This window comes from Hypanus sabinus, chromosome 5, assembly GCF_030144855.1.
Source record: "Hypanus sabinus isolate sHypSab1 chromosome 5, sHypSab1.hap1, whole genome shotgun sequence".
NCBI classification, from domain to species: Eukaryota; Metazoa; Chordata; class Chondrichthyes; order Myliobatiformes; family Dasyatidae; genus Hypanus; species Hypanus sabinus.
In genome coordinates this window covers 173,147,204-173,219,292 of record NC_082710.1, presented here as the reverse complement: position 1 = coordinate 173,219,292, position 72,089 = coordinate 173,147,204, and the positions used below count along the sequence as shown (strand labels likewise).

Genomic DNA, 72,089 nt, shown 5'->3' with positions numbered 1-72,089 from the left:
AGAATGCAATGGATATTTTTACAAAATCTGTTCTGTGTAATAAAATATAGTTTATTCATTGTGTATCACCACTATCCAAGCATTGCCATCTCGCTGTTACCTTTGGCAGGAGGTAAAGAAGCCTGAAATCACATGCCACCTTGATCAAGAACAGCTACTTCTCTCCACCGTTCATTTATTAAACCAATGGGCAGAAACCTTAATCATAAACGCAAAGGGTTCTGCAGATGCTGGAAATCCAGAGCAACAAACATGAAACAGTATGCTGATCAGGCAGCATTCTATGGGGAGGAATAAATAGCATTTCGGGCAATAGCTTTCATCAGAACTTTAATCACTAGAATTTACCAAGATTATGAATACTTTGATCAATTTGCACTAGAATGGACTTTTTTGTTCTAATTGTGTTTACTGTAAAAAGGAGTGTACAATTTATGTTTAATTTATGTTTTTCTTGTGAATGCTGCTTGTATGATGCAATATGCCTGTGATGCTACTACAAGCTTGTTATTACACCTGTGCATACTACAATAGACTTGACTTTGACTTTGAATACAATTGGTGTGCTGGTCTATGTACACAAATACTCACAACCTTCTACTGATGTGCAGTAGAGAGGATCCTTATATGAACATAGAGTACAGCACATGAACAAGCCATTTGGCCCACAGTATTATGTCAATCTAGTTAAAAAATCAAAACATTTCAAAACACTAATACCCCTACCGATACCATGTTCCTATCACTTAATCTTCCTTACATCCATGTACCTATCCAAACATCTCTAAAAAGCATCCAAGGTGTTTGCCTCTACCATCATAGCAGGCATCCACAACTCTCTGAGTAAAAACACATAACTCTCATACCTCCTTGCATTTGCCCTACCAAGGTGTAACACCTCACACACTGCATCATTGTGGGGTACAGAAAATGCAATCTTGAAATTTGAATTGAAAGATTTTACTTTCATTTCTCCCATCAATTAAATAAATTCTTTTACAATGAGTTGTTCTCCTTAAACAACACCCATAATTGAGTGGCTGTACACATGCCTAGCTATGTACACATGACTAATTGAGTGGCTGCACACATGACTAATGACCTAGCATTTCAGTATCCAGTGGCAGCAGGTCCCCAGACTGTGGTCCTTTCCCACAGGGTCTTCACAGTGGCTGTACCGAGCTTCCTTGTATCACTCAGCAGTGAATGTGCCAGTTAACTGCGCTCTATTGTGGACAGGTCCTCAGACTGGAAGTCCATTTGATTTTGGTAGATCAAAGTGCAAACTTCACCAAGTTCATGAGCTTCCAATAAGAGTCGCCTCAATAAAGCAGCCAGTGTAATTAAAGACCCTACCCACCTTGGTCATTCTCTCTTCTCCCCTCTCTCATCAGGCAGAAGCTAGAAAAGCCTTTTCCAAACATCAGTGCCTCTCATGTTCTCTCCCTAAACAATGCACCCACACATGACCACCACCGCCAGGTACCACCATGCTCACCAACAGCTGTCATCAAATTCAGATTCAAATTTATTTGTCAAATACAGTACAAAGTATCCTTTGTGTTAACACCCAACACACACAAAGATATGCTGCGGGCAGCTTGCAAGCCTGCTTTGGTACTGCCCAGATGTTCTCCCTTCTCTCCTCTCCAATCAGGCAGAAGACACAAAAGCATGAAAGCATGTATCACCAGGCTCAAGGACAACTTTCATCCCGCTGTTATCAGACTCTTTAGTGACAAAACAGATGCTTGATCTCACAAACTACCTGTTTTTGATCTTGTATTTCATTTCTTATCTTTACTGCATTTTCTACATAGCTAGAACATGTTATTCTACATTCTGTTATTGTTTTACTTTGTCCTACCTTAGTGCACTGTGTAGTGATTTGATCTGTATGAACAGTATTAAAGATAAGCTTTTTACTGTATCTTGGTACATGTGACAATAATAAACCAATACTGATTTGTTTATTTTTGTGTATGTCCACCTGTCGATCAGAGATTCCACTTACATAGCTTCTTGGGACAAATCTCGACAAGGACCACTACACCCTTGTCTAAAATATTATTGCATCTGTGATGTCCTACTCTCTCCATTTCCCACTGTCCTGTGGCTTGCTGCCTTAGATTAAATGGAAGCAAAGCCACATCCAAACAAGAGACAGTAGTGGAGCTGAATCCAAATGTGAATTATTCCCTTTAGGAGAGGGCGGGAGCAATAAGATGATACCAGGACACTAACATAGTACTAAGTCATGCAACAACTATGAAATTGCTGCTGGTTTAGAAATTTCTTCTTTCTGAATCATGTCCAAGTTGTGAAATACTTATCTGTATTCTTCTAGATTCCAGCTTCTTACAGAGACAAGAACACAGTGTAGGCCCTTCAGCCCACAATGTTGTGCTGACCTTTTAACATACTCTAAGATAAAATAACCCTTCCCTCTTAAACAGCCTTCCTTTTTTCTATCATGCACATGCCTATTAAAGAGTCTCTTGAATGTTCCTAATGTATCTGCCTCCACCACAACCCTTGTCAGCACATTCCATGCACTTAACATTTTCTGTGTTAAAAAAACAACCCCTTATACTTCCCTGCAAACACCTTAATAGAAAGCCCCCCCCAGAGAAGCTATTTCCACCCATTTAAGACTGTAAGAAATAGGAGCATAATTTGGCCATTCAGCCCATCGGGATTGCTACACCATTTCATCATGGCTGATTTATTATCCCTCTCAACTGTATTCTCCTGCCTTCTAGCCGTAACTTTTGATGTCCTGATTAATCAAGAATCTATCAATCTCCACCTTAAATATACCCAATGACTAGGCCTGCACAGCTGTCTACGGCAATGAATTCCACAGATTCACCACCCTCTGGCTAAAGAACATAGAACAATACAACACAGTACAGGACCTTTGGCCCACAATGCTGTGCCGACCCTTAAACCCTGCCTCCCATATAACCCCCCCACCTTAAATTCCTCTATATATCTGTCTAGTAGTCTCTTAAATTTCACTAGTGTATCTGCCTCCACCACTAACTCAGGCAGTGCATTCCATGCACCAACCACTCCCAGAGTAAAAAACCTTCCTCTAATATCTCCCTTGAACTTTCCACCCCTTACCTTAAAGCCATGTCCTCTCGTATTGAGCAGTGGTGCCCTGGAAAAGAGGCGCTGGCTGTCCACTCTATCTATTCCTCTTAATATCTTGTAGACCTCTATCATGTCTCCTCTCATCCTCCTTCTCTCCAGAGAGTAAAGCCCTAGCTCCCTCAATCTCTGACCATAATGCATACTCTCTAAACCAGACAGCCTCCTGGTAAATTTCCTCTATACCCTTTCCAATGCTTCCACATTCTTCCTATAGTGAGGCAACCAGAACTGGACACAGTACTCCAAGTGTGGCCTAACCAGAGTTTTATAGAGCTGCATCATTACCCCGCTACTCTTAAACTCTATCCCTCAACTTATGAAAGCTAACACTCCATAAGCTTTCTTAACTACCCTATCTACCTGTGAGGCAACTTTCAGGGATCTGTGGACATGTACCCCCAGATCCCTCTGCTCCTCCACACTTCCAAGTATCCTGTCATTTTCTTTGTACTCTGCCTTGGAGTTTGTCCTTCCAAATGCCTTCTGACTTTTTGAATAAGCGTACCGTGTGGATCCTTGTCAAATGCCTTACTAAAATCAATGTAGATCACATCCACTGCACTACCCTCATCTATATGCCTGGTCACCACCTCAAAGAACTCTTATCAGGCTTGTTAGACACGATCTGCCCTTCACAAAGCCATGCTGACTGTCCTTGATCAGACCATGATTCGCTAAATGCCCATAGATTCTATTTCTCAACTCCTTTCTTGCTGCCCTATATTCCTCAATAGACTCATCTGATCCTTGCTTCCTAAACCTCACGTATGCTGCCTTCTTCCACCTGACTAGATTCTTCACCTCACTTGTCACCCATGGTTCATTCATCCTACCATTTACCTTCCTCACCAGGACAAATTTATCCTTAACATCCTGCAAGAGATCCCTAAACATCGACCACATATCCATAGTACATTTCCCTGCAAAGACATTATCCCAATTCACACTCACAAGTTCTAGCTTTATAGCCTCATAATTTGCCCTTGCCCAATTTAAAAAATTTTCTTGTCCTCTCTGATTCTATCCTTTTCCACGATAATGTTAAAGGCCAGGGAGCGGTGATCACTGTCCCCCAGATGCTTACCCACTGATAGATCTGTGATCTGACCCGGTTTGTTACCTAATACTAGATCTAGTAAGGCATTCCCCCTAGTTGGCCTGTCAACGTACTGTGACAGGAACCTGTCCTGGACACACTTAAGCTCTGCCCTGTCTAAACCATTGAAGCTAATCAGGTGCCAATCAATATTAGGGAAGTTAAAGTCACCCATTATAACAAACCTGTTATTTTTTCCCCTTTTCAAAATCTGCCTCCCAATCTGCTCTTCAGTATCTCTGCTGCTACCAGGGGGCCTATAGAATACTCCCAGTAGAGTAACTGCTCCCTTCTTGTTCCTGACTTCCACCCTTACTGACTCAAAAGAGGATCTTGCTACATTACCCACCTTTCTGTAGCTGTAATAGTATCCCTGGCCAGTAACGCCACCCCTCCTCCTCTTTTGCCCCCCCCCCTTTCTATCCCTTTTAAAGCACTGAAATCCAGGAATATTGAGAATCCATTCCTGCCCTGCCGCCAGCCAAGACTCTGTAATGGAAGTATTTCCTCATCTCTGTTCTAAGTGGATGTCCCTCAGTTCTGAGGATCTGGCCTCTAGTCCTACACTCCACCTCTATAGGAAACATCCTCTCCACTTCCACTTTTTCCAGACCTTTCAATATTTGACAGGTTGCAATGATATTCCCGCCTCATTTTTCTGACCTCCAGCAAGTACAGGCCCAGAGCTCATCTGTTAATCCTTTCATTCTTGGGATAATTCTTGTGAACCTCCTCTGGACCCTCTCCAATGCCAACGTATCTTTTCTTAGATAAGGGGCTTAAAACTGCTCACAATACTTCAAGTGTGGAACGACTACTTACTTAAAAAGATCCAGCATTACATCCTTTTGTATTCTAGCCCTCTCAGAATGAAAGCTAACATTGCATTTGCCTTCCTTACCATTGACTAAGTAAATGCAGTTGGTGAACAAATTGAATCAAAATCAGGTTTATTATCACTGACAAAAATAATGAAATCTGTTGTTTTGTTGAAGCATTACAATGCAAGACATAATACAAGTTAACATAAAAAAAAATAGTGTTAAAGTTTCCACTGGTCACAATTTACAGCTAGGAAGAGCTTGGTTCAATCCTGAACTCTGATGCTGCCTATGTGTGCTTAACTGCTCTGGGCCTATACTCACTAGAGTTTAGAAAAATGATGGGGTGGAGTGTTTCTCATTGCAATATCAAATAATGAAAAACCTAGATAGAGAGGACATTGAGAATACAGTTCTAGTAGTGAGTGAGTCCAGGACCAGAGGGTATATTCTCCATGTGACCATTTGAGTCTCCCTGTCTGCTCTGATTTCCTCTCGTACCTTAAAGGCATGCAGGTGAAATGGAATATGCAAATTGTTTCACACAGTGTGCAGGTATATTAGCAGAGAGATTCTGCAGATGCTGGAAATGCAGAGCAACAGACATAAAAGGGTGGCAAAACGTTAGAACTTTGAAAATGTAAAGACAGTAATGGTACCAACTGTAAAGAATTGAAAGTTTTTGAATGGTTATTGTATATAATTTTATTTCAGAATAAAGTATATTTTGTTTAATAAAAAAAGAAGACATAAAATGCTGGATGTTCTCAGCAGGTCAGGCAGCATCTATGGAGGTGAAAGAAGGGCCAGCTTGGAAAGAAATGTGGGAGAACCCAGAAAAAAAATTAGTTGAGTGTGGTAGGTGACAGGTAAAATCTGGGTCAAGTTGATAAGTATGTGGGAGAGAATAGGTTACCAGGAAATAAATTATAGAGCACTACCATACAGAAAAAGGCCCTTCAGACTTTTTAGTTTGTGTTGAACTATTATTCTCTTTGTCCCATTGATCTGCACCTGGACCATAGCCATCCCATCCATGTACTTACCTCGACCTCTTAAATATCACAAATAAACCCATATCCTCCACTGCCGCAGGCAGCTTGTTCCACATATACACCAGCCTCTGAGGGAAGTGGGAGGATGGGATTGACAGGAGTGGTCCGAGTCTCAACAGAAATGTGGCAAGCCAAATGGCCTCCTTATGTCAACTAATTAATATGGATTATTTCAGAACAAAAAGTCTTTCCTTAGCTGGACAGGATCTCTTTTTGTAGATTTGCAAACTGGAACCTAAAGACTGTTTATTAGACTTTCTGAATCTAAATTTAACTAGGAACTGAGAGAATAATTAAGCTGAGACATTAGTGATAGAGAAGTTACTGGAGATAATTTTAGGGACAGGATTTATGAGCATTTGGAAAATCATGGCCTAATTTGGATGAACCAGCATGGCTATATGCAATGCGAAATGTGTCTTGCTAACTTGATTGAGTTTTTTGACAAGGTAGTTAGGGTGACTGATGAAGGTAGAGCTATGGATGTTGTTTACACGAATGTTAGTAAAAGACAGTTTTGAATTGAATTGACTTTATTACTTTCATCCTTCATATACATGAGGAGTAAAATTTTTACATTACATCTCTGTCTAAATGTGCAATGTGCAATTTATAGTAATTTATAATAAATATTATGTACAACAGGACAGTCAGTATTACATAGAAATATAGCTGTGTCAGCATGAATTAATCAGTCTGATAGCCTGGTAGAAGAAGCTGTCTTGGAACCTTTCGGTCCAGGCTTTTATGCTCTGGTACCGTTTCCCAGATGGTAGCAGCTGGAACAGTTTGTGGGTAGGGTGACTTGGGTCCCCAATGATGCTTCGGGCTCTTTTTATATATCTGTCTTTGTAAATGTCCTGAATAGTGGGAAGTTCACATCTACAGTTTACAAGGTCCTACATGGGAGGTTCATCCAGAAGATTAAGATGCACGGGATCAATGGTGAATTGGTCATTTGGATTCAGAACTGGCTTGTTCATAGAAGACAGAGGGTAATGGTCAAAGTTCAAAGCAAATTTATTATCAAAGTACACGTATGTCACCATGTACTATTCTGACATTCATTTTCTTGTGGACATTCACAGAAAATACAAAGAAACAATAGGATCACTAAAAGATGATGAACAAGATGAACAAGCAACAAACATGCAAAAAATACATCAAACTGGAAATACAAAAAGCAATAAATATAAATATAATAATAATAAAATTAACAATAAATAGCGAGAACATGAGATGAAAAATTCCTGAAACTGTATCGATAGGTTGTGGAAATATTGTTGGGTTGAGTGAAGTTATCCCTGCTCTTCAGGAACCTTTTGTTTGAGGGGTAATAGCTCTTCCTGAACTCTACTCCTATCACCACCAGTAGCTGAACAAGAAATAGGATCTGTTCAAAACTGAACAAATCCTTTGCAAAGCCTGGATGAACCAGACATTCTGTTTCAAAGCAAAATACTGTGAAGGCTGGAAATCCAAAATAAAATCAGAAGTACTCAGCTGGTCAGGCAGCATCTATGCAGAAGGTAACCAAGTTGACATTATTTTGTTAATGAGTTTACATCGACTTGAAGCATCAAGTCCCTGTCTCCACAAACGATACCCAAAGATTTCCGTCATTTACTTTTTTCTAATGTTTATTAAATCAGAGTGCCAAGCCATTCTCTTGTTGCTGTCTGTAGTGTGCAAGTTGTTTGAAATATTCTCTAAAGAAAAGAGCATGTAAACTTGTATAAGTTTCATCCTGAAGGTTGCCTGAAATGGAGTAAAGGGAACAATTTAAATAGGAACTTGAAGGACAACATTTTCACACAGAGCCTAATGTGCACACAAAGGGTATTGCCACAGTTTGTGGTTGAGGCAGATAGAATAATAACTTTTCTGAAGGTCAAAGCTTAGCCACACACAAATAAATGCCTGCACAGGTATAATGAAAAACCTGTTTGGAGCAGTTTCACAGGCACGTAGCATTAAGGACACTATTCATAAACAAAGTAACATAATTTATGCACAATTATTTTCAAGAAAGAACACAATTAGAACAAAAAAATTGGCCTTTGTAGTGCAAAAGTTTGTAGTGTTGTTGTACTGATGTAGTGATGACTGATTTTTAAAATATTTGAGCAGGTACATAGATAGGATGGGTGGCGAGATCGAGGTGTCTCTACCAAAGGAGGTGTGAGGTGCTCTTTCCCTCCATTAGCCTGCGGGTCACCCTTAGGCGAGGTGTAGAACCTACCTAGCCCTCCCGAGTAGAGTCATGAGAAGCCATGGGAGCAGATGGTGCGTATTACAAGTCCTGGTAATTCGACCACTGACACCAGGCAGGCAATCTCTGAAGAGTATTAATAATGGCTGGGTCACCTGTCTTGTAAAGACACTGCCCAGAAGGTGGCAATGGCAAACATCTTCTGCAGAAAAATTTGCCAAATGCATTCATGGTCATGACAAATGGAAGACCCTGATCGCCCACGTCATATGACACAGCACATAATAATGTTAATGCTAACATAGCTAGGAAAGGTTTAGAAGAATATCAGACAAATGTAGTCAGATAGGACTAGGCTGAATCGGCATCTTGGCAGGGACAGATGGGCTGAAGGGTTTATTTCTGTGCTATATGAGTCTATAACTACTTGCAGAGAACTGCAGTAAACCTTCAGTAATCCAGAAATGTTAATGTTCTTTTATACATACCAAATTATTGAATGCCCTGAGCGAGTCCTCAGATTTTGTTGGTCATTGTATGTTTCAATGTGCAAGTGACTAGTACGTCTAATCTAACCTATCCAGTTCATTTTCGTAGGTTGCATCAGCTTACACCACCATTCCTTATCAAGTACAATGGCTGTGAAGGAAGATGCATTACACTTCTGAAGAAGGGTTAAAAAGACACGTAAAGGTTTTGGGTCCAAGTTATCATCAGGGTTGCTAGCTCAGTGTTTGATGATATAGTGCTTTATCGTGGCTGTGTTGTCCCCCCAGCTGACTTCTTGTTTTATGGGTGCTCTGTCTTTTGTTTAGCTTCCCACCACCAAGACACCTGAAACTGTTCCCAAACTTAGCCAGTGTCATATCTACCCAACTGTTTCGGACAAAGAGTAAACATCAACTGTCTATTTCTCTCCATAGATGCTACCTGACTTGTGTGTTCCTCAAGATTTTCAGCATCATCAGAATCCCTTGTGTTTATCATATTCACATTTTGCTTCTTGGTGTTAGCTCCCAATTAGGCAACACAGAAGAATATGCACAGGAAAAGGCCCTTGCACCAAACATGGTACCAAACTAAGCCACATTCCTTTTGTCTCCAGATAGTCCATATCCCTCTATTTCCTGCATATTTATGCGCTTATCAAAGAGCCTTGGAAAAGCCTTATAAACCTTCAACCTTAAAAGACTGAATTTGGAGTAATGTGAGTGACTTTGGGCCCCTTATCTAAGAAAGGATGCACTGGCATTGGTGAGGATCCAGAAGAGGTTTGCAACTATGATCTTAGGAAAATAGGGTTAACATATGAAGAATGTTTGATTGCTCTAGGCATATAGTTTGGCACAACATTGCAGGCCGAAAGGTCTTTTCCATAATTAGTTCAGCACAACACTGTAGGCCAAAAGGTCTGTTCCTGAGCTCTGCTGTTCCTCAGTATAGGAACAAGCCCTGTGGCCCACAATGTTGTACTAAACCAAATAAATTAGTAATCAAATAGCCAATTACATTAACCCCTGATGCCGACACAGTATCAATATCCTTCCATTTTCCTCACATTCATGTGCCTATCAAAATACCTCTTAAAAGTCTCTAATGTATCTGCATCTTCCACCACCACAGGCAGTGCATTCCAGGCACTCACCACTCTGTGTAGAAAAAAAACTTACCCCTCACATCTCCTTTGAAATTAACCCCCTCTCACCTTAAATGCAACCCAAAGCTATCCAAGCTTTTGTTATAGCACATGCCCTCTAATCCAGGCAGCATCCTGGTAAACCTCTTCTGCTCCTTCTCCAAAGCCTCAATATCCTTCCTATAATGGGTGGATATAACTATATGCAACACTCCAGGTGCAGCCTACAGTAACTAGGTTTATAAATCTGCAACATAACTTCCTGACTTTTGAACTTAATGCCTCAACTAATAAAAGCAAGCATCCCGCAGGCCTTCTTAACCACCCTATCAACCTGTAGCTACTTTCAGGGAGCTATGAACTTGGACCCCAAGATCCCTCTGCATACATCGACACTGTTAAAGGTCTTGCTCTTACCAGCTTGCTATCTCTTTATATTTGACCTATCAAGATGCAACACTCGACATTTCATTGGGTTAAGTTTTATCTGGCATTTCCTGCCCATATCTGTAACTGATACATATCCTTTGTATTCTTTGCCAGCCTTCTATGTTATCCACAACACTACCAATCTTTGCCCTTTAAATTCTCTTTACTGGGTGATTTGGTTTTATCATAGAATAACATGACTTTGTTTGTTGTACAATATACTCTATTGCCAGGGTAACGCAACAATGAGAACCATCTCTCATTCTTTAGTTGATTCAATAAGTTAACCTGTTAACGCCCCTTAGAATGTTTTTACCTATGAGTGGAGATGAATGAATTGCTAACATTTCATTGCTAAACACTTAATTAGATCTGATGTAAGGAGAACAGATAAAAATGCTCAAAACAAACCAGAGTGGAAATCCTGAGTAACAGCCACAAGTTACTGGAGGAACTTAGCAGGTCGGGGGGCATCTATGGAAGGGAGAAAAAGTCAAAATTTTAGGCTGAGACCTTTTCTTAGGACAGGATAGTCAGGGGGAATGATGCCAAAGTGAGAAGGTGGGAATGGGGGAGCAGTACAAGTTGGCAGGTGATAGGTAAGATGGGTGGGTGGGGGTAAGAAGGAATGAAGGAAGAAGCTGGGAGATGAGAGGCAAAAGAAGTAAAAGGCTGAAGAAGAAGGATTATTCTTGTTACTCTCTCACCCTTTCTCTTTTTCTACCTGCCCACCACCTCACTCTGCTGCCTATTCTCTTTCACTTTCTTTCATAGTCCACTCCTATTAGATTCTTTCTCAAGAATTTCCAGCATCTGCAGAAGCTTTTGTGTCTACATGTCCAGGTAACTTGATTCCTCTGTCTGTGTCAGTTGTCCTTCCCAGACATTGTCTTGATGAAGATTCTTGGCCCAAAACACCAATGGTTTATTCCTCTCCGTAGATGCTGTCTGCCCTTTTAAGATCAATCTAACCAATGTTTCTTTTAATTTGTAATGACCAGTGTGCACAAAAATCTTGTGCTGTGCAGATTTTTGCCCAGTGTGCACTGAATGTTTAAGTGGATGTAAATCTGAAACTGTTCTAAGGATAATAAACTATCAAGTCCAGTTTGTTGTTCATTGTTTAAAAGATCTTTATTGAACTCATGGTAGAGCAGTTTCCACTGTTTCATTAAGCCATTCCTCTTTAAACGAACTAGCAGTTCTTTTGCACTGCACACTCATTGCATCTTCGGAATTTGACATCAGTGAATCAACAATATCTTCATTAAAAACAGTGTAAGTATGCCAGTTCTAAGATCTGCAGGCAGATCATTGCAAACTCCACGTTGTCAACACCCTCCGCATCAGAAACCGAAAAAGGAAATGTGATTGTGTGCGATCGTGAAATATACTTAACGTGTCAATGAGATAGAGGGTGGCAACCTTTTGTGCGCAGTTTTTATTCCTTTGTGTGCTAATAGTAAAGGATGTGTGCATGTGCACACCTTACAGGGAACATTGAATCTAATCCTTCCCCTTCCACATAGCTCTCCATTTTTCTTTCATCTATGTTCCTACTTAAGAGTCTCTTTAAAGTCATGAAGTCACAATCAGAATCAGGTTTAATATCACCGGCATAGTGCATATCATGAAATTTGTTAACTTTACAGCAGCAGTATAATGAAGTACATGGTAAATAAATAGAGAGAAGAAAAACTGATTACATCATATGTCTATTAAATAGCTAAGTTAAAATAAGCAGTGCAAAAAAAAAATGGGGTCAATGTCCATTTAGAAATCAAATAGCAAAGGGGAATACACTGTCCCTGAATCTCTGAGAGTGTGCCTTCAGGCTTCTGTATCTCCTTGCCCATGGTAACAATGAGAAGAGGGCATGGGAAAAGGCAGGTAGGTGGAGATGAGTCCATGGTCAAATCAGCCATGATCTTATCGAATGGCGGAGCAGGCTCAGTGGACCAGATGGCCTACTCCTGCTCCTATTTCTTATGTTCTTATGACCCAGGTAGTGGGGATACTTAATGATGGACGACACCTTCCTAATGCATCGGTCCTTGAAGATGTCTTGGATACTACGGAGGCTAGTAGCCATGATGCACCTGACTAATTTGCCAAGTTACATCCCTACTATACTTCCCTCCAATCACCTTAAAATTGTGCTCACTTGTGTTAGCCATTTCTGTCCTGGGAAAAACGATGAAGGAGCCCTAATGAAGGTACTTACGCTGAAACATTGATTGCTTATTCTCCTCCATAGATGCTGCTTAACTTGCTGAGTGCCTGCAGCATATTGTGGATGTTTGATGATTCCCAGCATCTTGTGTTTATAACAAAATAAATTCTCTGAGTTGTGAAATGCAGAGCAGGAAGACATGTCTAGCAGGTTAGATGAGATATGGCCTCCATCCAGGGAGAATAAAAGGGGTTTAAGAAACAACATATTAAGACAAACAAAAAAGATTCCACAAAGATGCTGGAAATCTTGAGGGATATGCACAAAATGCTGGGGGATGTCAGCTTCCCAGGTAGCATCAATGGAGAGGAATAAACAGTTGACATTTCAGGCCAAGAACATTCATTAGGGCAATTTCAGGGATGGATGACCAGTACAGACAGAGAAATTAAGTTACTTAAAACTGTAGACACAAAAGATTCTTCAGCTGCTGGAAATCTTGATCAACAAACACAAAATACTGGAGGAAGTCAGCAGATCAGACAGACAGGACCAAGGGGTCCACAGCCTAAAGCATCAACTGTTCACTTTCCTGCACAGATACTGCCTGGCCTGCTGAATTCTTCCAACGTTTTGTGTGTTCTCCTAAAGATGTAGAATACTGATGAAGCCCAGAAGTTGATATTTGGCTTTTAATTATAACTGACAATAGTTGCATCCATTCTATCCATTGCAATTTGTATCTCTTGAACGGATTAGTCAGGCAGGGGTGTCTGATCGGCAGAATATACTGACATCAGATGGAAATATTATCAGTGTGCTGTTTGCCCTTTCTAGAGAACTAATTTATGATTTCAAGGCGTCCATGTTGCCAAGCTGATAGTCCAGAGTATGCTTTTACTCTCTCCCTCTCCCAGTGTAGAGTGCCCTCCTTCTTTAAAACAGCCAACATTGCCCCTGTACCTAAAAAGACCAAGGTAACATGTCTAAATGACTGGCATCCTGTTGTACTCATCTCAATAATAAGCAAATGCTTTGAGAGGCAGCATGCTACCACCCACACTGGGCCATCTACAATCTGCCTACCAACACAACTAATCGACAGATGATGCAATAGCCATGGCTCTACACACTGTCCTTATATGCCTGAAGAGGAGGGATGCTTACGTGAGAATGCTGTTCTTGATCTTCATCCTATCTTATGCAGCTTCCTGGCAGATCGCTGGCAGGTAGTGAGAGTGGGTTCCCTCACATCTGCCCCTCGGATCCTCAACAGAGGATCCCCTCAGGGCTGTGTTCTAAGCCCTCTCTTTTACTCTCTGTATACCCATGACTGTGTCACCACCCACAGCTCCAATCTGCTAATTAAATTTGCAGATGCTACTACATTGATTGGCCTAATCTCAAATGATAACAAGGCAACCTACAGCGAAGGAGTCATTACCCTGATAGTAGTATCAAGAAAAGAATCTTTCCCTCAGAGTTGTAAAAACAAAGGAGCTGGTTGTGGACTACAGGAGGAACGGAGATAGGCTCACCTCTGTTGACGTTAATGGATCTGGGGTTGATAGGGTGAACAGTTTCAATTTCCTTGGTATACACATCATTGAGGATCTCATTTTGTTTGTACAAACCGGCTGTGTGGTTAAAAAAAAGCATGACAGTACCTCTTTAACCTCAGACAGTTAAAGAAGTTTGGCATGAGTCCCCAAATCCTTTCTACAGGGGCACAATTGAGAGCATCCTGACTGACTACTACTGCCTGGTATGGGAACTGTACTTTGCTCAATCGCAGGGCTTTGCAGAGAGCAGTGTTGTCAGCCTAGTGCATCTGTGGATGTGAACTTCCCACTATTCAGGACATTCTCAGGACAGGTGCAAAAAAAGGGCCTGAAGGATCTTTAGGGACCCGAGTCACCCCAATCACAAACTGGACCAGTTGCTATTATCTGGGAAATGGTACTGCAACATTAAAGCCAGGACCAGCAGGCTCCAGGCCATCAGACTGATTAATTCATGCTTATACAATTGTATTTCTATGATATGACTGTTCTGTTGTATATCATACTGTATATTCTATTTATTACAAATTACTATAATTTGCACATTGCACATTCAGACGGAGATGCAACATAAAGATTTTTACTCCTCACATATGTGAAGGATGTAAGAAATAAAGTCAATTCAATTCAGAGACCAGAAGTCCCACTGTGGCAACTGTGGAATTTTATTTCAAAGCATTAAATACATCAAGAATATAGAATAACATTGAAGTTCACAGTTCAAAGTAAATTGATGATCAAAGTACGTAAATGTTACCATGCACTACCTTGAGAGTCAATTTCTTCCAAACTTATATAGGAAAAAAGAAATACATTGGAATTTCCAAAAAAAATACATAAACAAAGAGAACTAACTAATGTGCAAAAGCTGGCCAAATAAACAATAATACTGAGATCATGTTGTAAAGAGCCCCTGGAAGTGAGGTTGAAAGTTGTAGAGTCATTTTGTAGCTAACGCTCTGTACCTTTGTCCAATGATAGTAACAAGAAATGGGAATGGACTGCATGATGGAATGATGGATGATACTTGTAGCAGTGCTCCTTATAAATGTATTCAATTGTGGGAGGGCTTTGCCTGTGATGGACTGGACTGTGTCTACCATTTTCACATGGCATGGGGCACTGCTACAGTCTTTCAGCCTACAATGTTACACTGAGCTAATAACATCCAGTTAAACTCACCCCTTCGCCCTGCACATGGTGTATACTGTACTGTACAAAAGTCTTAGGCGCATATATAGGGTGCCCAAGACTGCTGCACAGTACTGTATTTGTCAACGTGGGATGGAAAGCAAGTTTGTAAATCTGGCTAGAGCATAGAATGTTGGCCCTGACAAAGGTGGAGTTCTGTGGGATGGGTGTGGGACATCTGGCAGAGAAAGAATGCCGGAGGTGCTGAATGGTGCAGGTGCAGGCACATCCAGCCCTGAGACACTAGGCAAGGTAATTTGATACAGCATTACAGAATGTCTCTCCTGTGCTTCCCACCTCTTCTACTCTCCCTTCCACTTTTCCCAAACATGATTCTCCTCTCCCTACCCATTTCCCACTCTCAGTTCACAATATCAGATCTATATCAGAACCAGGTTTATCATCACTCACATATGTCTCGAAATTTGCTTTTATTCATGGCAGCAGTACACTGCAATACCATACATACAATTAAATTTCTACAGCACTGTGCAAAGGTCTTAGGCACTTACCTCTCTCTCTCTCCCTCTTCCTCTCTCTCTCTCTCTCTCTCTCTCTCTCTATGTGTATATATATGGAACCTTGGTTCTCTAGCGATATTGGAACTCTGATAAAGAAGAAGAGAGAGATGTATGATACGTGTAGGAAACAGGGAGCAAATAAGGTACTTGAGGAGTATAAAAAGTGCAAAAAAAGCTTAAGAAAGAAATCAGAAGGGCTAAAAGAAGACATGAGGTAGCTTTGGCAGTCCAGGTGAAGGATAATCCAAAGAGCTTCTACAGGTATATTAAGAGCAAAAGGATAGACAATAGACAATAGACAATAGGTGCAGAAGTAGACCATTTGGCCCCTCGCGTCTGCACTGCCATTCTGAGATCATGGCTGATCATTCACTATCAATACCCAGTCCCTGCCTTGTCCCCATATCCCTTGATTCCCCTATCCATCAGATATCTATCCAGCTCCTTCTTGAAAGCATCCAGAGAATTGGCCTCCACCGTCTTCCGAGGCAGTGCATTCCACACCTCTACAACTCTCTGGGAGAAGAAGCTCTTCCTCAACTCTGTTTTAAATAACTGACCTCTTATTCTCAATCCATGCCCTCTGGTACTGGACTCTCCCAACATCTGGAACATATTTCCTGCCTCAATCCTATCAAATCCTTTAATTATCTTAAACGTTTCAATCAGATCCCCTCTCAATCTCCTCAATTCCAGCGTGTACAAGCCCAATCTCTTCAATCTCTCTGCGTAAGACAGCCCTGCCATCCCAGGAATCAACCTAGTGAATCTACGCTGCACTTCCTCAATTGCCAGAATGTCCTTCCTTAAACCTGGAGACCAAAACTGTACACAATATTCCAGGTGTGGTCTCACCAGGGCCCTGTACAAATGCAAAAGAACATCCTTGCTCTTGTATTCAATTCCCCTTGTAACAAAGGCCAACATTCCATTTGCCCTCTTCACTGCCTGTTGCACTTGCTCATTCACCTTCATTGACTGGTGAACTAGGACTCCTAGGTCTCTTTGCATTTCTCCCTTACCTAACTCGACACCGTTCAGACAATACTCTGCCCTCTTGTTCCAGCTTCCAAAGTGGATAACTTCACATTTATTCACATTGAATGACATCTGCCAAGTATCTGCCCACTCACTCAGCCTATCAAAGTCTCCCTGTATTCTCCTAACGTCCTCTTCGCATGTCACACTGCCACCCAGTTTAGTATCATCAGCAAACTTGCTGATATAGTTTTCAATGCCCTCATCTAAATCATTGACATAAATCGTAAAGAGCTGTGGTCCCAATACAGAGCCCTGTGGTACCCCACTAGTCATCTCCAGCCAGTCTGAGAAACACCCATTCACTGCTACCCTTTGCTTTCTATCTGCCAACCAGTTTTCTATCCATGTTGAAACCCTGCCCCCAATGCCATGAGCTCTGATTTTACTCACCAATCTCCTATGTGGCACCTTATCGAATGCCTTCTGAAAATCTAGGTACACAACATCTACTGGCTTACCCTCGTCTAACATCCTTGTTACACCCTCAAAAAACTCCAACAGATTAGTCAAGCATGATTTGCCCTTGGTAAATCCATGCTGGCTCGGCCTAATCCTATTTCTGCCATCTAGATGTGCCACTATTTCGTCCTTAATAATGGACTCAAGCATCTTCCCCACGACTGACGTTAGGCTAACAGGGCGATAGTTCTCCGTTTTCTCCTTCCCTCCCTTCTTGAAAAGTGGGACAACATTAGCCACTCTCCAATCTTCAGGAACTGATCCTGAATCTAAGGAACATTGGAAAATGATTACCAATGCATCCGCAATTTCCTGAGCCACCTCTTTTAGAACCCTCGGATGCAGACCATCTGGACCCGGGGATTTATTAGCCTTCAGTCCTACCAGTCTACTCATCACCGTTTCTTTCCTAATGTCAATCTGTCTCAATTCCTCTGATATCTTATGACCCTGGCCCATCCATACATCTGGGAGATTGCTTGTGTCCTCCCTGGTGAAGACAGATCTAAAGTACGCATTAAATTCTGTTGCCATTTCCCTGTTTCCCATAACAATTTCTCCCAATTCATTCTTCAAGGGGCCAACATTGTTCTTAACTATCTTCTTTCTCTTCACATAGCTAAAAAAGCTTTTGCTATCCCCTTTTATATTCCTGGCTAGACTGATCTCATACCTGATTTTTTCTCTCCGTATTGCTTTTTTAGTTAAGATCTGCTGTTCCTTAAAACTTTCCCAATCATCTGTATTCCCACTCATCTTAGCCCTGTCATACTTCTTTTTCTTTAATGCTATACAATCTCTGACTTCCTTTGTCAACCACTGTGGCCCCTTCCCCCTCTTTGAATCCTTCCTTCTCATTGGAATGAACTGCATTTGCATCTTTTGTATTATGCCCAAGAATATCTGCCACTGCTGATCCACTGTCTTTCCTGCCAGGGCATCTGCCCATTTAACTTTGGCCAGCTCATCCCTCATGGCTCCGTAGTCTCCTTTATTTAATTGCAACACTGACACCTCTGATCTGCCCCTATCCCTCTCAAATTGTAGATAAAAACTTATCATGTTATGATCACTACTTCCTAATGGCTCCTTTACTTCAAGATCACTTATCAATTCCTGTTCATTACACATCACCAAGTCCAAAATAGCCTCGTTCCTGGTTGGCTCAAGCACAAGCTGTTCCAAAAATACACCCCTTAGACACTCCACAAACTCCCTATCCTGGGGTCCAGCACCTACCTGATTCTCCCAGTCCACCTGCATGTTGAAATCTCCCATAACGACTGCATTGCCTTTAGCACATGCCAATGTTAACTCCCTAATCAACTTGTACCCAATATCCACGCTACTGTTTGGGGGCCTGTACACAACACCCATTAGGGTCTTTTTACCCTTACTCTTCCTCAGCTCAATCCACACAGACTCTACTTCCCCTGTTCCCAAGTCACCTCTTGCTAAGGACTGAATCTCATTCCTCACCAACAGGGCCACCCCACCCCCTCTTCCCATATTTCTGTCTCTACGATAGCACGTATACCCTGGTACACTCAATTCCCAGGCCTGATCCCCTTGCAGCCATGTCTCCGTTATCCCAACAATATCGTAGTTCCCCATTTTCATCTGAGCTTCAAGCTCATCTGTCTTATTTCTGACACTACGCGCATTCAAGTATAGAATTCTTAGCCCATTCCTCCTCTCTTTGCTTAAAACACTGTCTACTGTACCTAACCCAGCTCCTTGAACTTCCATCGGGCAAATTGCACCCTGAATTTTGATGACCTTCTCAAGATCACCCAAACCTTGTACACATTTAACCCCATGCACCTTCTGACCAACCCTCTGGATCTGGATTCCTGCCCCCTGCACATCTAGTTTAACCCCCCCCCCCCCCCCCCCCCCGAGCAGCACTGGCAAATACTCCTTCAAGAATGTTAGTACCCCTCCGGTTCAGATGTAGACCATCCCTTCGAAACAGATCCCAATGTCCCTGGAACAAAGACCAATTATCCAAAAACCTGAACCCTTCCTTCCTGCACCATGCTCTCAGCCTCGTATTAATGTGCATTATCATTCTATTCTTCGCCTCACTCGCACGTGGCACAGGTAGCAATCCCGAGATGGTCACCCTGGAAGTCCTGCCTTTCAGCTTCACTCCTAACTCCCTGAACTCTCTAAGCAGGACCCCCTCACTCACCTTACCTACATCATTGGTCCCTACATGGACCACTACATCTGGGTTCATGCCCTCACTCTCAAGAATAGCCTGCACCCGATCTGAGATGTCTGGATAGTAAGGGATAAAATAGGTCCTCTTGAAGATCAGAGTGGTTGGCTATGTATGGAACCAAAGGAAATGGGGGAGATCTTAAATAGGTTTTTTGCATCTGTATTTACTAAGGAAACTGGCATTGAGTCAACGGAAATGAGGCAGACAAGTAGTGAGGTCATGGAACCTATACAAATTGAAGAGGTGGAGGTGCTTGCTATCTTGAGGCAAATCAGAGTAGATAAATCCCCAGGACCTGACAGGGTATTGCCTCGGACCTTGAAGGAGACTGATGTTGAAATTGCAGGGGCCCTGGCAGATATATTTAAAATGTCAGTATCTAGGGGTGAGGTGCCGGAGGATTGGAGGATAGCTCATGTTGTTTCGTTGTTTAAAAAAGGCTCAAAAAATAATCCGGGAAATTATACTCTGGTAAATTTGACATCTGTAGTAGGTAAATTATTGGAAGGAGTACTAAGAGATAAGATCTACAAGTATTTAGATAGACAGGGACTTATTAGGGAGAGTCAACACAGCTTTGTGCGTGGTAGGTCATGTTTAACAAATCTGTTAGAGTTTTTCGAGGAGGTTACCAGGAGAGTGGATGAAGGGAAGGCAGTGGATGTTGTCTACATGGACTTCAGTAAGGCCTTTGACAAGGTCCCACATGGGAGGTTAGTTAGTAAGATTCAGTCACTAGGTATACATGGAGAGGTAGTAAAGTGTATTAGACATTGGCTCAGTGGGAGAAGTCAGAGAGTGGTAGTGGAGGATTACTTCTCTGAGTGGAGGCCTGTGACTAGTGGTGTGCCACAGGGATCAATGCTGGGTCCATTGTTATTTGTCATCTGTATCAATGATTTGGAAAATAATGTGGTAAATTGGATCAGCAAATTTGCTGATGGTACAAAGATTAGAGGTGTAGTGGACAGTAAGGAAGGTTTTCAAAGCTTGCAGAGGGATCTGGACCAGCTGGAAAAATGGGCTGAAGAAATGGTAGATGGAGTTTAATACAGATAAGTATGAGGTGTTGCACTTTGGAAGGACAAACCAAGGTAGAACATACAAGGTAAATGGTAGGACACTGAGGAGTGCAGTAGAACAGAGGGATCTTGGAATACAGATACAAAATTCCCTAAAAGTGACGTCACAGGTAGATAGGGTAGTAAAGAGAGCTTTTGGTACATTGACCTTTATAAATTAATGTATTGAGTATAAGAGTTGGAATGTTATGGCGAGGTTGTATAAGGCATTGGTGAGGTCGAATTTGGAGTATTGTGTAGTTTTGGGCACCAAATTACAGGAAGAATATTAATAAGGTTGAAAGAGTGCAGAGAAGGTTTACAAGGATGTTGCCGGGACTTGAGAAACTGAGTTACAGAGAAAGGTTGAATAGGTTAGGACTTTATTCCCTGGAGCATAGGAGAATGAGGGGTGATTTGATAAAGGTGTATAAAATTATGATGGGTATAGATAAAGTGAATGCAAGCAGGCTTTTTCCACTGAGGCCAGGAGAGAAAAAAAAAACCAGAGGTCATGGATTAAGGGTGAAGGGGGAAAAGTTTAAAGGGAACATGGAGGGGGGCATCTTCAGGTTGTCAATGGAACGCAAGAGAGTGAATTTCTTGAATGCCTGTGAAGCGGCTTTTTTATGGCAGTTAGTTGTTGAGTGAGAGGCACTAAAAGGTTCCTTGTCTGGTTGGCTGTCAGTGACTAGTGTGTGCCACAGGGTCGAGGTTGGGACCACATTTTTTTACTGTATATCAGTGATTTAGATGATGGATTAGATCTCTTTGTTGCCAAGTTTGCAGATGATACTAAGATTGGTGGAGGGGCAGGTTGTGTTGAGGAGACAGGAAAGCTTCATAGGACTTCAGAGATTCTCCTAACAGATCAGGAGAATTGGCAAGAAAATGGCAAATGAAATACAATGTTGGAAAATACATGTTCATTCACTCTGGTAGAAGAAATAAATATGCAGACTATTTCATAATCGGGGAGAAAATCCAAAAATCTGAGATGCAAAGGGACTTGGGAGTTCTTGTGTAGAACAGCCTAATAGTTAACTTGCAGGTTGAGTCAGTGGTGAGGAAGGCAAGAGCAATGTTAGCATTCATTTCAAGAGGTTGAGAATTTAAGAGCAGGGATGTGATATTGAGGCAGTGATGAGGCTTCACCTTGAGGACTGTGGAGAGTTTTGGACTTCTTATCTAAGGAAAGTTGTGTTGGCTTTGGAGAGGGTTCAGAGGAGGTTCACAGGGATGATTCCAAGAACGAAAGATTTATCTTCTGAGGAATGTTTGATGTCTCTGGGCCTGTACTCACTGGAATTTAGAAGAATGAGTTGGGATCTCACTGAAACCTTTCGAACCTTGAAAAGCATTGACAGAGTAAATGTGGAAAGAATGTTTTCCATCATGGGGAATTCTAGGACAAGAGGGAACTCTCTCAGGATAGAGGGGTGTCCATTTAAAAACAGATGCAGAGTAATTTCTTTAGCCAGAGGCTGGTGAATTTGTTGAATTGATTACTACAGGCAACTGTGGAGGCCAGGTCATTGAGAATACTTAAGGTGGAGATAGAGAGGTTCTTAATTAGCCACAGCATCAAAGGTGAGAGGACCCTGGTCAGACTTCACTTGGAGTTCTGTGCTCAGTTCTGGTCGCCTCACTACAGGAAGGATGTGGAAGCCATAGAAAGGGTGCAGAGGAGATTTACAAGGATGTTGCCTGGATTGGGGAGCATGACTTAAGAGAATAGGTTGAGTGAATTCAGCCTTTAATGCTTGGAACGACGGAGGATGAGAGGTGAACTGGTAGAGGTTTATAAGATGACAAGAGGATAGTCAGAGGCTTTTTCCCAGAGCTGAAATGGTTGCCACAAGAGGACACAGGTTTAAGGTGCTGGGGAGTAGGTACCAAGGAGATGCCAGGGGTAAGGTTTTTTTTACTCAGAGAGCGGTGAGTGCGTGAAATGGGCTGCCGGTAACGGTGGTGGAGGTGTTACGACAGGTTTTCTTAGGAGACTTCAGGATAGGTATGTGGAGATTATAAAAATAGTAGCTATAATTAAGCGTAGTAATTTCTAAGGCAGGGACATTTTCAGCAATACTTTGTGGGCCGAAGGGCCTCTATTGTGCTGCAGCTTTTCTGTGTTTCTATGTTACAGGGAGAAGACCAGGGAGTGGTGCTGAATAGTGGGGGAGAAAAAGGTTCAGCCATTATTGAATGGATGAGCAGACTCATATGGCTGTGTCAACTAATTCTGCTCCGTTGTCTTATAGTCTTATGGACTTAAAGTGAGGGCATGAACCTCAGTTTCTCTAAATTATTGTAATTTTTTTCCTTGTCTCCTGTTTTCTCTTTTTCCATTCCCCATTCTGGCTCGCCTCTCACCCCTTCTCTTAATCACGTGGCAGCAATTCAATGCATACAATCATGCAGATGGGGTCAAGAGGTTCAGCTGTTGTTCAGACCAAACATCAGAATGGGAAGAAATATGATCTACGTGACTTTGACCGTGGAATGAATGTTGGTGTCAGACGGGGTGGTTTGAGTATCTCAGAAACTGTTGATCTCCTGGGAATTTCACACACGAGTCACTGGAATTTACGGAGAACAGTGCGGAAAACAAAAAACATCCAGTCAGCAGCAGTTCTGTGGGATAAAATGCCGTGCTAATGAAAGAGGTTAAAGCAGAATGGCCAGACTGGTTCAAGCTTACAGGGTGGCGACTGTAACTCAAATAACATTACAGCTGTGTTGTGCAGAAGAACATCTCTGAACAGAACACATTCAACCTTGAAGTAGATGGGCTAGTGTAGCAGAGACCACAAACAGTCACAAAGTGGCTACTTTATTAAGTACAGGAGGTAATGAGTGTATATCAGATGTGTTTGCATGCTGCAGCTCTCTGCAAGAATTTCAAAAATTTTGCAGTTACATTGATATTCAACCCGCTGCAAGGTAGATTTGATTCCTACAGTCCTGGTTTTACCACGACAGTGGAAGCTTGAAACCGGTATCAGTATGAATCCAAAATTCTCTGAATTTGATATGTTGAAGCAAGGAATAAGTCAGCTTCTTTCTCTCAGTTCCTCTGTCTCAGCTGCATCTATTGTCAGGAGCAATGTGCACAAAATGCTGGTTGAACTCAGCAGGTCAGGTATCATCTATGGAAAAGAATAAAGAGTTGAGGCTTTGGGATGAGACCTGTCATCATTATGTTACCCTGAATTTCCAGCATCTGTAAGATCTTTTGTGTTTCTGTTCTCGTGATGAGGCTTTCTATTCTCGAACCTCTGAGATGTCCTTTATTTTCAAAGAATGGTGTTTCCCTTCCTGCACCATCTATGCTGTCTTTCCTCCATGTCCTACATATCCACGCTCAGCCCATCCTCCTGCTGCCATAAGATGGATAGATTTTCCCTTGTCCTCAACTACCACTCCATGAGTCTCCATATCCAGCACATCATTCTCCACAACTTCCTGCATCTTCAACGGGATTCTACCACTAAACACATCTTTCCCACCCCTCTCTCTTCTCTACTTCCCACAGGAGTTGCCCTTGACATGACTCCTTTGTCCTCTTGTCTCTCCCCATTGATTTCTCTCCTGCCACATGCAGTATGCCTGCAAGCATGACAGGTGCTCCACCTGCCCCCTTGCCTCCTCCCTCACCATTCAGGGCCGCAAATAATTCTCACAGGTAAGAAGACACTTCACCTGGAAGTCATCTATTCGATCCGGTGCTCCCGATGCGGCCTCCTCTACATCGGTGAGACCTGACATAGATTGGGGAACCTTTTTGTAGAGTACCTTCACTCTGTGCACAGTGGGGTCTCCTGCTGGCTAGCTATTTCATTTTGACTTTCGTCCTCTTTCCATTATGTGTGTCCACATCATGAAGAGGCCAAGCTCAAGTTGGGAGAGCAATACCTCGTATTCTGTGTAGATAGACACCAACTGTCAGGAGTAGGAGTGGGAAGGTGAATTGGCAGTTAACACAGAGCAGCCCTAATATTGAGTAAACTGTTTTGAATACTGTTATAGGAATGACCTCCCAAGGGAATGCCACGGAGACCAGGTTACTGGCACTAGCATGGATCCATTGTGAAGAATGGAAAGAGGGTGAAGTGAGGAGCGGTATTGATAGGGGACTCAATAGTCAGAGGAACAGAGGGAAGATTCTTTGGACATGAATGGGACATCTGAATGGAATGTTGCCTCCTGGGTGCCAGGATCAGGGCCAGCATTTTGGAGAGGGATTGAGAACAGCTATTTGTCTTGATACGTATTGGTACGAATGACATAGGAAGGAAAAACAATGAGGACATTGTTCAAACAATTCAGTCAAGAAGATATGATTTGAAAGTTAGGGGGTTAAAGTTTAAGGGTAACACGAAGAGGAATTTCTTAACTCAGAGAGTGGTAGCTGTGTGGAATGAGCTTCCGGTAGAACTGGTAGAGACAGGTTTGGTATTGTCATTTAAAGTAAAATTGGATTGGTATATGGACAGGAAAGGAATGGAGGGTCAGCGCGGGCTGAGTGCGGGCCAGTGGGACTAGGCGAGAGTAAGCGTTGGCACGGACTAGAAGGGCCGAGATGGCATGTTTCCATGCTGTAATTGTTATATGGCTATATGGTTATGTGGTTTATGATGTCCTGAAGAGAGAAATTAGAGAGCTAGGCAGAAAGCTGAGAAGCAGGGCAGTAATTTCTGGATTGCTAGCTGTGCTATGTACAAGTGAGGATAGAAAGAGGATTATTTGGCAGATAAATGCGTGGCTCAGAAGCTTGTGCAAGGGGCAGGGCTTCAGGTTCTTGGATCGTTGGGATCCAACTAATCCAACTAATTTGGCAGTGGGATGGGAATTAGAGTGAAGGGACTCAGGACACAATGGATGGTTAAAAAGTAAGGATAGCATGCAGTCAGACTGTCAGGAAGGGCAGGCAGATGACAGGAGGGTGAGTATCAGTGCATTAGGGATGCAGAATCAAATTGGGTAGCAACTTCAATACTCAGAGAGTGTTATATCTCATGAATGAACTAGAAGAAGTAAGATGGATGATCTTGTTACACTTTTACAGATTGCTGGGTATGATGTTGTGGCCATCACTGAATCATGGCTGAAGGATGGGAGCTGAATGTCCAAGGTTACACATTGTACTGGTGGGATAGGAAGGCAGGCAGAGGGGTTGGCATGGCTCTTCTGGTAAAGAATGGCATCAAATATATTTAAGACAAAATTGGATAGATTTTTGCATAGTAGGGGAATTAAGGGTTATGGAGAAAAGGCAGGTAGGTGGAGATGAGTCCATGGCCAGATCAGCCATAATCTTATTGAATTGAGGAGCAGGCTCGATGGGCCAGACGGCCGATTCCTACTCCTATTTCTTATGTAAATCATCAGAAAGATGTGATATATAATCAGAAGATGTTGAATCTTTGAGAGGCTCAGTTAAGAAACTGCAAGGGAAAATACCCTGCTGGCAGTTATATACAGGCTTTCAAACATTAGCTGGGATGTGGACTGCAGATTACAATGGAAAATAGAAAAGGGTTATCAAAAGGGCAATGTTTTGATAATCATGGGAGATTTTAACATGCAGGTAGATTGAGACAATGTGGTTGATAATGGATCCAAAGGGAGTGAATCTGTTGAATGCCTGCAAGATGGCTTTTTTACGGCAGTTTGTTATTGAGTGAGTGGGAATAAAAGGATCCTTGTCTGGTTAGCTGCCAGTGACTAGTGTGTGCCACAGGGTCCATGTTGGGTCCGCTTCTTTTTACTATACATCGGTGATTTAGACGATGGATTAGATCTCTTTGTTGCCAAGTTTGCAGATGATAATAAGATTGGTGGAGGGGCAGGTAGTGTTGAGGAAACAGGATGAAAATCCAAACATCTGAGATGCGAAGGGACACCCTAATGGTTAACTTGCAGGTTGAGTCGGTGGTGAGGAAGGCAAATGCAATGTAAGCATTCATTTCAAGAAGTTGAGAACTTAAGAGCAGGGCTGTGGTGTTGGGGGTTTTTAAGGCACAGGTGAGGCTTCACCTTGAGAATTGTGAAGAGCTTTGGACCCCTTATCTAAGGAACGATGTGCTGGCATTGGAGAGTGTTCAGAGGAGGTTCACAAGGATGATTCCAAGACTGAAAGATTTATCTTCTGAGGAATGTTTGATGACTCTGGGCCTGTACTCACTGGAATTTAGAAAAATGAGGTGGGATCTCACTGAAACCTTTCAAATGTTGAAAGGCATTGACAAAGTAAATGTGGAAAGAATGTTTTCCATCATGTGGAATTCTAGGACAAGAGAGAATAGTCTCAGTACAGAGGGGTGGCCACTCAAAAATTGAGATGCAGAGAAACTTCTTTAGCCATAGGCTGGTGAATTTGTTGAATTTATTACCACAGGCACCTGTGGAGGCCAGGTCCTAGAGTCTATAAAAGGCGGAGATTGAGAGGTTCTTAATTGGCCACAGCATCAAAGGTTACAGGGAGAAGACTCGGGAGTGAGGCTGGAGAGTGGGGATAAAAATTGATCAGCCATTATTGAATGGCAGAGCAGACTCGTATGGCTGCGTGGCCTAATTCTGCTCCTATGTCTTATAGTCTTATGGTCTTGAACTGAGGGCATGCACCTCAGTTTCTCTAAATTAAGGTAATTTTTTCCTTGTCTCCTGTTTTTTCTTTTTCCATTCCCCATTCTGGCTCAGCTCTCACCCCTTCTGTCAATCACGTGGCAGCAATTCAATGCATACAATCATGCAGATGGGGTCAAGAGGTTCAGCTGTTGTTCAGACCAAACATCAGAATGGGAAGAAATATGATCTACGTGACTTTGACCGTGGAATGAATGTTGGTGTCAGACGGGGTGGTTTGAGTATCTCAGAAACTGTTGATCTCCTGGGAATTTCACACACAAGAGTCACTGGAATTTACGGAGAACAGTGCGATAAACAAAAAACATCCAATCAGCGGCAGTTCTGTGGGCTAAAATGCCGTGCTAATGAAAGAGGTTAAAGCAGAATGGCCAGACTGGTTCAAGCTTACAGGGTGGCGACTGTAACTCAAATAACATTACAGCTGTGTTGTGCAGAAGAGCATCTCTGAACAGAACACATTCAACCTTGAAGTAGATGGGCTAGTGTAGCAGAGACCACAAACAGTCACAAAGTGGCTACTTTATTAAGTACAGGAGGTAATGAGTGTATATCACATGTGTGTCTTTGCAAGAATTTCAAATATTTTGAAGCTGCATTGATATTTAACTCATTGCTAGCATTTTCTTCACAGCTGAATGCTTGAACTCTTAATCTTTAACCATCATGACCCTCACATTTTACTTGTCTACCTAATTCCAGTTTCTCTATAACCACAATAATATAATTCTGCATTTAATCAGAATCAGATTTAATATCACTAGCATAAGTCATGAAATTTGTTAACTTTATGGCAGCAGTACAATGAAATACATGATAAATAATTATAGAGGGAAAAACCCCGAGTTACATTAAATATATATATTTCCATTAAATAGTAAGTTAAAATAAGTAGAGCTAAATAACAGAAAAAGAAAAGTAGTTAGGTTGAGTTCCTGGGGTCAACGTCCATTTGGAAATCGGATAGCCCAGGGGAAGAAGCTGTTCCTGAGTCGCTGAATGTCTGCCTTCATGCTTCTGTACCTCCTTCCCAACAGTAACTATCTGAAGAGGGCTTGTCCTGGCGATGGGCATCCTTAATGATGGACACTGCCTTAAGGCACCACTCCTTGAAGATATCTTGGATACTACAGAGACTGGTCCACATGATAGAGCTGACTAATTTTACAAGTGTTTGCAACTTACTTCGATCTTGTGCAGTAACCACCCCATACCAGATGTTGATGCAGCCAGTCAGAATGCTCTCCACAATGCTTGTAGAAGTTTTCAAGTGTTTTAGTTGACAAACCAAATCTCCTCAAACTCCTAATGAAATATAGCTGCTGTCTTGCTTTCTTTATAGCTCCACTAATATGTTGTATCCAGATTAGGCCCTCAGAGAGAATGACACCCAGGAACTTGAAATTGCTCACACTTGCTGCTTCTGATCCCTTTATGAGGATTGGCTTGTGTTGCCTTATTTAACCCTTCCTGAAAGTTCACAATCAACTCTTTGGTCTTGCTGACATTAAGGGCAAGGTTGTTGCTGTGATACCGCTCAACTAACTGGTATATCTCACTCCTGTATGCCCTATTGCCACCATCTGAAGTTCTGCCAACAGTGATTGTAATATCAGCAAATTTATAGACTCTGTTTGAGCTATGCCTAGCCAGGCAGTCATGGGTGTAGCGAGAGTAGAGCAGTGGGCTGAGCATGCATCCCTGTGGCACTCCAGTGTTAATTGTCAGCGAGGTGGAGATGTTATTTCCAATCCACATTTATGTTTATACTTTCTTTTTACTACCTTGATGTTCTGAAATACGACATGTTCTGTGTGGATGGTATGCAAAACTAATATTTTTCACTGCATTTTGATATATGTGACAATCAGTCAACATGGTGGAAAACAATAGACTGAATAGCATTGGTGTCAATACCAGATTGATGTAGCAGGAGAACAGGTCAGTATTTCCTCCTTTCACTTCTCATGCAGCAAACACCATGTTGATAGTCCCACACTCTCTCCAGAATCCACACTGGCTCTTTGGTAGGAGTCCCTGGCCAAGGTATAATGTAAGACAGTTAGGAAGACACCTGTTGAAGATCTCGCCTAAATCGACAGCAAGGATATTTGCCCATAGTTATCACAGACCTGTTAGTTACCCTTTCACTAATACAATAGACAATAGGTGCAGGAGTAGGCCATTCGACACTTTGAGCCAACACCGCTGATCATCCACAATCAGTACCCCATTCCGGCCTTTTCCCCATGTCCCTTGACTCCACTATCTTTAAGAGTTCTATCTAACTCTTGAAAGCATCCAGAGAATTGATTTCCATTGCCTTCCGAGGCAGAGCATTCCATAGATCCACAACTCTCTGGGTGAAAAAGTTTTTCCTCAACTCTGTTCTAAATGGCCTACCCCTTATTCTTAAACTGTGGCCTTTGGTTCTGGACTCCCCCAAAATCAGGAACATGTTTCCTGCCTCTAGCATGTCCAATCCCTTAATAATCTTATATGTTTCAATCAGATCCCCTCTCATCCTTCTAAATTCCAGTGTATACAAGCCCAGTCGCTCCAATCTTTCAACATATGACAGTCCCACCATCCCAGGAATTAACCTCGTGAACCTACGCTACACTCCCTCAATAGCTAGAATGTCCTTCCTCAAATTTGGAGACCAAAACTGCACACAATACTCCAGGTGTGGTCTCACTAGGGCCCTGGGCAACTGCAGAAGGACCTCTTTGCTCCTATACTCAACTCCCCTTGTTATGAAAATCAACATGCCATTAGCTTTCTTCACTGCTTACTGTACCTGCATGCGTACTTCTAGTGACTGATGAACAAGGACACCTATATCTCGTTGTACTTCCCCTTTTCCTAACTTGACACCATTCAGATAGTAATCTGCCTTCTTGTTCTTGCCGCCAAAGTGGATAACCTCACATTTATCCACATTAAACTGCATCTGCCACACATCTGCCCACTCACCCAACCTGTCCAAGTCATCCTGCATTCTCATAACATCCTTCTCACATTTCACACTGCCACACAGCTTTGTATCATCTGCAAATTTGTTAATGTTACTTTTAATCCCTTCATCTAAATCATTAATGTATACTGTAAAGAGCCGCGGTCCCAGCACCGAGCCTTGCGGTACCCTACTAGTCACTGCTTGCCATTCTGAAAGGGACCTGTTAATTCCTACTCTTTGTTTCCTGTCTGCTAACCAATTTTCTATCCATGTCAGTACCCTACCCCCAATACCATGTGCTCTAATTTTCCCTACTAATCTCCTATGTGGGAACTTATAGAACATAGAACAATACAGCACAGTACACACCCTTCAGCCCACAATGTTGTGTCAACCCTAAACCCTGCCTCCCATATAACCCTCCACCTTAAATTCCTCCATATACCTGACTAGTAGTCTCTTAAAATCCTCTGGCTCGCCCTTGCCCATTTCCATAGTTACATGCTCAAAAAATTCCAGAAGATTAGTCCAACATGATTTCCCCTTCGTAAATCCATGCTGACTCGAACCAATCCTGTTACTGCTATCCAAATGTGCCGCTATTTCATCTTTTATAATAGACTCCAGCATCTTCCCCACCACTAATGTCAGGCTAACTGGTCTATAGTTCCCTGTTTTCTCTCTCCCTCCTTTCTTAAAAAGTATGGGTGGATGATGGATGTATCCTTAAATTCCTTTGGAATCATTTATTTCTGCCACAAGAGTTGGAAGAGCTGTTGCAGTTTTTAAGTTAGCACTGTATCACCTTGGTTGTAGGCCTTCAGTACCTCCATCCCAACGGTAACGGTGTATGTAATTTTTCATTGATTCTGTTGAATCTCTTTGTTCTACTGTGAATATCCGCTGTGTATATGGTGACATATATGTTCTTTGAGTCTGTTTACTTTGGACTTTGAACTTTGGGGCCTTCAATGCTTCCAAATCTGTTTTCAGCTGAGTGGAACAAAACTGTGTATAGTATTCCAGGTGTGGTCTTACCAGCACGTCGTGCAACTGTAACACAACCAACCTGTTTTTAAACTCCAGCTCCTTTGCAATGAAAACCAGCGTATAATTTCCTTTCTTAACTACTTGTTGGCCTGCCTGCTAACTTATTGTGACTCATCAGCTGGAACACCTGGCTCCTCTAAGTTTACTGATCTGCAGTCTCTCTCTCTTTTCCCTCTCTACTGAGAGGATACTCCCACATTAATCACCAGTTGTCAGGTTTTCCTCCACCCACTTAATGTATCACGATCCTTTTGTAGGATCACAATGTCCTTATCTAAGTACGCTCTTCCATTTCATCATTCCTTCTTCTGGGTTACTAATGGAAATCAGAAGCAATCAAGAACCAAGAACCAATCCTTGGGGCATCAAAATGACCAGCAACACAGACAAAATGATGGAGGAACTCAGCAGGTCATGGCAACATCTATGGAAGTGAATAAACAGTTGACATTTTGGGCCCAGGCCCTTCTTCAGGACTGCTTCATCATAGGTGTTGCCTGACTTGCTGAGTTCTTCCAGCATTTTTTTTTGTATTGCTTTGGATCTCCCGCATCTACAAAATTCCTTGTGTTTATTAAAACCATCATCTCTGCTTTAAATAAAACCATAAGATGTAGGAACAGAATTAGGCCTTTCAGCCCATCGAGTCTGCTCTGCCATTCCATCATGCCCTATTTATTAACATTCTCCAATCCATTCTCCTGTCTTTTTCCCGTAACATTTGATACCTTTACTAATCAAGAACCTATTAATCTCTGCTTTAATATTTCTTGGGGGAGGGTGACATCTGTGGCAATTCCATCAATTCTCCACCCTCTGGATTGAGAAATTCCTCCTCATCTCTGTTCTAATGGGATGTCCTATTCTGAGGCTATGCGCTTTGGTCCAAGTCTCTCCCACTTTTGGAAACATCCTCTCTACGTCCACTCTATTGAGGCCTTTAGTTCTCGTCATCTCGTTGCCTGGAGGGATGTGGAGATCGTGGGGTGTGCAGAAGGGGGCTACCAGTTTGCTGCCTGGATTAGAGTGTATGAGTTATAAGGGAAGATTGGACAAACTTGGGCTGTTCTCCCAGAGTGTCAGAGGATGAGGGGAGACTTGATTTTAAAATTAAACTGACTGATTCTGATTCTGTTTCAATAGCATGGAAGAATTTTACACAGAAACATTGTTTGAAGAGGGGAACATGGCATCTGAGAATAAACTCAAAGAATGGAAATGGTGGTGGGGGGGGGACAGAGATAGGCAGGCTTGGAGGGTTTTTAAATTATGAGAGGCGTAGACAGAATAGGCAGCTAGAATCTTTTCCCTAGGGTACAAATGCCGGGAACCTGACGTTTTTAACATTTTTAAGATTAAGGGCGGAGTTTACAATCGACTTAAGGGGCAAGTTTATTGCATAGAGAGTGGCAGGTGCATGGAATGGGTTACTGGGGTACTGGCGGAATCAGGAATTTTAGTGTTTAAGAAGTATATATATATATAGATACAGGAAGAGAATAGAAAGACATAGAAGATACACAGGAAGGGGACATTCAGGATAAACTGGCAGCAAGATGAAGACAATATTGTGGGCTCAATGGCCTTTCCAGTGCTGTACTGTTCTATGTTCTATGTGCTCGTAACAGATGAAATTATTCATGGCCTATCCTGTGGGTGTTTGAACATTTAACAATATGCAAAACCTTGTACATCTGATTGCCCGACATTGTCTTCCAAGGTGATCAGGTGATTTGACTCTCTGCCCAGAGACAACAGCTGTGGATTGCATCACCATTGTCAGCTGTCTCTCTGTCCAGCCTAGGGACAAAGTTTCTGGCCAAGGCCATTACAGAGTCATGGAGCTACACAGTACAGAATCAGGCCCATGGACCCAGTTGGTCCATGCTGGTCCAAACAGATATAAGGCAGAATGCACTCTGACTGGCTGCATCATCATCTGGTATGGAGGCTCCAATACCCAGGATCAAGAGAGGCTGTAAAGGGTTGCAGACGCAGTTAGCTCCACAATGGGCACAATAATCTCCACCATCAAGGATATCTTCAAAAGGCAATGCCTCAAGAAGGCAGCTTCCTTATTTTGTGGGGCATGCCCTCTTCCATTACTGCCATCAGGGAGCATATTCAGGAGCCTGAAGACCCATACTCAATGTTATCTTCCCCTCTGCTATCAGATTTCTGAGGGAGGAGGATCACATTTCCTCCCCTCCACTAACAGATTCCCGAGGGAGGAGGAGCCCACTTCCTCCCCTCAGCGATCAGATTTCTGAAGGAAGAGGAGCCTATTTCCTTCCCCTCAGCTATCTGATTTCCGATGGAGAAGGAACCTGCTTCCCCCCCGCGCTGTCCGATTTCCGAGGGAGAAGGAACCTGCTTCCCCCCCTGCGCTGTCCGATTTCCGAGGGAGAAAGAACCTGCTTCCGCCCCTGCGCTGTCCGATTTCCGAGGGAGAAAGAACCTGCTTCCCCCCCTGCGCTGTCCGATTTCCGAGGGAGACGGAACCTGCTTCCCCCCCTGCGCTGTCCGATTTCCGAGGGAGAAGGAACCTGCTTCCCCCCCTGCGCTGTCCGATGTCCGAGGGAGAAAGAACCTGCTTCCCCCCCTGCGCTGTCCGATTTCCGAGGGAGAAGGAACCTGCTTCCCCCCCTGCGCTGTCCGATTTCCGAGGGAGAAGGAACCTGCTTCCGCCCCTGCGCTGTCCGATTTCCGAGGGAGAAGGAACCTGCTTCCCCCCCTGCGCTGTCCGATTTCCGAGGGAGAAGGAACCTGCTTCCCCCCCTGCGCTGTCCGATTTCCGAGGGAGAAGGAACCTGCTTCCCCCCCTGCGCTGTCCGATTTCCGAGGGAGACGGAACCTGCTTCCGCCCCTGCGCTGTCCGATTTCCCAGGGAGACGGAACCTGCTTCCCCCCCTGCGCTGTCCGATTTCCGAGGGAGACGGAACCTGCTTCCGCCCCTGCGCTGTCCGATTTCCCAGGGAGACGGAACCTGCTTCCCCCCCTGCGCTGTCCGATTTCCGAGGGAGAAGGAACCTGCTTCCCCCACTGCGCTGTCCGATTTCCGAGGGAGACGGAACCTGCTTCCCCCCCTGCGCTATCCGATTTCCGAGGGAGAAGGAACCTGCTTCCGCCCCTGCGCTGTCCGATTTCCGAGGGAGACAGAACCTGCTTCCGCCCCTGCGCTGTCCGATTTCCGAGGGAGACGGAACCTGCTTCCGCCCCTGCGCTGTCCGATTTCCGAGGGAGAAGGAATCTGTTTCCGCCCCTGCGCTGTCAGATTTCTGAAGGAGGAAGAACCCATGAACACGAGATCGTTATTCCTCTTTTTGTATTATTGTTTGTAACTTACAGTAATTTTTTGTGACTTGTGCTGTAACTGCTGCCACAAAACCATACCTTTCATGACCGTGATAATAAATCTGACTCTGATTCAATGTCATGGAAGACTTCTACACTGAAAAGTTGTTTGCGGTAGGTGGGGGTGGGCATATTTCAAAACACCTGAAAGAACGGAGTTTGTTGGGGTGGGGTGGCAGCTCGTGATAGAGCAGTGCAATTTGTATAGCTGGTGCTTCAGAGCTCCACACTGATGCTGGTTCGATTCCAACCTCAGCTGCTGTCTGTGTATGGAGCTTGCAACAGGGTTACAGAAACTTTGTGACCATGTGGGTACACCCCTTTCCCCCCATGTCCCAATGACACACGAGCCAGGATGTTCATTGGCAACTGCACCTTGTGCAGGAGAATCGGAATCAGATTGATTCTCAAAATGCAAAGTAAATGTATTATCAGGGTACATATATGTCACCATATACAACTCTGAGATTAATTTTCTTGCAAGCATGCTCAATAAATCCAGGGGTGGATTTTGGTGCATCCAATTTGAAGACAAAATATAATATAGATGGTGAGACTCTTGGCTGTGTGGAGGATCTGAGAGATCTTGGGGTCTGTGTCAGTAGTACACTCAAAGCTGCTGCACAGGTTGACAGAGTTGCTAAAAAGGTGTATGGTTTGTTGGCATTCATCAACCATGGGATTGAGTTCAAGAGCTGTGAGGTAATGTAACAGCTATATAACGTTGTTCAGACCCCACTTAGAGTACTGTGTTTAGTTCTGGTCACCTCACTACAGGAAGGATGTGGATACAATAGAGAGAGTGCAGGGGAGATTTACAGGGATGTTGCCTGGATTGGAGGGTGTACCTTATGAGAATAGGTTGAGTGTACTTGGCCCTTTTTTCCTCGGAGCAACAGAGGATGAGAGGTGACCTGATAGAGGTGTATAAGATGACGAGAGGCATTGATTGTATGGATAGCCAGAGGCTTCTTCCCAGGGCTGAAATGGCTAACATGAGGGAGCATAGTTTTTAAAGTGCTTGGAAATATGTACCAAGGGAATGCTAGGGGTAGGTTTTCCCACACAGAGAGTAGTGGCTGCATGGAATGCACTGCCAGTGTCAGTGGTAGAAGCAGATATAATAGGGTCTTTTAAGAGCCTCTTGAATAGTATATGGAGCTTAGAAATATAGAGGGCTATGCGGTAGGGAAATTCTAGGCAGTCTTTAGAGTAGTTTACATGGTTGGCACAATATTGTGGGCCAAAGGGCCTGTAATGTACTGTAAATTTTTATGCTCTATATTCTATGTTACCTCATCTCTTTAAGGCTCTATAAGGCACTCATGAGACTACACTTTGAGTGTTGTGCGCAGTTTTGGGCTCCTTATTTTAGAAAGGATATACTGACATTGGAGAGGGTTCAGAGAAGATTCACGAGAATGATTCCAGGAATGGGAGGGTTACCATATGTCTGGCAGCTCTTGGGCTGTACTCCCTGGAGTTCAGAAGAAAGAGGAGGGATCTTATAGAAACACTCCAAATGTTAAAAGGCCTGGACAGATTAGATAAGGCTAAGTTATGTCTCATGGTAGGGGATTCTAGGACAAGAGGGCATAACTTCAGGATTGAAGGACGTCTTTTTAGAACTGAGATTCAGAGAAGTTACTTCAGTCAGAGGGTGGTAAAACTGTGGAAATTGTTACCACGAATGGCAGTGGAGGCCAAGTCATTGTGTGCATTTAAAGCAGAGATAGATAGGTTCTTGATTAGCCAGGGCATCAAAGGGTATGGGGTGAAAGCAGGGGAGTGGGGATGACTGGATGAAGTGGATCAACCCATGATTGAATGTTGGAGCAGACTCGATGGGCTGAATGGCCCACTTCTGCTCCTATATCTTATGGCCTTATGGTCTTACCCACCACATCACCACATGCGTGTTGCATATGCCTATCTGCTTGACAAGTAATAAACCTTTCTGCAATATCTGCACACCATATTGCTAGAGCTTCCCATGAAGACTGTTGGAAACTATAAAGTTGGGGGACCTTTTGTTTAGCTCAATGCTTCAACTAAACTGCAAACCTTATCTATGAGTTTCAGACACCGTGTCGTGTTGTGACATTTCTACTTGACATGCCAAACAGCAGTCACTTGTAGCTTTTACTGTTCAGCTCCATCCATCTGGGACATCAGAAATGCAGATAACATTGAGCATGCATTGCAAAGCAAAGGTGGAGCAGAGAACTGCAGACCAGACTTCGGCCTTCTCTAAATTCCACAGCGAAATCAAAATTGGGTTTAATATCACCCGCGTATGTTGTGAAATGTATTGTTGTGGTAAGTCTGTTGAGATAAGGCTAAAGGAGCATACCCTGACAGAAAAGCAATGCGCTGGCGGCGCTCTTAACAGACCAAGGACCCGGCAGCCTCCTACAGCTAAGATGTGGGACCGGTTGTCCTGGGTTCACCCTTGCCACCGGGATTTACCTCATCATAGTGACGATAGTGATACTGGGGATGGCGCACCCCCTGTGGCACTTTAATATCTTCCTTGTGCAGGTCTCCACCTCCCCACGCTGCAGGATATGGAGTGGAGTGCTAGGTAGGCATGGTATTGGCAAGGTCAATGTAAATGGCATGAGGCTACTTACTCTTTGCTCTGAGCGTAACTTTACCATAACCTACACCATCTTCCAGCAGAAGGCAAAATATAAGACCTCGTGGATGCACTCTCACTCTAAACTTCGGCACATGATCGACTTCATCATTGTGAGATGTAGTGACATCAAGGATGTTCTCATCACCCGTGCCATGAGAGGTGCAGAGTGCTGGACTGACCATCATATGATTGTGGCCAAGCTCCATGTGAAAGTGCATCCCCCCTTGCAGCTGCAAAAACCCAATAAAAAGCAGCTAAATTGCAACCACCTGAGAAACACAGAAGCAAGAAGTGAGTTTTGAAGCATCCTAGCTGAGAAGCTAAGGGAGCTGGAACTTGACTGAGTTCAGAAAATACCATGGACAACAGTGGACCTATATCAGCTCTGTGCTCTGAGGCAGCAGCCCAATCCATCAGCCAAAAGAGCAGAAACCATCAAGACTGGTTTGACGATAACTCAGATACCATCCACTGCTTGCTTAAGGACATGCACAAAGCACACCGGGCAACTTTAGATAACCCTTCATTCATCAGCATCAGACAGCATTGGCAGGCAGCTCGGAGGAAAGAGCAAAAGGTAATATGGGCCATACAAAATGAGTGGTGGACTGAGAAGGCACATGAAATCCAGTCCTTTGCCGATAATAACGACATGCATAATTTTTACAGTGCTGTCAAAACCATCTACGGCCCAATAAATCGATGTGTTACTCCCCTGAAAACAGCAGATGGTCAAACACTTCTGAGGAATCAGAATACCATTCTGCTGAGGTGGGCTGAGCATTTTAAGACCCTGCTTAAACAGGATTCTGACGCAGACCCCCCCCCCCCCACCATCCTGGACAAACTGTCTGAACTTCCTCCTATCCACAACCTCAGTCTATCACCAACCTTTCAGGAGGTTCTATCAGCTGTCCATTCTCTTAAGAATAATAAGTCTCCTGGCACTGACAATATCCCAGCCGAGTTACTGTAGAACGGAGGGTACACCCTCTACCAGTACATCATCAAGGCCTGGACTGATGGGAACATCCCACAGCAATGGAGAAATGCAAACATCATTGTCATTTATAAGAACAAGGGTGACAAGGCCATCTGCGGCAATAGTAGGGGCATCTCACTCCTTTCTGTTGCTGGAAAGGTCCTGGCTAAGGTGATGCTTCAGAGGCTCATCTACAACATCACCGAGTCAATGCTGCCTGATTCGTAGGAAGAACAGGAGCACGATCGATATGATCTTCACAGCCTGGCAGCTTCAGGAACAGTGCCGGGAGCAACATCAGGACCTGTTTATGGGCTTTGTCGACCTCTGCAAAGCATTCAACACTGTGCAAAGAGAGCTCTTATGGGATGCCCTCCTCAGGTTTGGCTGTCCCAACAGGTTTGTTAACATCCTCTGCCAGTTCCATGATGGGATGACTGCTCGGGTGACCATAGGAGGGCAAGAGTCCAAGCCCTTCCTTGTACGCACAGGGGTGAGGCAGGGGTGTGCTAGCACCAGTGCTCTTTAACATCTTCCTCCTGTGTGCTACCAAGCTTCTCCACAATGAGATTGAGGATAGCAGCAGTGTGGCAGTGGACGTCAGATTAGATGGCCCCTTTAACATCAGGAGGCTCCACGCAACCATCAAACTCCGTAGAGAACGGGTCCTGGAGCTGCACTATGCAGATGACTGTGCTCTTGTGGCCCATACTCTGGAGGATCTTCAGACTGTCCTTGCTGTGGCGGTGAGAGCGTACAGCAGGGTGGGGCTGACTGTCAATACTATTGGTTTGTCAAAGGAGTACCAGTGTCCCACACACCCTACCTGCCTTCATTGTTGGTGACAAAAAGCTGTCAATAGTGTCAAATATCTGGGGGGCATTCTCTCTGAGGATAGCATTTACAATGACACCCAAAACCGCACTAAACAGGCATCAGCTGCCTTTCAGAGACTTTGGCTTAGAATCTTTCAGAACAGGAGCCTCTGTCCCCCACAAACGTCGCTGTATACCAAGCGGTCTGTGTCACCATCCTCCTTTGTGGCTGTGAAGCTTTGGTAACCTACAGCCGTCACATCAAGTCCTTGGAGCACTTCCACATAAGCTGCCTTCAGCGCATCCTGGGAATTACCTGGCGTGAGCGGGTGCCTCACACTGAAATGCCTGTAAAGACCAACTGCAGAAGTATTGAGGTCATGATCACCCAACGTAAGCTGCAGTGGCTGAGGCACGTTATAAGGATGCCCCCATGTCGGCTATCCTGTAGAGTGTTATACAGCTAGCTACATCATGGCTGACGCTCAGCTGGAAGGCCAAAGAAGTCACTATAATGATCAAATGAAGAATGCTTTAAGGAAGTGTAAGATCAGAGCTGAGGACCTGGAGGATGTTGCTGCTGACCGTAACACTTGGTGACAGCTGTGTAGGGACAGGGTTCATATTCTGGAGATGGAAAGAACAACCAGAAGTCAGCAGAAGAGAGCCAGGAGAAATGCAGCCATGGTTGCCATCACTACCACCACCACCACATATACATGTCCCACCTGCAATAGAACTTGTGTGTCCAGGATAGGACTGTATAGATTTCACCGTTAAAGGAGTGGATGTTGTTATCGGATTATGATGGACAACCGAAGAAGATTGTTGTGTGGCAGCAGTACAGTGCAATACATTATAATAAAAAATTGTAAATTACATTGAAAAAATATATATCTTAAAAAAAGTTAAACTTTGTGTTCATGGGTTTAATGTCCATTCAGAAATCTGATGGCAGAGGGGAAGAAGCTGTTCCTAAATTGTTGAGTATGTGTCCTCAGGAAAATATACCTCCTCCCTGATGGTTGCAATGAGGAGAGGGCATCTACTGGGTGGTGCGGGTGTTTAATGATGGATGCTGCCTCTTTGAGGCATTGCTTGTTGAAGATGTCTTGGATGCTGGGAGGCTAGTTATGAAGTTTATAATGGATGAACTTTATAAAGATCAACAAAATCCTGCAGATGCAGAGCCTTGAGGTAATGTTGTAGATCAGAGTTTGCCAACTGTTTTTTTAGCCCAATCCCTTCCTAAAGCACCTTTATACTTGTCAATGCTCCCCTTAGACACAATATACTTTCCGCCACTCCCATGAAATCATGTTTAACATATGCTAACATGAGAAAAACAAGTTCTGCTTTAAATTTTTATGCCTTTAACCCTAACTTACGTAGTACCTGTGCTCTGTACAGCAGCTTCAATATCAACATGATCCTTGAGCTTAATGGTTTTTAGCAAGAGTGAAATATCTGGTTCAAGCTGTGACAGCAAAAGCCTTAAGTTCCCACACATAACAGTATCCAAGTGGTTTCTGTTTTTGTGAGTATGTGGTTCACTGCACGATAGCCTCTTTCTAAAGGTAGGAGGACAGAAGTGCAATGAAGAACAGTTTGACTCTTCTTCAAAGAACAGGAAACTTCATATGACAATGTAGCCACATATCACAAAAGCCAACATTTTTGACCAGCACTTTTGTTTCTTCATCATCTGAATTTTAATAATTTCTTGCAAGCTTTCTTCCTGTTCTTCCACCTTGTAAAGAAACAGATTAAATTGAAATTTCCTGATTGTTCAGGTCCTTGAATCCTTTCTGAAAATTGCATTTCAGTGACTACAGGTATAAGCAGTACTTTTGCAAATCACTGTCTGTGAAAGAGTGCCATACTTTCCATGCAGGATCTATGAGAACATTCTTCTCCCAATGTTTTGCTTATATATTTCCAATTTTCTGGAAAAACTGGACACTGCACTTTTTGCCTGGAATAATTTGAAATTCTCACCCTGCAGTTTCATATTCAGAAGGTTCATTTTGTCATACAGATTGGCTAGGTATGCCACATCTCCACATAAAAGTTCACCCTTGTTTCCCAAGCTCTCGTCAACTTTGAGAAAAAATTCAACCACAGTGTCAGAAAGATCAAAAAAAACATTTTAAGCAGCAACCTTTTGAAAGCCAACACACTTCGGTGTAAAGAAGCAAGAGTTCAAGCTCTTCATTGTTATCCTGGCATAACTGGAAAAATATTCTGGTATTTAATGGATGTGCTTTAATTTTGTTGATAGCAGCTATTACAATAATCATGCTTGAAAAAAGTTGCTGGCTGAGGTTTTCTGCTGTGATATGTTGCCAACAAATTACACAATGGTTTGCAAACTGACTTGGAATTACTTTTTCATAAATGCCACTAAACCAGCATGGCGATCTGTCATATATAGTGTTACATAAGAACATAAAGAATAGGAGCAGGAGTGGGCCATCTGGCCCATTGAGCCTGCCCCGCTATTCAATAAGATCATGGCTGATCTGTCCGTAAACTCAACTCCATCTACCTGCCTTTTCCCCATAACCCTCAATTCCCCTGCTATGTAAAAACCTATCTAATTAAATCTTAAATATATTTAGTGAAGAAGCCTCAACTGCTTCCCTGGGCAGAGAATTCCACAGATTCACCACTCTCTGGGAAAAACAGTTTCTCCTCATCTCTGTCCTAAATCTTCTCCCCTGAATCTTGAGGCAATGTCCCCTAGTTCTAGTAAAGTGTTCAATCTTTTACATAGGAAATTGTGTTCCTAATCAGAATACTTTTATCCTCAATATACATTTTGAGCTCGTTCTAGATTGATTCTCTTCATAAGCTTTTCCATTTTTGATAAACCATACATATGTCATTGGTAATGCCTCATTGTCTCACATAGTTGACTCATCCAGTTGTATTGCAAATTCTGTTTTTTGTAGCTCTGTGCATAGTTGATACTCAATATCTTCTCTCAATGAGCTACAGAATTATTACTCAGAGGAATTGATTTGAAAACACTGGTATCCATTTTGAGAACAGTGGTGAGCACCTCTGATACAGCAGTCATTAATCTTTTCCCATTTGTTTGAGATATTTCACACTTCGCTATCATTTTGGAAATGTTATAAGAAGCAATGAGACCACTATCAAGGGGATTTTTAGCTTTCTTGGCAAGTGACTCAAGTGTGTAATCAATTGTTTTCAATTGTTTCTTTCATCTTCAGAAACTGAGTAATACCATGAGTAGCCTTTTCAGGAAGTCTTTTATGGAAGTGTTCCTGCAATCTTGGTGGTTTGTTTCATGGCTTCATTAGGCAGTACAGTATTTCAAAAAGACACATGGGTTGTCGCTAATCTGACAGGGAACAGAATAAAACCATTTTCCCCATATGTAACATTGTATTGATGCACTTTCTGTGGTTTCTATTTCTTCACAGGATTAGAACTCAAGGCTTCACTGCCTTCAGACTCATAGAGACTATGCCACACGTATTTATCCATCATTAATGGAGCTAAACTAAAATAAAAAAAATAACACACACTGGTAATGCCTATTGAATGTTGAAGATGGCAGCAAGTTGACATAGAGGAAACAACAGTAGCGACATGCAAAGGAACAGCAAGGCGAAGATGAAGATGATCACAACAGGGAAAGTTATGTCGACAAGGATTCAGATTGGAATCTGAACGTTAGTCAGGAGAGAGCTGATGTTTGGCAAGCTACCTTTATGCTTTTCTATTTAGCGTGATTGACAATTCATAATCCCGAAGATAGTTCTTGACTGCACATATAAAGCTGAGGTCGTTTTGAATACCTCAAGAGGAATCCACAGGGTTGGTAGGTTCACTGATTGGCTGTATTTCACTGTTTGGTTCCAGCCAGCGCTCTATTGTTGCATGATCTGTCTTGTGCAGATCTGTAGAGAAAGTTGAGAGGGTGTACTTGACTTCGTTCTTCCTGTGTTTTCTGGAAGTGTCTGCTCCACTAATGGCTGTCAGGTCTTGTGCCTCAAGTCAGGGTGTCACCTACCACTCCCACAAGAATCTTGAATGTTCCCCCATTACTTCTATTTCCCCTAACACCCCACTTAGGACATGTAACCGCCCCCATTGGGAATCACTGTTGTTAGTCTATGACTGACCAGGCGTGGAGTATTGTGTTCAATTTGGTCACCTCAGTATAGCAAGGTATGTTAGGATAATGCGGCATAGAAAGATTGAACAGCCAGACACATTTTCCAAGGGTGGAATAGCTAATAAGGAAGAATATAATTTTAAGGTGATTGGAGGAAAGTATAGAATCATAAAAACATAGAACATTACAGCACGGAAACAGGCCTTTTGGCCCTTCTTGGCTATGCTGAACCATTTTTCTGCCTAGTGCCACTGACCTGCACCCGGCCCATATCCCTCCATACACCTCTTATCCATGTACCTGTCCACGTTTTTCTTAAATGTTAAAAGTGAGCCAGCATTTACCACTTCATCTGGCAGCTCATTCCACACTCCCACCACTCTCTGTGTGAAGAAGCTCCCACTTAATGCTCTCTTTAAACTTTTCCCCCTTCACCCTTAACCCATGTCCTCTAGTTTTTTTCTCCCCTAGCCTCAGTGGAAAAAGCCTGCTTGCATTCACTCTTTCTATACCCATCGTAATTTTATACACCTCATCAAATCACCCCTCATTCTCCTACACTCCAGGGAATAAAGTCCTAACCTATTCAACCTTTCTCTGTAACTCAGTTTCTCAAGTCCCAGTAACATCCTTGTAAACCTTCTCTGCACTGTTTCAACTTTATTAATATCCTTCCTGTAATCTGGTGACCAAAACTGCACACAATATTCCAAATTTGGCCTCACCAATGCCTTATACAACCTCACCATTACATTCCAACTCTAACACTCAATACTTTGATTTATAAAGGCCAACTTACCAAAAGCTCTCTTAACGACCCTATCTGCCTGTGATGCCTCTTTTAGGGAATTTTGTATTTGTATTCCTAGATCCCTCTGTTCTATTGTACTCCTCAGTGCCCTACCATTTACCTTGTATGTTCTACCTTGGTTTGTCCTTCCAAAGTGCAATACCTCACACTTGTCTGTTTTAAACTCCATCTGCCATTTTTCAGCCCATTTTTCCAGCTGGTCCAGATCCCTCTGCTAGCTTTGAAAACCTTTCTCACTGTCCACTACACCTCCAGTCTTTGTATCATCAGTAAATTTGCTGATCCTGTTTACCACATTATCATCCAGATTAATGATATAGATGACAAATAACAATGGACCCAGCACTGATCCCTTTTGGCACACCACTAGTCACAGGCCTCCACTCAGAGAAGCAATCCTCTACTACCACCCTCTGACTTTTCCACTGAGCCGATGTCTAATCCAATTTACTACCTGACCATGTATAGCTAGCAACTGAATCTTCCTAACTAATCTCCCATGCGGGACCTTGTCAAAGGCTTTACTGAAGTCCATGTAGACAACATCCACTGCCTTTCCTGGTAACCTCCTCGAAAATCTCTAATAGATTTGTTAAACATGACCTGCCACGCACAAAGCCGTGTTGACTCGCCCTAATAAGTTCCTGTCTATCTAAATACTTGTAGGTCCTATCTCTTAGTACTCCTTCCAATAATTTACCTACTACTGATGCCAAACTTACCAGCCTATAATGTCCCGGATTACTTTTAGAGGCTTTTTTAAACTACGGAGCAACATGAGCTATCCTCCAATCCTCTGGCACCTCACCCGTAGATACCAACATTTTAAATACATCTGCCAAGGCCCCTGCAATTTCAACACCAGTCTCCTTCAAAGTCCGAGGGAATACCCTGTCAGGTCCAGTGGATTTATCTACTCTGATTTGCCTCAAGATAGCAAGCTCCTCCTCCTCTTCAATCTGTATTAAAAATGTTTATCTTTAGAAAGATGCCATGAGTCTGCAATGATGGAGGACATACATAAAGACGTTGTCAGGGCTCAAGAGACTGAGTTTGGGAAGACTATAATTTCTTTCCTGGAGCGCAGGAGACTGAGAATTCATCTTATAGAAGCTGCAAAATATTGTGAGGAGCATAGATGAGGTGAAATACACACAGTCATTTTCTCAAGGTTGGGAAGTCAAGAACTGGAGGACATAGGTTTAAGGTTTTGTTGTGGGGGAGGGTTAATAGGAATTGAGCAGCTGGTTTGTACATAGACTGACCTGCCGGAGGAGGTGATCGAGGCAAGCGCTATAACAACATTTAAAACTCATCTGGACAGGTACATGGATAGGAAAGAGGATTGCTGCTGAGAGGATCATCAGGTCTCTTTTACACCCACCTGAGATATTTATCAGGAATGCTACATTTTCAAAGTCCTTAGCACTGTCAGTGACCCCTCCCATCTCTTTAACCACCCCACCTTTACCATCAGGTAGAAGATAACATAGTATTAGGACGAGGACTGTCAGGACGGGAAACACCTTCTTCCCCCTGGCCAAAGGCTACTGAATTCCCTGCCACCACCCATATGTGAGTAAAAATGACACACCAGTAGTGTTATACTGTTTATATCTTGGCCGGTAAATGCACATTATGCTGTAGAATATCTTTTGTTATTTTAAAATTTATTTGTGGTAATATTACTTTGTGTGTTGTGTGTGAGTTATAAGTACTGTGTTGTGCAACTTGGTCCAGCGGACAGTTGATTTGTTTGACCGTGTATGAATGTCAATAAACTTGAACTTGAACTTAATGGGCCAATAGATGAAATCTTGATTAGAATGGACAGGCTAGGCCGAAGGGCTTGTTTCCACGTTGTACCATTCTGTGACTCATACAGAGAGGACTTGAGGTCAGCGTCGAACCTGAAACACTGTGTTCATGTCAAGGCAACGGGAAAACAGTCACTGCATGCCAATCCCAAAATAGATTTCAACTGGCAAGAATTCATGCTGAGCAGTTAATGGAAAAGGGAGGGGGTTATCCACCTGATATTTGTCTTCAATGTTCCACTTTGATCCCTCTCCCCTTCCCCTTCCCGCTCATGACAGCGGAGTTCAGGAGAGTGAATGTTAAGGATTAGTCTCAAAGGAATGGATCCAGTCGGGCAATCCCACTCTGGACACAACAGAAGGATTTTTAATTGCTGGGCAGTCTAAGAGGTTTGCATCAAATGTCCTGTGCTTCTTGACAATTCCTGTCATGGCATTAATTGCGATTTGGGTCAAATTTTAACTGAAAAATCTAATTCTTTAAAAACAAAAAAAAACATTTGTTGTGAGGTGGGTTTGGTGGGGGGCAGGGAGTGTAGGACTCCAGAGCTGGGAGAGCTGCCCCACCGTCAACCCACTGGGTGCTGAAAAGAGTCTATTAAACAGAGCTCCACACAGCCCTAATGAAGTGCCTCGGCCAGAAATGTCCAGTTTAATTCTTATCATAGATATACTGGACCCTGCTGAGTTCCTACGGGGGGTGGGGGGGGTGTGTGTGTTGCTCTGGATTTCCAGCACCTGCCGAATCTGTTGTCTATATTAAATACAGCTCTTGTCCACTGCTCTTGAAGTACCCAGTAAGATGTCTAAACAAACACCCCAGTAAGAGGTTAAAAATAACATGTTTGCAAACTCTTGGTTAAACCGACTGCTAGTGAGAGGCCAAAGAGAAAAGGAGGTTTGACTGTATATTTTTAACACTATCGACAGTGTTCTGGAAATTCTGACATAAAATGCAGAAAACAAAATGCTGTGATTGCTTCGTGGATCCAAAGTCAGAACGCGAGGAAGTGGGCTGAAGTTACAGATCTGACGTCAGCGATGTACTCCTTCTGTTCTTGAGCAAGTTACACCCTTGCAGAAGGGAAAGAGTTAATTCTGTTGCATATATAAACATACTGAGTAAATGCCAGAGCTAGGCACTATTGAGGAGAGGTTTGAGAAAGGCTGTTGCAAGTGAACGTATAACTGTTCATTTTTATTGCCTCTTGAATAGGACAAAATGAAGATTTTATTCCTCTCAGTACTTCTTGCCTATTTTGTTGCCCCAGGTAAGACTTTTGTTATTTCAAGTTTTCTGTTCATTTTCTTTTTTTATTCTGGAGGCTGCTTCATTGGTGCAAGGTAAAATATTTCGTTTTGGGTCTTGGCTATTTAACTTCAAAATTTTCCTGTCGAGACGATAGAACAGAAATCAGCAATCCAAGAAGTTGTTGACATTTCAGCCATTGGAAAAATTCATATACTAAGGAATCACTCAAACTAGTCTCCAGCTAGCACTAGAAACTATTTGAAACATTATATGTTAGCCTTGGCAGGCACTCATTTTGGAATATAATAAATGCTTAATTTATTTCTTATGCATTTCTGGCATTAAAATCCTAATTTTAGACCTATCTCGACAGTTATGCAGCACTTTAATGCTATTTAAAATAGTTTTAAAGTTCAACTCCATAAAAATCATCAAAAGAATTTTTTGTTATTTCCCCCCCCCATTGGTCAGATAAGGCATGATTTAAAAAAAACTTAAAGCTCTTATATGTGACCCCTCTCTCAAGACGTAAAAAATATCCCGAGTTTTCAGTTCGAAGTTGTGACCTGGAGGCAGGGTTGGGTTTGAACCCATGATATCGAGTGTTCAACAACTTAATCATTTCTTTCTGCACTTGCTCGTGTATGGTGCCGCTGCGGTGGGGGTGCCTCGGACTTGCAGGTTTCATCGGGGTCTGGGGAAAAAGGAGGGAAATAGCTTTCTTTTCCTTTGCTCCCACAAACATTCTGGGATCTCATGACTTACCCTCTACTTCTAACATGCTTTCTTTTCCCAGTTAAGAGATTTTTATTCAGAAACAATCAGATCTTAAGGGAGATTTTAAATGATTCTGGAAGCCGTATAGTTCTAGGAAAGATTTTTGACAGTGAAGTGGTGTTTGAGGGTTTTTGTTAAAGCTTAAATTGAGTGCAGTAGGTTTAGTATTTTGTTTTCCACCTTGACCCAGCAACAATTTGTCAAGAAGATGACTGTTGTTCTCCCCAGCTCTGAACCCCCACCCCTCTGATGTGGCATGTGAGGATGACTCACTTACTCCTGATGCCCCACCCATGTGTTTTTGTCCAGTAAAACTCCAACAATCTTCTCCTTTCTGGGCTGAGGAGCTAAACTTCCAGAATATGCTTGGACACTCCTGAGCCTAATGTCACTTTATGGACACACAATCAATCAATGTTTATAAACTATCATATGTATTTATATTTGTATTATTATTCTGCTACTTTTGCGCTGCATTGGATCCAGAGCAACAATTATTTCTGTTTCCTTTACACTAGTGTTCTGGAAATTACATTAAACAATCCTGAAAATAATATATTGAGGGTTATTTTCATTCCAACTCCTTCACACATCACAAACAAGAGAAAATCTACAGATGCTGGAAATCCTGGCAACACACACAGAATGCTGGAGGAACTCAGCAGGCCAGGCAGTGTCTGTGGGAAAGAGTACAGTCAATGTTGCAGACTGAGAGCCTGCAGCAAGACTGGACAAAAAAAAGTTGAGGAGTAGAATGAAAAGGTGTGGGGAAGAGGGGGAGAGACACAAGGTAATTAGCTTTATTTGTCATATGTAAATCAAAACATACAGTGAAATGTGTCGTTTGCATTGACCAGCACCGTCTGAAGATTGTACTGGTGAAAGATGGTGATTGCGTGGTTTGGGTTCATCTCTATCAAGGGGTCTTTAAATCGCCAGCATGCTCAATGGCTCACAGGAGTTGAAGGGGAGATGTCAAACTGTTTGTTTCTCTCACCTCAGATTCTGCCTGACCCGCGTAAGAAATGATTATAATTCATGTGCAGGAACCTTTGTCAGAGCAGGACTTGAAACATTAACTTGCTGTCATTCTCCTCAGATGCTGTCTGACCTGCTGAGTATTTTCAACATCTCCCATTTCCCACTCTGACTTACCTCTTCTCTCCTCACTTGCCTGTCACCTCCCTCTGCTTCCCGCCCGCCATCCCTGTCTCCCACTATCCTCTCCGATCAGATTCCTTCTCTTTCAGCCCTTTATCTTTCCATCTATCACCACCCAGCTTTTCATTTCATTTCCCCCCCCCCCACCTACCTTCCCTCTCACCTGGTCCCGCCCTTCCCCATCCAGCATTGACTCCTTCTCCTTTTCCCAACTTATCCTGGCTTCTCCCCTTCCTTTCCAATTCTGATGAAGGGTCTTGGCTGTGTTTATGCCCTTCCAGAATTTGCCTGATCTGCTAAATACCTCCAGCATTTTGTGTATGTGTGTTGTTCTGGATTTCCAACCTCTACAGAATCACTTGTGTTTGCGTGGCATCCATTAGTCTCACGAGACCATGTTATGCGCCCTCTCCAGGGCGCAGGCCTCGGCAAGGTTGTATGCGAGACCAGCAGTTGCCCATGCAGTGAGTCTTCCCTCTCCACGTCACTAATGTTGTCCAAGGTAAGGGCAAGGGCCAATACAGCTTAGCACCAGTGTCGTCGCAGTGCCAGAATGAGGTTGAAGGCAATGTTGGACTGCCTTAGGTACTCCAGCTCCGGATTTGTCCTCAGGGTTTGCTCCCGAAGCCTTTCCCATGAGTGGGTATGGCTGCAAGGCAGCGGAGGTTTGAAATCAGAGTTTTCTCTCTTAGATGGGCTGCCTTCCCAGGCTGATGAGCTCCATCTACCCAAAGCTCTGGTTTTAAGGCATCAGGACCCACCTTTGTCCCTTCTCCTGTCAGGGGAAACTTCCACTGGGCTCAGAGGCTAAGCTACATGAGAAGGCCAGAAGCTGGACTTGGTTGTCAGGGGCTATTTGAGGTGCATTCTGTGAGGAGCACTTTTAGGTAGTGGGAGCTTGTCACCACTACCACTCCTCGGCTTGACAACCTTGGAACCCTCTTGTGTTTACCCTGTGTTTTATTTTGGTTTTCCAGTATTTGCAACTTTTTATTATTTATTAACTGGCTGTGAATTGAACTGGAACAGTGCCATCCCCTTTCAAAAGGGATTCAGATTTACTGATCATGTTTACATTAAAATGTGAAGTGGACTGCGTCGTCTTGTTTAACAACCAACATGGATGTGATGAGGGCAGCCCGCAAGTGTTACCACACAGTCCGGAATGGAAAGAACATATCCACAGACTAGTGTTCGGCACTAAGATGTATTAACGGGAGAAGAAATGTTTCAGAAGTGTGAAATAAAATGGACAGGGTTGTCAAAACATCCCTCTGGGTACAAAATGCTGAATAACTTTGCAATGGAAAATATTTAGAGTTGTAGAGCAATAACTATGCCCTTCAGCCGAACAAGCCCATGCTCTGTGGATTAGGCCTGGCCCCTGCAGACTCACTGTCCCCTCAGGGCTGCTCGTCAATGTTCACTCCCTGGAAGACAAACTGATTTGCCTTTGTCTGCAACTGACTCAGAGCAAAACAAGATGATTTGCCTTTTCTCTGCAGCTGATGGAGCACAAGATTAAGAAATGCTGCATGCTTGTTCTTGCAGAAAAATGGTTCCAGCACTACATCCCATGCATGAGCAATCATCAGGCCACATACACAAAATGCTGGGGAACTCAGCAGGTTAGGCACCATCAAAGGAAAAGAGTAAACTATCCACATTTTGGACCAAGAGCTTTGCTCAGGGCTGATTCAGGCATTGCCAGTCAGGAACTTGTGCTAATGTGATCTTGTGACTGTGTGCTGTCATACTGTAACTGTATGTGCTGTGAGTGACTGTGTGTGCTTTGCACTTTGGCCTGCAGGAACACTGTTTAGTTTAGCTGTTTATGGCATTTAAACTTGAATTTAAACTTAACCCAGCTCGTTCCAAGTGTCTATATTCACTCCAGATCGAGAATGAGAGTAGAATACAATTGGGAATTCAGCTCATGGGGTTGGAAGGTATATTAATTTCTAAATATAAGTAAATGATCCCAGGAAAAAGACTGTTGCCATCTGTTTTATCTATGCTTAACATGAATTTTAACATATCTTTACTGTTGTCTCTCATTCTCTTGCATTCCAAAGAGTAAAGTGCCAGTCTGGCTAACTCAAGCCCACTAGCACTACTGGGACAGCATGGTAGCATGACGGTTAGTGCATCGCTTTTGAGCGCCATCTGTAAGATCGGGGTTTGATTCCCAATGCTGTCTGTCTGGAGTTTGTACGTTGTCTCAGTAACTGTGGGTTTTCTCCCACATTCCAAACATGTACAGTCAGAGTTAGTGCGTTGTGGGCATCCTATGTTGGTGCTGGAAGTTTAACAGCGCTTGTGGGCTACCAAGCACAACTCTCGCTGATTTGAAGCAAATGACACATCTGTTTTTAATCTCCGACATCATCCTTCTTTCAGAATTAATACACTAGGGAAAAATGGGTGTGGTGTACAAATATTGAGTAATTCACATTTTGTAATTGTCCTTACATTATAATTAAAAAACCGCTCAGAAAACATCATCCCTATGGAGGCTTACTGGGTGGGGAACGCTTCCCTTGGGAGAGGAGGTGCCGGGAGCATGTAGATGAGGCAGTCAGGCTATACAAACTGAGTAAGGCATATTTGTAAATTAGTTTCTTATCATCACAGATACTGATGCACAATGGAAAACTGTTTCACATGCCATCTATTCAGATTTCATTATAACAGCGCATTAAGGTATTGCAGGGGAACAGCAGAATATAGCTTTAAAGACATAGAGAAAGTGCTGGCAGCCAGTGAGGTGAATTTCCATGGACAGGATAGATTATGGGGTCAAGAGTTTGAAGGACCATTAAATTGTCTTCCAACAGTGGGGTAGAAGCTGTCCTTGAGCCTGGTGGTATGCCTGAAACCTTGCTTTTGCCCATAGCAGTGGTATCCAACATTGATGGGTATAAGTTTAGAGTAAAAAGAGATTATGGGTTCAACACTCAAAAGTAAACTTATAATCAAAGTGCGTATGTCACCACGTACTACATGTCACACTTTGGTTGCAGGAACAGGAAAACAGATTATTATCTGAACGGTGGCCGATTAGGAAAAGGGGAAGTGCAACAAGACCTGGGTGTCATTGGACACCAGTCATTGAAGGTGGGCATGCAGGTACAGCAGGTGGTGAAAAAGGCAAATGGTATGTTGGCATTCATAGCAAAAGGATTTGAGTACAGGAGCAGGGAGGTTCTACTGCAGTTGTACAAGGACTTGGTGAGACTGCACCTAGAGTATTGTGTGGAGTTTTGGTCCCCTAATCTGAGGAAAGACATTCTTGCCATAGAGGGAGTACAGAGAAGGTTCACCGGATTGATTCTTGGGATGGCAGTACTTTCATATGAAGAAAGACTGGATCAACTAGGCTTATACTCACTGGAAGTTAGAAGATTGAGGGGGGATCTTATTGAAACGTATAAAATTCTAAAGGGATTGGACAGGCTAGATGCAGGAAGATTGTTTCCAATGTTGGGCAAGTCCAGAACGAGGGGTCACAGTTTAAGGATAAAGGGGAAGCCTTTTAGGACTGAGATGAAGAAAAACTTCTTCACACGGATAGTGGTGAATCTGTGGAATTCTCTGCCACAGGAAACAGTTGAGGCCAGTTCATTGGCTATATTTAAGAGGGAGTTAGATATGGCCCTAGTGGCTAAAGGGATCGGGGGTATGGAGAGAAAGCAGGTACAGGGTTCTGAGTTGGATGATCAGCCATGATCATACTGAATGGTGGTGCAGGCTCGAAGGGCTGAATGGCCTACTCCTGCACCTATTTTCTATGTTTCTATGTTTCTAGGTCTATGTTTACTACCCTGTTATTCATTTTCTTGTGGGGAATTTGTAGTAAATAGAAAGAAACAATAGAATCAATAAAAAAACACATATATCAGAGACAGACCAAAACTGAAGTGCGGAAGCCAATAAACTGTGCAAATACAATAAGAAAATATAATAAATAAACAGTAAATATTGAGTACATAAGTTGTAGAATCCTTAGAAGTGAGTTCATAGGTTGTGGAATAATTTCAGTGTTGGGTTGAGTGAAGTTAGCCCCTCTGGTTCAAGAGCCTAATGGTCGAGGGGTAATAACCGTTCCTGAACCTGACAGCATGGGAGCTGAGGCTCCTGTACCTCATTCCTCATAGCAGCACTGAATTTTCTTTTCTCTAAGAAGGTGTTTCGAATCTGCAACACACACGACCTGAGCAGGTGGAATGGTTGAGTAGACTCAATGGGTTAAATGGCCTAATTCTGCTCCTATGTCTTATGGTTTTATGAGTGGTGGAGGAAGAGACTGCTCTACCACTCAACTTTTAAAAGCTTCATTACAAGCACTTGAATCACCAAGGTCGAGGAGGCTGTAGTCCAGGTGTACTAACACTTGGACCACAGTGGGATGAGAATAGATGAGTCCTTGATGGCCAGTATAGACTTTGTGGGCTTGTGTAGTAAGGAGTTCTGATGTTTCTGTAATTCATTTTAAGGAGTTTCTTGTTTCGTGTATATCTGTGAAGAGTAAGAATTTCAGACTGTATACTGTATACATTTTCTGATATTAAACCATTTGAAGAGTTTGATAGGAGGTCAAATTAATCAATCTTTTTCAAAAAGGATGCTTTTCTGAATTATTGATGTTTAATTATTTACACTACAGTGAAATGCTTTTAGTTTGAATGCCATCCAGACAGCAAAATTAATCAAGGCATTTAAAAAACAGCATTGAATATAGTGTTATAGATACAGAGGGCATTGTGGGTAGACAACATGCAAGGGCTACGAAGAGGTAAATTGGGAGATCAAGAGTTCATCTTTTACTGTCTCTCTGGTCTTTTCAAGAGCTTAAACAGAAGCTAGATTTAGGGATTTTGCTGCTATTTTATTGACCTGGGGCCAGTGGGGCAAGTTACTGCCCTGATCAGATGTTCCCCTGATGCTCCAGGCCAGGAGTTCCCAAACTTTTTTCAATGCAATGGAGCCCAGTTTGGGAAAAAAATTCTAGACTTGTACCGACAATGACAGGCATGCAACGCTTTAAAGTTGAAATGGTACTGGTGGCAAGAGGGGTAAGCAGAGGGGAAGTTTCCCTCTCACATCTTATCTCCTTACCAGCACATCACCTCCCTCTGCTACTCCTCCCTCTTTTTGTTCTTGCATGGCCTACTGTCCTCTCTGATCAGACTCCCCCCTCTCCAGCCCGTATTTTGTTCACCAATCAACTTCCCAGCTTTTTACTTCCTCCTTCCCTTCCCACACCCCCACCGGTTTCATCTATCACTTTGTGTTTCTTCGTCCTCTCCCCACCCACCTTCTAATTCTGACTTCAATCTTTTTTCTTGGCCCGAAACGTTGCCTGTACTCTTCTTCCATTGATGCCAGCTGGCATCTTTGGCATATGGGAGGAAACTTGTGTGACAAGGGGAGAATGTATGGTAGCGGTAGAGATCTTTCCTTACATCCTTCAACATCTAACATACCGCTAGTGTCTTCCATAGTGAAGACTAATGCAAAATACTCATTTAGTTCATCTGCCATTGTTAGGGTCCGGTCCAGAGCCCGCCTTCCGGGTCTTGCTCCGGTCCGCGGGCCTTGCAGCCAGCCCTCATGTCACCCAGAGCCATTGGATCATCTTGGCTTAAGGAGATACACCTGTCACCTATTAGGGGGCAGGTTTTTATAAGGGGCTTGGGGTCTGAGCCTAGGTTGGGGGGTTGTTCTGCTCTGCACCTGTTTTGCCTGCTCCGGATCCGGTTCTGCCCTGGTTGCCAGCCTGTTATGTATCTGTTCTGTCTGGTTGGTCTTGCCCCCTGTTTCTCTCATGTGCGCTGGTCCTGCTGTTCCACCTTATTCACCTTGCCTGTGCTGTCACGGTGTCGGTTGCCTTTCCCAATTTACCCGGTGTATCACGTTAGTCCTGCTGGACCCAGCTCCCTTCTGTTCCCTTGCCTCTGTCGGGTAAACCAAGCTGTCACTGTTACCTCTCGGGTGGTTCTGTCCTTTCCTGTCCCTTGCCTCTGTCGGGTAAGCCAGGCTGTCACCGTTACCTCTCGGGTGGTTCTGTCTCTTCCTATCCCTTGCCTCTGTTGGGTAAGCAGGGCCGTTGCCGTTCCCTCTTGGGTGGTTCTGTCCCTTCCTGTCCCTTGCCCCCGTCAGGTAATTCAGGCCACCGCTGTTACACTATGGGTGGTTCTGCCCCTTCCTGCCCCTCGCCTCTGTCGGGGAAGCCAGGCCATCTGCCGTTGCCCGGCGGAGGGGCTCCGTTCCCTTCCTTACCCCTCACCTCTGATGGGTGGTGCCCTGCACCTGCTCAGGTGTCTCCGCCTTGCCCAGGCCTCCGTGTTTCCGCCTGGGAGGCGGCCCTGCCCGGAATCCACGCGGCCCGCCCTGAGGACTCTGACCCTTTCCACCCATTGCTCCCTACGGGTTGTGCCCACACCTGCCCAGGGTTCCGCTTCCTGCATGGGCCTCTGAGTTCCTGCCTGGGAGGTGGCCCTGCCCAGGAGTTATGCCCCTGGGATCCTCCTGCCTCGCCTGAACTCTGGGATCCTCCTGCCTTGCCTGACCTCCGGGATCCAGCCCCACCTGCATTACCCCTTTCATGCCATGGCATCCCCATCCTGTCCTTCAGTGCCTGCGTCCTGCATTTGGGTCTATTTCATGTCCGCGCGTGACAGTCATTACCTTGGCCCTTACTATTATTTCTCCGGTCTCATTTTCTAGCGGTCTATATCCATTCTCATCTCTCTTTTATTTTTTAAATACTAGAGAAAGTTTTTAATATCCATTTTGATGTTTGCTAGCTTGCTTTCATATTTCGTCTTTTCCTACTAGTTGTTTTAGTTGCTTTCTGTAGGGATTGTAAAGCTTTCCAATCCAATGTTTTCCTGCTAATTTTTGCTTCATTGTATGCCCTCTCTTTTGCTGTTACATTAGCTTTGACTTCACTTGTATTATGTTGTCATTTGAGTATTTCTTTGTGTTTGGAATACACATGTCCTGCACCTTACTCATTTTTCCCAGAAACACACGCCATTGCTGCTCCTCTGTCATCCCTGCCTGCATCTCCATCCAGTTTACTTTGTCCAGCTCCTCTCTCATTGCACTGTAATTTTCTTTACTCCACTGAAATACTGCTATGTCAGAATTTACTTTCTCCCTATCAAATTTCAAGTTGAACTCAATCATATTGTGATCACTGTCTCCTAAGGGTTCTTTTACTTTAAGCTCCTGTTCATTACATAACAGCCAATCTTGTACAACCGATCCCTGAGTAGGCTCAACAACAAAGTGCTCTAAATAGCTACTTCATAGGCATTCAACAAGCCTACTCTTGGGATTTTCTCAATTAACCTGCCTGGTGAAATCTCTCATGACTATCATTACATTGCCCTTTTCACCTGCCTTTTCTATTTCCCATTGTAATCTGTGGTCCAATTCCCAGCTACTGCTGGGAGGCCTGTATATAACTGCCTTCAGGGTCCTTTTACCCTTGCAGTTTCTTAACTCAACCCACAAGGATTTGACGTTTTTGATCCTATGTCACATCTGTCTACTGATTTGATGCCATTCTTTACCAGCAGAGCCATGCCACTTCCTCTGCCAAGCTTTCTATCTCTCTGATACAATGTGACATTCAGCTCCCAACTACAACCATCCGACAATCTGTAAAAGCGGAACAGGATTATCCACCTTATTTCTCATACTCTGTGCATCGAATTCTGCATTTGCTACCCTTTTTGTTTCTGCATCCATAATGCATTGATACACTCTGCTGGCTGGAATTATGTCCTACCAGTCTGACTGCATGTTATCTTTGATTTTTTTTATCATTCATCCTATCCTGAGTCCCAACACTCCAGTTCCCAAGCCCCTGCCAAGTGAGTTTAAACCCTCCCCAACAGCTCTAAGAAACCTGTCTACAAGACAGTGCAACTCATCACTTTTGAACAGATCATACCTCCCCCGGAAGAGATCCCAATGATCCAAGAGCCTGAAGCCCCGACCCTGTACCTGCTTCTCAGCCATACATTTATCTCATCTTAGAAAAGATGTGCTGGCATTGGAGAGTGTCTAGAAGAAGTTCACAAGGATCATTGCAGGAATGAGAGGGTTATCATTCAGGAATGTTTGATGGCTCTGGGTCTATACTTGATGGAACTCAGAAGAATGAGGGGGGATCTCAATGAAACCTTTTGAATGTTGAAAAGCCTAGACAGAGTAGATGTAGAAAGGATGTTTCTCATGGTGGGGGAGTCTAGGACAAGAGTGAAAAGACTCGAGATAGAGGGGTGCCCAATTAAAACAGAGTTACGGAGAAATTTGTTTAGCCAGAGGGTGGTGGATTTGTGGAACTTCTTACCACAGGCAGCTATGGAGGTCACTTTGTTGGGTGACAATCAACACGTTCTTGATTGGACATGGCATTAAAGTTTAGGGGGGGGGGGGAAAGACCGGGGAGTGGGGCTGAGGAGGGGAGAAAAGAGTCATCCATAATTGAATGGTGGAGCAGGCTGGATGGGCCAAATGGCCTATTTCTGCTCCTATGTCTTGTGAATATGACCAATACAACTTGCTTGCAGCCACAACACAGGCACATAGCATTGGATACACAAAATTCACAAGAAAGACATGAAGTAAACATGAACATCAGACAAAATGCTGGAGGAGCTCAGCAGGTCAAGCAGCATCTATGGAGGGGGATAAACAGTCTACATTTCTGACCGAGATCCTTTATCAGGGCAGGAAAAGAAAGGCATCAACATAGCACGCCCACAGCACTCAAATTGTGATCTTCGGACAACACAGGACTTCCATAATCCAAATGTATGCATTTCAAATGTTCAAATAGATTTATTTCCCAACCAGTTTATGTACATGGATGCATCAACAATTACTGACTGTACTATGAAAACATACTCTTCCAGAGTCGATAGATTTTCTGAATCCTATTGTCCACTTTTTTAAAAAGTCTTCTGCTTTTTTTTCCTTAAATAATAGTGCTAATGTAAATTGGAGATTGAGGGAATGAATTTCAAAGTAGTAATTGTGGCAAGACTGACAACATACAGGGAAATGACAGTGTCTTGAAAAGAGATATCTGGCTCTTCTAAGATGGGTTGATGCTCCCAAGCCTCCTGGAACCTAGACAGGACCAAAATAAAAAAAAAAAAATCGGGCTCATGAAAAGCCAAAACAAATCTTGATTGGTATAAACTTCTGGAACAGAAAAATCGGCATTGTGTACTTTTTGATCTGTCTTTACATTATGAAAATTGACTCTGTATTGGATATTTAATTTTTAAATTTTCTTGATGCTGCAGGTACTGCCTTGAAGTGTTTCCGATGTGTCGTCCATCCATCTCTGTGTTTCTTCAAGGAAACCTGCAAAGATAATGAGCGATGTTACTCTGGAAATTCCACTGTAGGTAAGGTGCTTTTCAAAAACTATTTTTTAGAATTGGGAGGCAGAAAAGACCATTTGGCACATCCAGACTGGTCTGGAAGGGTTGGAAATAATTTGGAAAATGTGTAGCTCAGGTGGTTGTTGGTTGGGTTGAGTTGTTCTATGATCCTGGGAATTTACTTGCAAATGTTTCATTACCATATGAGGAGACATCGTCAGTGCTCTGTTAATTGTGGTGTGTCCTCCGAATGCTTGGCCTTTAGGTACCAACCAATCAGCTGTTTCGTCACCTTTCTGGAAACTCAATTGTGATGTGGGGATGAATTCACCTTGCTGATTGGCTGTGTGGGGAACTTTGTGCATTGTGGTCTGGAGTTTTGCCCACAATGGCTCATAAAAAGGATTGAGGTCCACTTGTTTGTTTACAGAATTGTTTGTGGGAAACCATGCTTTTAGGAATTCTTGCATGCCACATGTTTGCTTGCAGCATGACTTTCACAGATGTCCAGTTGAAATTGTGCCTCTTTAGATCTTCATGGGTAATGACTGGGGAGAGATGGTTGTGCCACTTTACAGCCGGTTTATGGTCATGGATCCTAGTGGATAGTTTTCTGCAATACCATGAACTACTTCCCTGACCTCAGCTGAAAGCCGTTCTGCCCCGTCTCTGCTCCCCATGACATGAAGTTTATAATGCACCCATTTTTCTCCCACTTCTTTCCATGTCAGCTGTTCTGTGCAGAAGAGGTTCTCAGGATTCTGCCAGGATTAGAGAGTGCTATAAGGAAAGATTGGACACATTTGTGTTGTTCTCCTTGCACACAAGAGGCTAAGGGGAGATCTGACACAAGCTTGTATAATTGGGAGGCACAGATAGAACAGAAAGCGGCAACTTATTTTAATACCCAAGGTAAAATGTCCCATACTAGAGAGCATACATTTTAATGTGGGGAGAGAGGTGGATGAAATTCAAAAGAAATGTGTGGTGCAAGCATTCTAAAAAAGAGGAGTGGTCTGTGAGGGGTCATAGTGGAAGCAGATACCATCGTGGTGTTTGAGGAAGTTAGACATGGTCATAGAGGGAAGTTGATCATTTACAGGCAGAAGAGATTTACTTTAATTCAGCATCATATCTAACACAGACATTATTGGGTGAAAGATCTTTTCCTGTGGTAATCTCAATGGGTCAAATGGCCTCCTGTGCTATGGCCATTCTGATCGCTTTACTATTAAAATGGGGCCTGGTTTGTGCTTGTTGGCCCGTCAAGTCCTTTCCAATACTCAAATACCAATCCACTTTATTTGTTGCCCCTAATGTTCCCATCTTGTGCTGTCCTTAGTAGAAACATGTTGATCTAAAGTCCTGCTGCTTGTACCTATGCCTATTTTGTGGGAGGGGGTGTGGGGGAGCATAGCATTTTGGTTCACCCTGTTCTTTACCTTATTACTTGACTGTTTGGTAATAGACAGCAACATGAGAGGGCAAGTTCAAAGGGGATGTTTAGGGTAAATGCTTTTGGAGCACATTTCACAGGCTTCTTGGCCCACAATGCTGTGCTGAGCCACTTAACTTAGTAATCAAATGGCTCATTAAAGTAATCTCTTCTGCCTGCACAATATCAACATCCTTCCATTTTCTTCACATTCATTTAAAACCTCTTAAAAGTCCCTGACGTTTCTGTGTCTACCATCATCCCGGGCAGCATATTCCAGGCTCCCACCTCTTTGTTTTAAAACATTGCCCCTCATATCCCCTTTAAATTTCCCTCCTCTCATTTTAACTGCGGGTTTATGCCACCGACCAATACCATTAGGCAAAGGGTCTATGGACCCCAGCTAGGGAAACCCCTGCTTAAATGCTTGCCCTCTTGTCCTAGACATTTCAACCCTGGGAAAAAAGATACTGTCTCCTCTATCTGTGCCTCTCATAATCTTTTAAACCTCTGTCAGATCTCCCTTCAACCTCCACTGCTCCAGTGAAAACAACACAACACTGTCCAAGCTCTCATTATATGTATGACATGCTCTCTATTCCAGGCAACATCCTGGTAAACCTCTTCTGCATCCTTTTCAAAGCATTGACATCTTTCCTATAATGGGGTGACCAACTGTGACCTAACTAAAGTTTTATAAAGCCGCAACATAAATTTATGACTTTTCAATTCAATGCTTCAACTAATAAAGCCAAACATTCCATAACCATCCTATCAACCAGTGCAGCCATTTTCAAGGAGCTATGAACTTGGAGACCAAGATCCCTATATTTATAAACAATGTTAAGGGTCTTCCTCTTAACAGTGTACTATCTCGACATATGTGACCTACCAAAGTGCATCTCTTCACATTTGGCCAATTTTTCTCCTGTATTTGCAATTTATCTACATTCCACCATATTCTTTGCTAGTCTTCTACGATATCCTCTGCATTATCTGCAAACTTACTAACCCACCCATCTCCATTTTCATTCAGGTCACTTACCTACTTCACCAATACGGAGGTCCCAGTACAGAAACTGTGGAACACCATCAGTTTCCTGAATTATGAGGCTCTCGGGTGGGCATGTGTACCTGCAGACAATGGAGCAACGTGGATGTTGTGTAGGGAGAAGGAATTGGGTATCTAAATACCAGTTTAGTTCAGCACAAATGGTTCCCATGCTGTTCACTTCCCCACCTCCCCTAGCATGGAGCTCAGTGTAATGGAGTCAAACATTCCCAATCCATTGCACTTCTTTGAAACCAATGAGGAAAGGTATTACAGGTTTCTAACATGTTGCTTGTCCTCTACGGACAGTAATGATATTTCAGTGTTTGTTCAACATGGATTTGGACTGCAGGTAGTACTGCAGTTTCTACTCCAACCACCTGGGTTCGATGGTGACCTCTACTACTATCCAGCTTGGGTTTTACACATTCTCCCTGTGTCTGAGGGTACTTTCCTTTCCTTCCACAGGAAAGGGCCAGTGGGTTAACCTGCTGACATCCGTTTTGGTGTCTATCGAATCTAAGGGGAGTGTATGAATTCTGTAAATATTTTATCAAAGAGCATTTGTCACCATATACTACACTGAGATTCATTTTCACTGAACAAGTTATAGGGGAATGAAGAGCATGGAGAGAGGGTTGCTCCTTAGAACTGGCATATTTTTAATGGGCTGAATGGCTTCCCTGTGTGTCCTAAGTGCACAGAAGAGATCAGAGAATAACCTTGTTGGGGACGGCCATCTGGATGTGGAGACTATTGGTATCTAACTGGAGGTAAAGTGGAACGGAGAATTCTTTTGGAAATTGATTTCGTCTCCATTTTAAGTGAGCCCACAATCACCTTCCTTCTGCTGCTTCCCCACCTCCCAAGCCTTCCCATGATTCCATTATTGACACCCTGACCACTCATCCATTTCCTTTGTCTCTTCAGGTGATGTAACTATTTACCGCTCTGGATGCATAGAGAAGGAAAAGTGTGGGAAAACATTAAGTGAAACACAGCTTAATGTAAAGCATACACTGATTGCAGAATGTTGTGATTTCGATAACTGCAACGGTGCCACGGCCGCTCAACTATCCGTACTGGCTATCTCTGTCATGGTTCTTGTCTGGTTTGTGGGATTCCAATAGATCAGTGTAACTCCTTCAAAAGACTAATATTCCTTCATTTTACATTCAGTTGTCCATAATAATGGCAGCATTTGCATAAAGTTTATCTTTTCTTTGTGTTTTTTTGTTTGCATCCTGCGACTTGTATTTTAAATGGGGCAGATTGGTACACAGTCGAGGGTGCTGGATAAGGTGTTAAGGGGGTGGCATTGCCCATTACTAGTTCTCTTTCCTTGAAGTTTTAATGAAAATTGGGGAGGTTCCTGTATATTTCAGGTAACAGTCACATCGTACAATCAGATAAAAAGGGTGTTGTCTTTATGCTGATGAATTCTGTGTTCAGAAACCCACACTGTGCCCCAGAATAAATGAAGCCTTTAGCACTTTGTGGTGATTATTCAGATAATCCTGGCCTGCTGTGGTGAACTTTCATTCCCCATTTTTATTTTTGTCGCTCATTTACTCCAGTTTTACAATTTTATATACAATTAGATTTCTAATGTACCTCTTTTAAATGCATGCTTTAATTGTCAGTGCGAAACAATTGCTGCTTTTTAAAAATATTCTAGATTTCTGTGATGCTGAATAACTGATCTGAATATGTAATTGCCATGGGTACTTGCAGATTGCTTGAAAAGAAGGTGTCAAATTTTGGGAATAAAATGAATGTTGACAGAGATTTTCATGATAAAAGTATGAATTACAATGATTTGTGTAAATTTAAAAATGACTATTAAAACATTTTAAACCTCATTCTAATGCCTGTTTTACTTTGTTGGTTATATGGGATGTGCAGATCTATTACGGTTTTGCAAGTTATTTCCCTGCCCCACAGACCAGTTCAATACAGTATTGACCTCCTGTGCGGTATGTGTGAACTTTGCAGGCTCTCCCTATGACTCTGGTGAGACCATAATATATAGAAGCAGAATTAGGACATTCTGCCTATCGGGTCTGCTCAGCCATTCCATCATGGCTGATATATTATCCTCCTCAACCCCATTCTCCTGCCTTCTGTCAGTAAGCTTTGACGCACTGACTATTCAAGAACCTATCAGTGGCAACATACACAGAATGCTGGAGAAACTCTGCAGGTCAGGCAGCATCTATGGAAAAGAGTCTACGTTTCAGGCCGAGACCCTTTGTCAGGACTGGAGGAAGAAGTACAAGGTGGTAGGTGACAGATAAAACTGGGAGGGGCAGAGTGTTGAAGTAATTAACTGGGGAGGTGATTTGTGAAAGAAGTAAAGGGCTGGAGAAGGGAGAATCTGATAGCAAAGGACAGAAGACCATGGGAAAAAAAGGAAAGAGGAGGAACACCAGAGGTAGGTGATGGGCAATTAAGGAGATAGGATGGGTGAGGGAAACAGGAATGGGGAATGGTGAAGGGGGAGTAATTATCGGAAGTTCGAGAAATTGATGTTCATGTCATCAGATTGGAGGCTATCCAGATGGAATAGAAGGTGTTGCTCCTCCAACCTGATCGTGGCAGGGGAGGCCATGGACTTGCGTGTCAGAATGAGAATGGAAAGTAGAATTGAAATGGGTGGCCACCAGGTAATCCTGCTTTTCATGGCAGGCAGAGTGAAAGTGCTCAGCAAAGCGGTCTCCCAATCTACGTCAGGTCTAACTGATATACGGGGGGCATAGCAAGAGTACTGGATACAATAGGTGACCTCAAAAGACTTGCAGGTGAAGTGCTGCCTCACCTGGAAGGACTGCGAGTGGCCCTAAATAGTAGCGAGGGAAAGCTCCAAGAGAGAGAGCTGTGGGGCCAGAGAAGTGGATGAGGATGTTGCATAGGGAGCGAAGAACATAGGGGAGAGGGAAAGGTGTGCTTGTTGGTGGGATCCTGTTGGAAATGGCGGAAGTTATGGAGAACTATGTGCTGGACGTGGAGGCAGGTGGGATGAAGACAAGAGGCCCCTTATTCCTGGTGTGAGGGCAGATGTGCGCAAAATGGAAGAGATGTGCGTCAGGGCAATGTTGATGCTGGAGGAAAGGAAGCCGCTTTCTTTGAAGAAGGAGGACATCTCAGTTGTTCTTGAAAGAAAAGTCTCATCCTGAGAGCAGATGCAGTAGAGACAGTTCACCTGAGAGAGGGGGGTGGCATTTTTACAGGTGACTGGGTGGGAAGAGGTTTTGTCCAGATTGCTGTGAGAGCAATGGGTTTATAAAAGAGATCAGTAGATAGACTGTCTTGTGAGATGGGGACAGAGAGATTGAGAAAGGGGAGGGAAGTGTCAGAAATGAACCAAGTAAATTTGAGGGCATTTGAGGGAAGTTGGAAGCAAAGTTGATGAAGTTGACGAGATCAGCATGGGTGCAAAAAGCAGCACCAATGCAGTTGTCAGTGTAGCGTAGGAAGAGTTGGGGAGTGATGCCGGTGTAGGCTTGGAACATGGAGTGTTCCTGGTAGCCCTTTGTCCATGGCTACACCTTTATTTGAAGGAAGTGGGAGGAGCCAAAGGAGAAATTATTGAGGGTGAGGCCCACCCTCAGATGGCGGAGAATGGTGCTGGAGGGAAACTTATTGGGTCTGTTGTCCAGAAAGAAGCAGAGAAGGAAGGAGGTATATAGGGACTGGGCATCCAGAGTGAAAATGATTAGATCGGGGCCAGGGAACTTGAAATCAATGAAAAGATCAAGAACATGTTAAATGTCCTGAATGTAGGGAGGAAGAGATAAAACAGAGCTGAGGTATGCAGACTCTAGTTCAGTGGGGCAGAAACAGGCAAAACCATTGGGTCTAACTGGACAGCAGGTTTATTGATCTTGGGTAGGAGGTAGAAATGGGACATGTGGGGTAAGGGAACTATTAGGTTGGTGGAAGTGGATGGGAGACTCCCAGAGTCAATAAGTTCGGTGGTTGTGCAGGAGACAATGACCTGGTGTTCTTTAGTGGGGTCCCGCTCAAGGGGTAAGGAAGAGGAGGTGTCTGAGAGTTGCCGCCTGGCCTCAGCAAGGTAGAGCACAGTGCTCCAGACCACGCCAACACTTTTCTGCGAGTGTGATAGTGAGGCTACGAGTAGTGCAGAGAAGTGGAGAGCAGCACTTTCTGAGGGAGTGAGATAAGAACTGGAGAGAGCAATGTTAAAGTCAAGATGGAACAGTTGGTATCTCATCAGCAGTTAGCAATAAAATGATCCAGAGCAGGCGGGGGACCAGGGTGAGGTGTCCAGGAAGAGTAGCAGGATTGAAGATGAGAGATGGGGGTCATTGGTGTGGACTGGAGGGTCCTTGCTAAAGAAGTAGGCATGGAGATGGAGGTGATGGAAGAAGAGCTCAGCGTCGTGATGAGCGTGGAACTCACTGAGGCGAGGGCGCAGGGGGACAAAGATGAGGCATTAACTGAGAACAGAAAGCTCTGCCTTAGAGAGGGGAAGCTCGAAGGGAATAGTGAGGACCCAGCACGGATGTCAGCTGGAATCAAATGGGCGAAGAGGATTGGGAGTGTCTAAGGATAGAGGAGGATTGTGGTGTTCAGGGAAGGTGGGGTGGGAGGAAGATGGAGTCTCTGTGGACCTATGAACCTCAATAACTCAATGAATTCCACAGATTCACCAGCCTCGGGCTGAAGAAGTTCCTCCTTTATCTCTGTATGGGAGCCCTCTGGTTTCTCCTTGCATTCCCCAGAATCGGACACTGGAAGTTTTGAAAGGAAGGGTCCACTGCCTGAGTAGAAAAGCCAGCAGTGGGTTACTATAACAAAAAGGAGCTTTGACCAGTGACCAATTGGCATTTGGGATTGATTAACCAGAGCAAATTAAAGGAAGGCAGGGTCAAGAGCAGCAGCCATCATTGCAGTGGCCATTGTCTCAATGGACAGAGTCAAAGTGATGATCTTGAGGCTTTAGCTCTTCAAGGCTTCAGTCAGAGAAATCAAAAAAGCCCAAGGTTAAGTTTTGTTCCTTCCCTTCTTTATACCTGGTCTGCTAGAACAGTAGAGATGCCAGGCAGGATGGCGGAATGCTCCTCTTGTGGAATGTGAGAAGACAGGAAGACCTCCGATGTACCTGAGGACTGCAATTACGAGAAGTGCATCCAGCTGCAGCTTCTAGCAATCTGTATTAAGGAGCTGGAACTGGAACTGGATGAACTCCGGATCATTTGGGAGGATGAGGGTGTGATGGATAGGACTTACTGAGAGGTTGTGACACCCAAGGTGTAGGACACCAGGTGACAGTCAGGAAGGGGTTAAGGAGCCAATGAAAGTACCCCTCACCAACAGGTAATTGTTGTTTGAGGGTGGGTTGACCTAACAGAGGAAAGTCACAGTGAGTCTGCCTCTGCAACTCAGAAGGAAAGCATGGAGAAGAGGCATGCTGTGGTGATAAGGGATTCTTTAGTTAGGGGAACAGACAAGAGGTTCTGTGGATGAGAACAAAACTGCCAGATGATGCATTGCCTCCTGTGCGCTGGCGTCTGGGATATCTCAGATCAAGTCCTCTGCATTCTTAAGTGGGAGGGTGAACAGCCAGAAGTTGTGGTCCATATGGTTACCAATGACATGGGTAGGACAAGTGATGAGGTTCTGAATAGAGAGTTCATGGAATTAGATGCTAAGTTAAAGGGTAGGACCTCCAGGGCTGTGGTCTCAGGGTTGCTAGGGAGGCCAGAACTAGGAAGTTTATGCAGTTTAATATGTGGCTAAGGAGTTGGTGTAGAAGGGTGGGAATAGGATTTTGGATCATTGGGCTCTCTTCCAGGGTAGGTGGTGTTATGTACCCCGTAACTGGGTGTCAGACCAGCAGAGATAGAAGTATCCGTTGGAGTCTGGTGGTATTATATTTAAAGGTGTTTATTAATAAAAATAAGCAAAACCATATCAATAATGCAAATATACATATAACACAAGGTAGCAGTAATAAACCTAAAAACGTAGGAATAATAATAAGCAATAATAAACAAGCTTTATCGATGTCTAGGGGTAAATTAATTGTCATAGAATATAAATTTCAGTTCAGTTCATGAGTGCTCAGGTAGTTATTCTTTTTGTGGGGGGGGGGGAGGAGAGAGAGAGGAGAGAGGAGAGAGAGAGATATGTAACAGCTATAGCAGCCAAACCTTCCTTTGCTTTCTTAATCCGTTGTATCATTGTGGTTATTCAGTTATGACCCCTCTGGTCTTCAGCTAGACAGTTCTTCTGTGGTGGACTCGTCACTCTGGCATGAGTGGACACATACACAATTCCCCACTGGCCCTGCTTTTACACTGATAGCCTTACTGACTGACCTCCTGGTTCGGTCTTCGAAGCCCCCACCTTTCTGTGGGTTCCCAACACTCAGTCAGTGTCCACTGGTGGGTCTGGAGGGTGTCTCTCCAGACCTGTCTTTTTATCCCTACTAAAGGGGACTCAGCTATCCATCACTCCTGAATGACCGTGTCCATTAAATCAGGCCACTCCTATAGTCCACTGAGGAATGTTATTGAGCAAACTATTGTCCTTGCAGCGAAACAGTAAATAATTCAAAAAGGAGTCACAATACAGTTAATCAGCAAACTCCCTCTTATCTGTTGCAGATGTTCTTGCCTGTTTTTCGTCTCTCTTTCTCATGGTCAGCATAGCAGCAGTAATAGTTCGTGGTTCTCCGGGGGGGAGGGGGATGGTTAACTTTTTACCCCATTGTCCATCAGGTCTGTTTATTACTCATAACAATGGGACCTGTATGAAGGGACGGATAGTGCCTGAACTGGAGGGCGACTAATATCCTAGCAGGAAGTTTGTTAACGCTGCATGGTGGGATTTAAACTAGAGTTGAAGGGGGATGGGAACCAGAGTGCAAGAACATTTGGTGGAGAAGTTGTGGAGGCAGATGTTGGCAAGTTCTCAGACAAAGTTAGAATTCAAATGGTTGAGCATGATGTAACTAGTATCCTGAGCTGCATATATTTCACTATCAGAAATATTGTAGGGAAGGTGGATAATGGTGCTGAAAATGAGGTAGCTGGTTTTCAAACAGAGACAATGTGTGGTAAGGAGAGGTTGTTTATAGGACAAAATTACAATCAACAGGATGAGTTGTAATTTACGAAGTGGACAGAGTTGAAAAGAGTGAATACAAGTCTATAGGTGTTATATTTGAATGTGTGCCATCTACGGAATAACATAAAATGAACTTTATTCTGTCTGTGCAAATACATAACAATTAAAATAAAGGCATGCATGCAGGAGATGGCTTTAACTGGTGGTGATTTACCACACTAAAGTAATTCCTCTGCATCAGTTCTAAATGGGCATCCTTCAATCCAGAAGTCGTGCCCTCTTGTCCTAGAATCACCTACCATGGGAAATAACTTTGCCATATCTAATCTGTTCAGGCCTTTTAACATTTGGAATGCTTCTATGAGATCCCCCCTCATTCTCCTGAACTGCAGGGAAGACAGCCCAAGAGCTGTCAGACGTTCCTCATCCGCTAACCCTTCCAGTCCTGGAATCATTGTTCTCAATTCTGGGAATGAAAGGGTTAATGCGTGAGGAGCGTTTTCTGGCTCTGGTCTTGACCTTGCTGGAGTTTAGAAGTGGGGGGGGGGGGTTCTCAGTGAAATCTATTAAATATTGAAAGACCAAGACAGAGTGGAAGTGAAGAGGATGTTTCCAATCATGGGGGAATCTAGCACCACAGGACCCAGACACAGAACAGAGATGAGGAGACCTTTGTTTAGCCTGAGGTTGGTGAATCTGTGGAATTCATTGCCACATATGGCGCTGGAGGTCAATGGATTGAGTATATTTAAAGCAGATGTTGACAGGTATTTGATCAGTTTGGGCCTCAAAGGTTACAGGAAGAAGCCAGAAGAATGGGGTTGAGAGAGATAATAACTCAGCCATGCTGGTAAGGCTCATTTGGCTGAATGGCCTAATTCTGCTCCTTTGTTTTATGGTAATGCAGCTGTTGTAAATTGTGTCTGATATATAAATGAGTTGTATACTCACCCTAATGGGAATGCGGAGAGAATAAAATGGGATCCATGTAACTGGATGTCTGATCATTCTAATGTCTGAGATGTTCCAAATTATTGCTCTGGAATTAAATTTTGGATTCCACAATAATATGTGGGGGAATTCAAACTGGGGTCAGAGTGGAGGATGCCTTACATTTCATCCAGATCTCTGCATTATTCATTTGTAATGTGATTACAGAGTATTGGCTATGTCTCTTGGTAATCCCTGCCTTCAAAGATCAAATTGGACAGTAGTAAAACTTCAAAGTTCAAAGCAAGTGTATATCAAAGTACGTATGTCACCATATCCTACCCTGAGATTTTCTTGTGGGTGTTCACTGTAAGTACAAAGGAAAGCAGTAGAATCAATGAAAAAACACACACAAGACAGGCAAGCAAGTGACATGCGAAAGACAACAAGCTGTGCAAATGCAGAAAGAAAAAATGGCAAAATAATAAAGATAATAAACAAATAAGTACTAAATAGCTAGCATGTGAGATGAAGAGTCCTTGAAAGTGAGTCCAAGGGTTGTGGGAACAGTTCAGTGCTGGGGTGAGTGAAGTTATCCCCTCTGGTTCAAGAGCCTGATAGTTGAGGGGTAATAACTGTTCCTGAACTTGGTGATGTGGGTCCTGAGGCTCTGTGATGATGAAAGAGCCGGGCAGATTTCAGATTGGTTACTTTACCTGCCAATCAAACTGCTAACGATGCACTTCAATTTGCCTTCTGTCTTCTGAAACATGCACTGGGTATGTGCTGGCGGCAACTCACAAGTATCACCACACTTCTAGTGCTCACATAGCATGCCCACAACTCACTGACAAGCACTGGTATGTCTTTGGAACATGGGAGGAATCTGGAGCACATGGAGGAATCTCACAGAGTCACAGGGAGAATGTACAAGCTCCTTACAGGAATCAGTGGGAATCAAACCCCAATCTTACATCTGGTTCCATGATACTATGCTACTAATCTATATGCAGACCAATCCTAAATTATGAATGTCTGCTTTATGGACATCAGTGCATCTCCACCCAGTGGCCGTCTTTTAGGTACCCCATAATAATATTACCTAGTAGAGTGGCCACTGACTGTATATCTGAGGTCTTCTTCTGCTGTAGCCCATCCACTTCAAGGTTCGATGTGTTGTGCAACCAGAGATGCTCTTCTGCGCATCAATGTTGTAATGCGTGGTTATTTGAGTTACTGTTGCCTTCCTGTCAGCTTGAACCAGTCTGGCCATTCTCTGACATCTCTCATTAACAAGTAATTTTTATCCACAGAACTACCACTCACTGGATTCTCTTTGTTTCTTTGTACCCCTCTCTGTAAGCTCTAGAGACCATTGTGTGTGAAAATTCCAGGAAATCAGCAGTTTCTGAGATAATCAAACTGTCCTGTCTGAAATCAACAAACATTCTACAGTCAGACTCACTTAGATCACATTTCTTTCCTTTTCTGGTGTTTGGTCTGAAGAACAACTGACCCTCTTGACCACGTCTGCATGCTTTTATGCATTGAGTTACTGCAACATGATTGGCTGATTAGAGATTTGCATTAAGGAGAAGTTGTACAGATGGAGCTAGTAAAGTTATCACTGAGAGTATGTTTTACACTGCTGGGGACCGGTGCTCCCTGGTATTCATACACAGCTGGGGACTGGTGTGGGAGTATAGAGTTGTGTGTTGGTAGAGTACGAGTGTATGAGCTCCCATAAAGTGCTGCACACACATTCCCCATAAGAAGCTGTGTGTGTGTATGCCACATTGAGTTTTGTATTGTATAATTTGTGGACAGAATCTTAAGGATCTCTGTTAATTTAAAATAAAACGTTGATGGCTAATTTAAAAAAAGCTCTTCATTCCCTAGAGACTATCATACTCCCATTTTTTGAAGTAATCTGGGCTTTTTCTTTTATAATAGTTGCTGAAATAATCATTTCCAGGCATTCACCTACTCTGAGTCACACTTCCCACTGAATTAAAACAATATTTATTGGCAAGAGGATGGAGGGAAGGGAATATCTGGCTTCAGATGAAGAGCACTGCAGCTCAGGCATTTCCTTCCCAAAGCCAGTCTATCCAGAATGGAAACATGGCTATCTCTCCTTGCTGTGACTCAAGAAGTCTCTAAATATAGACTTTGTTTCCAAAGCATTACTTTGAAAACTTCCCCAAAATTTCGAGTTGTGTGAAAGGGAGGGATAGTGGGTGAGGGTAATCATGCACTAACACTGTGTTTCCTGCCTATAAAATTATTGCAACGCATATTCATTTGCCTGAGAGGGGGGGAGGGGGGAGAGAGGGGGGGGGGAGAAAAATTATTGCAACACATATTCATGTGCCGGGGGGAGAGAGAGAGAGGGGGGGAGGGGGGGATTAAAATTACTGCAACACATATTCATGTGCCGGGGGGTAGAGAGAGAGCGGGGGGGAGGGGGGGGATTAAAATTACTGCAACACATATTCATGTGCCGGGGGGAGAGAGGGGGGTATTAAAATTATTGCAACATATATTCCATATATTCATGTGCTGGAGAGGGGGGGGGGGAGAGAGGGGGGGGATTAAAATTATTGCAACACATATTCATGTGCCGGGGGGGAGAGAGAGAGAGGGGGAGAGAGGGGGGGATTAAAATTAGTGCAACACATATTCATGTGCCTGGGGGGAGAGACAGTGGGGGATTAAAATTATTGCAACATATATTCCATATATTCATGTGCCGGGGAGAGAGAGGGGGGGGAATTAAAATTATTGCAACACATATTCATGTGCCGGGGGGGAGAGAGAGGGGGGGATTAAAATTATTGCAACATATATTCATGTGCCGGGGTGGGAGAGAGGGGGGAGTGAAGGGGGATAAAAATTATTGTAACATATATTCCATATATTTATGTGCCAGGGAGAGGGGGGAGAGAGGGGGGTAGAGAGGGGGGTAGAGAGGGTGGTAGAGAGGAGGGGGATTAAAATTATTGCAACATATATTCTGTAACCCCTTGGGTCACCTCAGGCTCGCTCAGCTCGTTCTTGTCTAGGGGGAGCAGCCTTCGGCCCCGCCAAACTGGGTAATCAGCTGGT

General features: G+C 43.4%; 1 protein-coding gene across 1 annotated transcript; it reads left to right on the top strand.

The window, feature by feature from the left end:
• Positions 1 to 46,983: 46,983 nt before the first annotated feature.
• Positions 46,984 to 62,818, top strand: LOC132394596 (sperm acrosome membrane-associated protein 4-like). Its single transcript, XM_059970922.1, has 3 exons — positions 46,984 to 47,141; positions 58,390 to 58,494; positions 61,887 to 62,818. Exons 1-3 carry the CDS (start codon positions 47,093 to 47,095, stop codon positions 62,084 to 62,086), a joined length of 354 nt encoding a protein of 117 aa, XP_059826905.1. The 5' UTR covers positions 46,984 to 47,092; the 3' UTR covers positions 62,087 to 62,818.
• Positions 62,819 to 72,089: the final 9,271 nt, after the last annotated feature.

Bases quoted from the DNA above. Each gene is read 5' to 3' on its own strand.
- LOC132394596 (XM_059970922.1), top strand. From the start codon at position 47,093: ATGAAGATTTTATTCCTCTCAGTACTTCTTGCCTATTTTGTTGCCCCA. The intron at 47,142-58,389 runs GTAAGACTTTTG...TTGATGCTGCAG, and splicing joins TGCCTATTTTGTTGCCCCAG to GTACTGCCTTGAAGTGTTTC. The intron at 58,495-61,886 runs GTAAGGTGCTTT...TTGTCTCTTCAG, and splicing joins CTCTGGAAATTCCACTGTAG to GTGATGTAACTATTTACCGC.